Source organism: Xenopus laevis, chromosome 1L (genome assembly GCF_017654675.1).
Source record: "Xenopus laevis strain J_2021 chromosome 1L, Xenopus_laevis_v10.1, whole genome shotgun sequence".
In the NCBI taxonomy this organism is placed as follows: domain Eukaryota; kingdom Metazoa; phylum Chordata; class Amphibia; order Anura; family Pipidae; genus Xenopus; species Xenopus laevis.
In genome coordinates this window covers 33,655,464-33,727,552 of record NC_054371.1, presented here as the reverse complement: position 1 = coordinate 33,727,552, position 72,089 = coordinate 33,655,464, and the positions used below count along the sequence as shown (strand labels likewise).

Genomic DNA, 72,089 nt, shown 5'->3' with positions numbered 1-72,089 from the left:
CTCTTGAATAAAATAAAGCTCAAAATGCCCCCATGTGCCACAAGGGTGACAGAGCTCGTGGAAAAGCAAGGAATACAACCATATTTTCTAATTATTACAACTACAAATGTTACGTTTTGATTACTGTATTCCTTCAACTTTTGTTCAGCTACAAGGTGCAGTTTTGTCTGACACAGATATGTCATTTAGATACATTGTCATAAAACTACATTGTCATAAATTCCACCATGTTATACATTTCTTACCCAATAAAACATTGGTGGAAGGGATTAGATTAAATATATCTAGTTTAATCACCAAGGGCACCTGAGAAACTAACAACATGTCTAGGCCTATGTTAAAGGGGTTGTTCACCTTCCAAACTCTTTTTTTCAAATCAGTTGTTTGCAGACTTTTTTCAATTACTTTTTTTTTACAGTTTTTCCAAAATTTAAAGTTGAATGTTCCTGTATCTGGTGTTTGAGTCTGGCAGCTAAGTAATTCAGGTGCAGACTCTAAACTGTTACAATTTTGCAACATTTAGTTACATTTTTCAGCAGCATCTCTGTATTAGCAACTACTAAATCAGGGGTGTCCAAACTTTTGGCTTCTGTGGGTCACATGGAAAAAAAACTATTGTCTGGCGCCAGACATGAAATACACAAACACTTTTGATATGTAAAATTAAAGAAAATACACAGAAAAGAACTACAATACTAGTTGGATAACCAGATGGAGGTATAAATTGGAATATGGGACACCTGGATATTAAACAGACTTATTATTATTATTATTACTAACTGGGCAATGGGCAGAGTCCCCCATCCTCCCTACTCCATAGGTCACCACATTGTTACAACCTGGCATAGTAAGCCTGTTCCTAACAAGACGACAGACTGAGGTGGTTAATGTGTCTGGACTTAGAGAGCACAAAGTGTTATTTCACTCTTGTTTTCTCTGTATTTCCATACATTTATTTCTTAATTTCTTTTTTTCCCTTCCCTTCTCTTCCTTTTATTTCTCTTTCCTCCTGGGCTGCAGGTTGGACACCCCTGTACTAAATCCATTCTAACTGCTGCCTTTACTAAAACTCAGGGATTCTGTTCAGCAGCGCAAAGGATAAGAAATGTCTCGACTAAATGTATCAATTTAGAACAGTTTACAGGGTCGGCGACCCCCCCTCCCAGAGCTGCTTTAGAAGGTGAAACATTTAACTTTACACTTCAATATTAGAAAAACAGTCACACATAGACAATAGAAAGTAATTGTCATAAAGATACAATGTCATAAATTCTACCATGTCATACATTTCATACCCAATTAAACATTGGTGGAAGGGATTAGATGAGATATATCCAGTTTAACTCACAATCACTGCTGAGAACCAAAGAAACCCCAGTCCCACACATGCTCTCCAATTGTTTTCCAAATTCCTCACCTCCTGCTGCTTTATCATTACAGATTACTTGATAATACACAATTGTATTTACACATATAAATTACTAATTGCCAGTAGTTCTTCTGTAACATAATTACACAACTGTTTACAGAACCTTCAGTATCTCTGGTTTCAATGGGCCCTGCAAAGTGTTGTGTAGACAAGTATTTTGGAATATTACAAGGCTTGACAAAATCTCTTATTTTATTAAATAACACACTGAAATCTTGGTCTCAGCTAACCACAGAATCTTTATCCTGGTTCATTCTCAAGTTCAGACATTCTTTCATATGGTTCTTTTTAGGTCATGACATCTTTTGTGCCTCCCTTTCATACAGTGTTATGCAGAGCTGTTGATATGACTGACCTATACCTATTATGATGTAATTGTAGTATTTAATCCTGGGGGTCTGCTTTTCATCAGTAGGGACTGGGCATCTTGGAAAATGGAAATAAAATGTAAGGAAGTCCTGATTCAGGCTTACAGTAGACCTGTCACCCAGACACAAACATCTATATAATAAATGTCCTTTTCAAATTAAACATGAAATCAAATTTCTATTTTTTATTAAAGCATTCATGGACGTTGTAAGCTCATTTAAAAACCAGTGCATGGAAATGGACATCAGGTCCCCCATTCTGGTGCACAAACAAGATTTTGAGATGATACAAGGCTTGTCTTAATAACAGTGTCCACAAAATGGCTGCTGCCTGCTTGCTATAATCATGAATTCCCAGACTGAAGGAAACAAGATTCAAATAATTTATACAGTGTAATTAAAGTTAATTTTGCTTGACTAATGTGATAAAATAGGATTTTGAATAATTTTTTTGGGTGATGGGTCCCCTTTAAATGGAAACTATGCTCCCTTGTTTGACGTGAGTTCAATAAAAAGGGCTTTTGCTAAGCTTACTTTTTGCCTATTGTTTTAATTATGAAAAATACATGTTTTTTGTTATTTCTTGAGCTAACGCATGGCAAACTGGGAAACTGAAGCTACTTCATGTTTGGTTCTTGCTAGGTAGATAATTAGATTAAGAGTGTAATGATAATTCCCTGATGTAATGAATTCCTGTTTACAAAAAAATAAAGGGTAAAGGGAGTGGGTTGAATACTGCTACTCCTATTATATACTTTTAAAGGTGGCAAAATACTTACAGCTACTGGTTGTAAAGTAGAACTAAACCCTAAAAAGGAATATGGCTAAAAATGCCATATTTTATATACGGAATTTATTGCACCAGCCTAAAGTTTCAGCTTGTCAATAACAGCAATGATCCAGGACTTCAAACTTGTCACAGGGGGTCACCATCTTGGAAAGTGTCTGTGACACTCACATGCTCAGTGGGCTCTGAGCAGCTGTTGAGAAGCTAAACTTAGGGGTCGTAAATTATCAAACAGAAAATGAGGTTGGCCTGTAATATAAGCAGATGCTTCAGGGCTGATTATTAAATTCTGATGCTAATTGCACTGGTTTCTGTGCTGCCATGTAGTAATTATCTGTATTAATTACTAATCAGCCTTATATTGTGACATTTCTATTCTATGTGTACTGTATATTGTGAGTGGATCCCTAAACTCAGTAACTGACAGCAGCACAGAGCATGTGCAGTGAATCAGCAGAAAAGAAGATGGGGAGCTACTGGGGCATCTTTACTGCTAAAAGGCTGTAGTTGCCTTGGGCTGGTACAGAAGCCTTAAACATAATATACAACATTTCTTGCCTACTTCTTTAGTTAGGCTTTAGTTTTCCTTTAATTTTTCTTAGATTGCTATTCAGTAAAATGAGAAAATTAACTAAGGGATTTGAATAAGTTTGCATGGTGCTGTAAATAGTAGTTTCCACTAGCAAGTTCTTCAACTTTGGTACGAGCACATCCTTAAAGTCGTGATGTGGGTGTGCTTTCACTAAATTAAGTTTTAAGTAGTAAATCTATCAACTTAATGCTGCAAAGCCATAAGTAACCTCACAAAACTGTCAGTTGCAAATGATCGGTTGCAGAAGGCACTGTTACTATATATAGAACACAGACACATATATTCTGTGGGGCTTTACACAAATTAAACATCATTCACAGCAGTCCCTGCCCCAGTGGAGCTCACAATCTAAGGTCCCTATTATATTCTCATACACTATGGCCAGTTGTATCAGGAGCCAATTAACCTACCTGTATGTTTTTGGAGTATGGGAAATATGGGAAATAACTGGAGAGCCCATAGGAAACCCACACAGACACAGGACCTACAACCTTCTTGTAGATGATGTCAAAGTTGGAATCAAACTCAGAACCCCAGTTCTGTAAGGCAGAAGTCAGTAGTGTAACTAGATGTTAATGGACCCCACAGTAAATGAATTTTCAGGGCCCCCAAAATATCCAGAGGTTGTCCTCTTTTACAAATATATATTGAAATAGTACATTAATTAGGGCTTCACTGGGCCCCTGTACTTGCAGGGTCTGCTTCCCCTGGCAGAAGTGATACTTACTGAGCCACTGTGCTGTCCAAAAAAAAGTCAAATTCCAAAGCAGATTTTCCCTTATTGTTGGAATGTAGTTGCCAAATATTTATAAATACTTAGATGTCTGACTTGGTCTGCTAAAATAAGCCCAGACATGGGGGCAAATTCACTAAGATGCGAAGTTGCGCCAGGCGCAACTTCGCCGCACTTCGCCAGGCGAAGTTTCACCAGGGCTCCGCAAATTCACTAAAATCCGAAGTTGCGCACAGGGGTAGCGTAAGGTTGCGAAGTTGCGCTAGCGTTGATTCGCTATATAAAGCTAATTTGGGGTGTGCTAGCAGGTGAACTGGTTTAGTTTGTTGCAGAGCTAAACTTGGTTGAGCTGCAGCAAAGGAAACATCACATAATAAAAGCAATGAATACAAAGAGTAATAGAACTATAATTACCTTTTATTTACCAAGAGAATTAATATTCATAAAATCTCACTCAGGGTCACAAAATACGGTCAGTGAGAAAACATAATTACTTTATATGGCAAGTTTGGCAAAGTAGGTATCAAAATCCTCATTTCTACTTTCTTAAATGTAGCAATAATTGACTGCCTTGCATTTACATTAGGTTATAGTCACAAAGGCAACTTGGATTTCTTAGAGATGGGAGTAGGTCTATGGCCAACTCTGCTTTCCTCCAGTGATGAGAAATTGACCTGGACCAATATAGACAGCAGCATTTATTAGTGAGTGTCCCAATGGACCCTCGTGGTTCTGGATGCTGGAGGAGAGGCTTTGTCAGGAATATTTTGAAACTTTAAAGTAAAAACCAGAAGAACGTGATTGAGTTTCCTCCTAATGTAGACTATCTTTGAATGCCTTGGCTTTTTCCAGTACTTGCTGCTCATCTTCCATCTGCTGAAAAACTAGCAATTAAAATTGGCTACATTTGCACTGCTTTGTGGTCCCCAGGCAGTTAATTGTGGGACTAATATCCTTGTGTGTCAGTGGTCTAATAGTAATGCATAAAAGGAAGTGTTAATTAATAGAAGGGCCAACCTTGCCACATTGTATTTTGGACCCATAAATGACAAAGAAGTCTGAAGTGCGGTTCATCAAGCTGCACACCTTTTAGGGTGCATCTAAATAAAACAAGACTACTGCTGCATAGAAAAATAATATTAATACATTGTGGGCCTAAATGTGTGCATTTTTGTTGATGCTGTCCTTTGGATCTTATTTTTATTTAAAAGCTCTGAATGCAGGTAACAGGGAGTCATCCTCCCCTGCTGGGTAACAACTGCCAAGTAAACAGTAGTGTTTATTTTATGATTTAAGATAATGACATTAAAACCTAATAATTTGAAACCACACAATGAGCTTCCTCTACAAAACCATGTTTGCTGATGCTATCCTATTACATGTATTTAGAGAGCTTCCCAATTGCACAGTCCTCTAAATAGCCACACTCTGCATTTGCCTCTTGCACATTACAGTAAAGACTACGATGGAAATTTTCCTAGCCTCGGGTAGTGCTTTAACAGGCCAATCTGACCCTGATGGAGCACAAGCAGCCAGCCTATTTAATCTTTATGATGATATATGATTGACTTCAACGTGACTAGTCAGAGGATATTTTGCTTTGGTTGAGATATCCTTCTTTAAAAATTTAAATCTTACTGCATTGCATAAAAACAACCAGCAGTCACATCTAACAGTTTAATAAACCAATAAAATGAATTACCAAACCTTTTTGTTGCCAATAAGAGCACAATGCTAGACTTTAATTCAGCTAGACTTTAATTCAGTTTCAAATATTGCAATTTAAATCTATAAGTACAGCAGTGCTATAGGGAGCCTGCATTGCCCTGCTCACCTGTAAAGTTCAATGTGTATCACAAACTGAGAGCATATATGGGGTGGTTCCATCAAACAATGCAGTCACTGTTCTCTCACCAAGCTCTGCTAAACAAGGTGCATTTTGTACCCATTTAATTAAAACTCTGCTTCCTCTTGAGGTAAAGTAACATTAAACATCAAACATCATGTAGGATACCAAATACAGCAATTTTAAAATGTAGATAAGTATAAATTTACACATTTCTTTTGAAGTCTATTTAAATATACTTTACTCATTAGAAATATAAAGTACCTGGTGCTTGTAAGCACTAGCTGTGAATAACCAACCATAGTTATTTAAACTATGGAAATGAGAGATTGTGGCCTAGTCCTGGAGAATTGGAGGGTACAAATATCGGTTCTGATTGTAAATTGAAGGTTAAGTGAAGAAGCTTTCCCTTCTGTAGTCTGCCCAAACAAATAGAACAATAGAAATGTTGCCAGGCTCGTATATGGCCACCAGTCACAGGTTGATTGGTCAGATTTCTTGCCTGCTTGTCCTGTGTATAGCAAAATTTGGTATCTTGGAGAGATTTCCAACAAACAACAGCTAAACAGCTATTGCTCTATAAGTTTCCAATTGTATTATGATGGTTAAATTAAAAAGAAAGAATTCCGCACTAAGTTCGAATAAATCTAGAGCAGCGCCAACACTAATATACTTATATACCCACTTTTCCACGGATCTGAAAATGTGTGATTCACTGGTAGAAGTTAAGCGTGTTCCACAGTCCCTAGGAAGGAAAATACATTCAATCGACTTGATTAGTGAGTCTCAAGTATATTGCTTCTGAACCGTTAATTCGATCTGCCGCTGTACCTTAGTCCCAGAATTCAGCCTGTTGTTGTTTCTGCATAATGAGTTGAAATCTTCAGCTCACTTTACTAACTTCCTGGACTAGCCCTTCCTAGATCGCTGCCAAAATTACAAACTGGTGAGCCACTGAGCAAAATCTTACATTGAAACATGGCAAAAAATAAAAGTAAAAACCAATAGCAGATTGTCTCAGTATATCAATGTCTATGTCATATTAACAGTTCATTAAAGGTGAACAACCCCTTTCAATATATACTACCTTAATCCTGTGCCTTATTGTGCATGAGTTTGAGTCAAGAAATGGGACTCCATGTTAGACTGCCTGGACTACATTGCATCCAACACACAATAGTGTGTTAGCCCCACTGTCGTACAAGGCAATTTGGAGGCTACCAGTTCAAAAATACCTTTCCCAACTGTCTTTCAACACAACGTGGCATATAAGTATAAGCATAGTTTCATTTAGCCTTGTACCTCATATCTTTGGTTTCTTGATGAAATGAGTGATGACAATTTATATCTTCAGTGTTTGACAATATTATATTATAAGAAGGCAAACTAATGATATTTCACATTAGACTATAATCTGTATTTTAGAGACAAATAACCACCCTTACAGGAAATAGTCACTAAAGAGTGATCTAGTAATTCAACAGCAAAGGTGAACTTTTTGACTGATTTTAGGCAATGTGTCCAGGAATGTGTTCCAACTAACAGAAATGACAGAAGAGATCTGAATCTCCCTTTTGTAATATTCGGTTGACCATGAATGACTGATCACCATGGAAAAGAAAAAGAGGATTTGCATCTCACAGAGGGTGCTGGGCACATAGTTAACAACTCAACTCTGTCTTCGCTGTTTGGCATCTGGTCAAGTGACCTTCTCTCACGAAGAGAACAGCAAAAAAAATTTAATGAACAAGGTGGTGCGCCTTATGCATACTTGCAATTGTCTCTCTCCTTCATCTATTTACATTTGTTAAATGGCTTTAAAATAATAATAAAACTTACGATGTACAGTTGCATTTTTATAGAAACCGTTGATTGCTTGTTTTATATAGGAGCCTATGTAGGGTAGAAGTTTAAATGAATTTATAAACTACAAGTTCTCTGGAAATATTCCATTCTGGCACTGCTTTGGCATGTCTATTTTGGCCAATTTGGCCACTTCAACCATGATATCCCTTGGCCAGATCCATCCTCGATAAATCCATGTATTTGTTGAGGCAATGATGAAGAAATTCATTATGGCAAAGTGAAAGAAGTCATTATATTGGTAATAATTTGGTTGAAATTATAAAATTAAATATGAAGAAAGTGCTTCCTTGAGCATTTTAAATTAAGAAGAACAGTTAAGAAGAATGGGCTTTCAAAGCCATATTTTGGCTAGCACCGTCTACAATTATGAAAGATAACTGCAAGGAGGGAGGTTCAGGGGTGTATTCGCTATATAGGAGGCTCTGTAGTTAAATTGGGAGCTCTTCTAGCGTGCCAGTACTTGCAATGAACCATTAAAAGGTGCTGTCATAAGTTTCATGCTAAACTGTACCATCTTTCTTAGAAGCCCTAAAGACAACAAATTCTTGGCTGGGTCCTGCTCTTTTACCTCCATACTGCAAATAGCAAGACCCTCCTTCAGAAACGCCCCCAATGCCATAAAATACCTATTGTTTACCTGTGTGTAAACTAAGTTCCAGTATCTTTCACTTTAAATCACTAGCCCTGTTCTTTCACCAGCTGTAAGATGGGCATGATAAAACAATTTTCCATTGGTTATCAAGGACATCACAGTTTACTACAGTTTAATTGTCTGATAAAGTTAATAACATTATATTTTTACACCAGCGTTTCAGATTAAACTTTGTTCGTTCATGAAGTGATTCCAGGAAATTCCTTAAATGGCTTTTTTGGCTGTACCGGGCATCCAATATTTTTACACATAAGATAGTTCTGTTGCATGTAAGGAACAAAATATATAGGATGGACCAAGGGGAGTATCTGATTCACCTTTTATGATGCAACAGTAGGGATAAAATGCAGAGGTGGATGATGTCATAATTTTTCTTCTGTTATCTGCATAGAAAGAGCTACAAAGTGTACCATTATGTTCTGAGCGTTCAATATTTTTACACATAAGATAGTTCTGTTTCATGTAAGGAAAAAATATATAGGATGGACAGGGAAGAATATCCCCCATTGACTTCTATGGCAAATCCTGACTGTACCGGATGTTCAATAAAATTGGTAGGTAGTTGCATAGCTTCAGAGAATGTGGAGACATTGTTTGACCTCTAGCTAGCATTCAATGTGTATATTGATCCACTATAAATAAACATCAGCTTGAGAGCGCTCAATGGAAACATAGCTTGCCTACATCTCTTAGTAAGAACCTGATTCATTCACTGCTCCACTACTGTCCCTGTCACCCAGCTGTGAAAGACAGCCTAAGGGTCCCATTTGTCTAACTGAATGGGATGTGTTCCTGCATGCACTCCATCAAACGACAACCAGCATTCTAGATGACATGCAACCAATCCAGCAATGGTCTACCCCGGCTTTTGAACTTATATTATTAAATGGCATGCAATGAATTGGAAACCTTAGGTTCCTAGAACATAGATTTGGTGAGTTCCTCTGCCTATACCTGGCAACCTCGTAGCCTTTCCTTGCAATATTGTAAGAGTATCAAGAAAGGCAGATACAGTAATTAGGCTGAAATACAGATACTATCATCCACACATAGACAGATTAAGGTTGTGGTAATGAAGTAGTCATTGAAATTAAGTTGAGGTTGTGATAATATAGTAGTGTTTCTAGCAAGGAGGTATGGTATATACTCCTAAAGCACAAATGGCACTTTGCTTTCCGAAGTCACCCAAAGTTTCCTCGTGAGGCAACTTCGGAAAACGAAGCGCTGCTTGTGCTTTAGCGAAGGCGACTTTTCATTACAGCGGAAGGGAAAACACATGAAGGTAGTTCGGGAAGATTGTCGCCCAGGCGAAGAGGCGATTAGTCGTCAGGCGACTAAACCTCCCCGAATCTGCCCGTGTGTCACAACCATAAAAGGTGTACATTTGCAGGAGCATTATACCTTAGGCCCAAATGGACCCTAACCCATTTACAGTTTCCTTTAGTAAATGCTTAATAAGGCAACCCTTAACAAGGGGAAAAATGTGTCACATAACTTGGGTTTATTAAACTATTATGCCTATAAGTGCCCTCTTACTTTTGGACGTATTTGACTGTGACCTGGTCATATAGCTTTGCTGTGTATGTGAGAATTAAGTTATATTTATCCATGTACAGGTATGGAATCTATTATCTAGAATTCTTGGGACCTGGGGTTTTCCAGATCAGGGATCTTTCTATAATGTGGATCTCTATACCTTAAGGGTAAGGCCACACGAGGAGATTTGGGGAGATTTTGTCGCCTGGCCACTAATCGCCTCATCTTTTGAGCAACTATCTCCCCAAACTGCCTCAGCGTTTATCCCCATAGGCTACAATGAAAAATCGGCTGCGCTAATGCACACGCGGCTGAGGCAACTTTGGGCAAAAAACGCATCGCCGCGTGTGCCATAATGCCATAAAATACCTATTGTTTACCTGTGTGTAAACTAAGTTCCAGTATCTTCCACTTTAAATCACTGGAAGGGCATGATAAAACTATTTTCCATTGGTTATCAAGGACATCACAGTTTACTACAGTTTAATTGTCTGATAAAGTTAATAACAACATATTTTTACACCATAGTGTAAATTAGATGTTATAGTCGCCCGTAGTTGCCTCACTGAGGCAACTTTGGGCGACTATTGAAAACGCATCGCCGCGTGTGCATTAGCGCAGGCAACTTTTCATTGTAGCCTATAGGGGAAAACGCTAAGATAATCGCTCAAAAGACGAGGCGAGTCACCAGGCGACAAAATCTCCCCGAATCTCCTCGTGTGGCCTTACCCTTAATCTGCTACAAAAATGTAAACCTTAACTAAACCCAATAGCATTGTTTTGCCCTCAATAAGGATTAATTACATCCTATTTTGGATTAAGTACAATGTACTGTTTCATTATTGCAGAGAAAAAGGAAATCATTTTTAAAATTTTTAATTATTTCCTTTTAAAAGAAGTCAATGCGAGATGGCCATCCTGTAATTCTGAGCTTTCTGGATAACGGATTTCCTATATATGACAAATTAATGCACTTTTTCTGTATGCGTATATACAACTAAGTAGTCCATTTAGAAAAGTGCTCGAAAAACTCATTTGAAATAAAAAAAACAAGCCTGAAATAATAACATATTTGTTTTAATTTGAAATATAATTTTGAACAGCACTCTCTTGCAGGTTGTTATAAGTATATAACATGTGGCAGCTATATACATGCATACATACTGTACGTACATTTTCATTATACAGGTATAGGATCCGGTATCTGGAAAGCCGTCATCCAGAAAGCTCCGAATTACAGAAAGGCCGTCTCCCATAGACTCCATTTTATCCATATAATCCAAAAATTTTTAATGATTTCCTTTTTCTCTATAATAATAAACCAGTAGCTTGTACTTGATCTAAGATATAATTAATCCTTATTGGGAGCAGAACCAGTCTATTGGGTTTATATAATATTTACATGATTTTCTAGTAGATTTAAAGATTCGTTATCCAGACAACCCCAGTACCCAAGTATTCTGGATAACTGGTCCCAACCCTGTATATGGTTAAAAAACTGAAGCTAATGGATAAAAGAATCTTAATATCGAATGTACGTGGTTATCACAGATCCTGCCATGTTCAAGGACAGTGTTATCATACAGTCTTGTTGTATGACTCACATCCATCCCCTCCCTCCGTTTATTCATGAAGCTTTTTCTTTATCATAAGAATTAATACAGAACAGCAAGCGGGTCACCTGTCAAAGTTCTACCATTTTAACCAGATTTATGTTAGCAGCACTGATTTACTTTTCTTCAATCGGTAATTTGCACAGAATCAGTAAAATTGGCCAAACATCACAACGGAATGTATACGATTTTAAAAGATAGAAATTTATAGGATCCCTGATCTGAAAACCCATTATCCAGAAAACTCGGAATTAAGGGAAGTCCAAAGTAAATAATTACAATTTTTAAAAAGGAATTCCTTTTCTTTATAATAAAACAGTAGCTTCTACTTAATAACTGAGCTGCATGAATTCATATTGGTGGCAAAACAATCCTATTGGGGTTATTTAATGTTTAAACAATTTTTAGCAGATTTAAGGTGTGGTGATCCAAATAACAGAAAGACCCCTTATCTGGAAAACCCCAGATCCCAATCATTCCAGAGAATAGGTCCTATACTTGTATATGAAATAGTGTACAGGTATGGGATCCTTTATACGGAAACCTATTTTCCGGAAAGCTCCAAATTCTCGGAAGGTCATCTGCCATAGGGGGTTAATTACTTAAACTAATCTCAAATTTTATTAAAACAAATTCCCATCCACAAATTAAACTCATTTATCAATAATGTTTCTCGAAAAGAACGATTCGAAGGATTTCAGCGATCGATCGAACGGTTTTACTTCGACTTCCAAAAACTTAGAAAAATGCTCTAGAAGGTCCCCATAGGCTAACATATGTGTAGCACTTCGGCAGGTTTAATTTGGTGAAGTATTGAAGTCAAAGTTTTTTTAAAGAGACATGATGATTATGGAATGGTTGAATATTCGAACGATTTTACTTCGCATTGAATTCGAAGTCGCAGTATCCTATTCGATGGTCGAATTTTTTTACTTCGAAAATTCCCACGAATTCACTTCGACCCTTGATAAATCTGCCCCCTAAATGTGTCAGTGCTATGGAAACAACAGATAATAAGTTCATACGGTATTTGTGGATCTTGGAAGATATTTAAGAAAGAAATTACTGTTTTATGTACTTTGAACATCACAATTACATTAGCCAATGTCAATCGTGAAAGAGTGATAGCAGAATATGGCTTCAAAAGGCACGTTTATTATTCCTTACTGGATTATCTTTAAATGTGCCGTGCCCTTTGGCCCAGCTGACTGTACATTGGTAGAATTTCTTTCCTTATCGCAGTTATGTAGGTGTTGAACCGGATGACATTTGGCACTTTACATACATTAGACCATCTCTTTCAGTTGCATTTAGGTAAGCTTTAATTTCAATGATATCCCGCAGAAGCACAGATCAAAACACAGGGAATAAAGAGCACCCGGAAAGATAACAATTACGAATAAGATTTGTTTCTAGTGACAGTATGGAAAACACTCCAGAATAGACAGTTATGGAATTAGTACCCTGTGGCCCTTGTTTTAATCAGCCAGAAGAGCTTTTATGGAATACCTTAATTTCAGAGGTGTAACTAGAAACAACTAGACCCCCCACAATAGAAAAATATTTTGGACTGCAGACCCCTCAATCTTTAAAAAGATGACAGTGTTTGCCCACATTTGTTGAAATTCAAAATCAACCTTTAAGCAGCCACTAGATCTGCTATGTATATTAAGCCCCTGCCATTTCTACCATCCATATAGATGTTCCAGTGTTTTTTTTAGGAACAGTCAGTTAGATCAATGCAGAGCCCTAAGGGCCCTAATGAAATGTATTTGTTGCCAAGTTATATTCGCATTTACTCCCTTGTATTTTATATTTGATATCAATGTAGGATTTAATGGTTATTGAGATCAGATGATGCACCACATATATGAAAATGTCGGATGTGGATTCTGGTGGATCACTTAGTAGTCTCAAGGAATCTGTTAAGGCTTCAACTATATGTCCTCTGACTGGAGGGAACATTCAAGTAGATTGCATTGGAATATTGTAGTGAATGGAACAAACCATACAGGGAAGAGAAGGTTAGGAAACATTATGCTACTCAAAATGGATATTAAATTGTTTGTGGCAAACATTATTAAGCTGATAGAAGGACCATTTGTGCTAGCAGGGTAGCAATAACACATGCCCCCCCCCCCCCCCCGCAAAAAAAAAAAAAACTTCGGAAGGGCCCTGTTCTCAAATAAACTCCTACCAGACTCTCCCTCCACCTGCCTGCCTGATCGCATCTCCCACTCCCAGCCCACTAATATTGGTGTAGGTAAGAGCAGCAGGGGAGGGGGGATTTTTAATGACTGTAGACGCCATGGTCCAGGCCCCCCTGCAACTACGGGATCTGCTTTCTATATAGTTATGCCATTGATTTGCGCAATGGATATCTAAATATGAATAAGAACAGGCATATTGTTGTAGTTTGAAGGCTCTTAGGGATCAATATGCAAATTGCTGCAGTTCTTTACTGCACTAGGATTTCCACCTATCGCTTCTTTGCCGATGAGCAGGTTGGGAAAGACTGACCCACACTGTGACATCTCCAACATACCTTCTCCAGCTCTTCAACTCTCATACCTGTTTCTATAGCAGGAACCTCACAGTTTACAAATTAATTCATTGAGTAAAAGTCTACCCTGATTTGCTCTAACTCTCTTTGCCCTCGCTACCATTGAGATGTGTCTATTCCTCAAACAGAACACAAAATACTCCTCCTGCAACCTTATATATACAGTACAGTTTATATTCCAGACAATGTTTCATAATATTCATGACCAAATTCCCAGGCTGGGAAATCCATGCTGCCTTCTGTCTGTCATCACTTTCAGGCCAACAGTCTCATCCTAGAACAGGGTCAGGGACTTCAAAGTATATGTCCAAACCAATTTAATGTGCAAAGGCACTAAATCAGCTCCTCATTATGCACATTTGCTATACAAGTTTTTCTACCATGCTGGTTCCCAGAACAAGGTCTCATTGGACTACAGCATTCAAAGCAATTGTCCTGCAGGCAATTTGACCATACTTATGGCCTAATAATATTGTTAATCATATCTGGGCCTGCATCACTATCTATAAACAACAAAACGGCACTGTGCTACAAATGGGACATTCTTTTTCTTCACCAAATAAACTATGTTATTTATCGGTTGTTAGAGGGGCTTGCAAAAACTAAAATGAAATAAAAACAAATCTGTGAGATTTTCCCATTCCTTAAAAACAGGCTCCAAATGGGGATGGCATCTAAATGGTACCGAAGGCCACTTCAGTAGAGATTTGGGGATGAATGTGTGTTTACTGCTATATATAACTTTACTTTTCGAAGTTTGTAAATGGACAATATAAAAACATTGCTATTTTATTCCGTTCGAATTGTGTTTTAAATAGATGGTCAATATATAATGCGTGTTATATTCAATGTCTACCTTACTTGACCCAAGTTTGTTATTTGCGCTCATAGAATCTGTTGATTGGTAAATGTTTACTCACATATAAATGTGTGTTAACGTCAAACAAACCCATTTACACCTTACTGTAAAAAATCTACACGTAGTCTAGCAGAGCTAAGTACACCTTTTAAGTTATAATACAACTAGTACTATGCACTTAGCTACTAAGGTTTACAAAGTACAGTAACCTGCCAAACCCACATTTTTCTAACAGCGTTTTAGCCTTGGCAACATGCCCACTATTATAGATATATGTAAGTATCTGGAAGTTTACTTCAAAGATCTCGCTACATTCTTCCACCAAAAATAAATTAAAAATAAAGGAGTTTATTGCTTTTTCTACAGCTGTGCCTAGTTAATAATGGCTTTCCCTCACACATCCATGCCAGCACCAATTTTGCCACTTTTGCTTGTGAAGCATCAAGTTTTACTGGAGTAGGGTATATTGGGAACTACAGCTATATATTGCATTATATGTGCATAGTGTATGAGTTGATCTTCTAGCTACCACAAACAAAAGTGGAAAATGATAGAGAATATGAGGATGGCACTTACAGCCATAATGTTTTCTAGATAAGATAGAGTGATAGGTTTGGATATTCCTTTGCCCCTGTAGATAGTCATAGACTGGGATATCATTCAGATAAAAAAGACAACACTTAGGGGCAGATTTATCAAGGGTCGAAGTGAATTCGAGGAAATTTTCGAAGTAAAAAAATTCAAAATTCAAAGCTATTCTTTGGATACTTCGACCATCGAATAGGATACTACGACTTTGAATTTACTTTAAGTAAAAATAGTTTGAACATTCGACCATTCGATAATCAAAGTACTGTCTCTTTAAAAAAAACTTCGACTTCAATACTTCACCAAATTAAACCTGCCGAAGTGCTATGTTAGCCTATGGGGACCTTCTACAACCATTTTCTAAGTTTACACATCGAAGTAAAATTGTTCGATCATATGCCAAAATCGTTCGATGGCCAAATTCAAAGTATTTTAATTAGATAGTCAAATTTCGAAGTATTTTACGCTTCGAAATTTGACCCTTGATAAGTCTGCCCCTAATACAAGAGCATTTTATTGTATATTAAGCTTTTATGAAGCTATTATTGTCTCAGCTTGCTTAGTACTTGTTATCTAAACCACCATTGTATCTCAGCCTGGCTAGATACAACAACGTCCATTATGATTTCTCATACTTCTCCCTTAAGAAGAAGCCAGTAGGGGCATGGCCTATAAATCAAAGGGGTGTGGCCTATAAATCCAAGGGCAGTAAATTAAGGCTGCAATAGATTGCTATGTTTTCTCATTGCTTGTGCATAAAGATGCCAAACAACTATACCAGGTCCAAGGTTTTTACCCGCAAGTTGCATATCCATCTTTGCTATATCTTCTAGTCATCACTGGAAAGGTTTCTCCCAACGATACTGATTATAGGACTGTCATAATTTAAAGCAAAAGATTCCAAAAGTGGATAAATAAGTTCAAGCAGGTAGAAACTCTCAGTGTAGTGTCCAGGTGCACACACCTTGGAGCCTTCAGCCAGAAAAAGGTTTTGAAATGTCAATGGAAAAATTATACAGGCTGGCACAATACTGGACCAACAAAAAAGTGGTGCATTTAAAAAAGTTTATTTAAAGAAAAAGAATTATACAAAAAATAACCTTATCCGTTTCATGCCTTAGGTTCACTTAATTATAGGCTAGAGAAAATCAGAGATAGTACAATATTTAAATGGTAAAATCACCAATAACCTTGCATACATATACATCCAATGAAATGTATGTGCAAAGAGTGGGTGTCTCCCTTCTGCCAGTACAACTGGGTCTCATTTACTTTTATAGGCCCTAATGTCACCTATTAATGGTGAAGGAGACAGTAGATGCAGTATGTGCAAGAGGGACCTGTACTTCAAATCTGCCTTTAGCCGGCATGTGATATAGAGTCTGTAACATACTCGTCTGTTAGGAACCTTAGAAGCAATGGGTACACTCAGATGCACAGGAGATCCCTGTGGATTCTGGTGTTCAACTACGCCCTTTTGGGGTCCTGGGCTTTCTGCTGCGGAACCGACAAGGAGTTAGTATGTGAAATAGAATATGTCTCTAAATGAGGTACCGGCAAGGATTAGGCAAGATGTAGTCGGGAAACAGGCAATAAGGGTCGAGGCAGGCGGCTAGAATCGGAGTCAAAAACAGGCAGGAGTCAAGAAACCAGGATAATCCAAAAAGTAGAAACGCTTCGGCAGGATCTGTAAACAGAAGCCAGCTTGTGCACTGTCAAAATGGAGATTTGGCTTTTTAAAGGGAATTTGGCGCCAAAATTCAAATTACACGCCAAAAGACGACGAGCCTGCGCTCCCTCAAGCTGAAAGAGACACACCGGGAGGTAGGGATACCGGGAGATCTCCCGGCCACGTTTTACACGCGTCATTACACCTAACATAATTTTTGGCCAAAATGATGCACTATTGAGGCATGTGAATATATGTACATATCTTGCCTATTTGTAGAAATTGCACCTGACTTATTAACTTAAAGATATAAATATTGCAATAGCATCACCCAGCATATTAGACATTCAGAGAGATGGACCCTGGCAATATTCAGCATCTCATACATTGAGAGCCGGGGGTCCTGACATCCCAGGTATATAGTACAGTAAGAAGAGTAATTCCTGTAGTTCACTGTTAAACAGTGATCACTTTCCTTAACCCATCATTACTTACACAGTATGTGGAGTAGGCACTGGTGTAAAATTTGTACTGTAATCCCAGGATTATTATACAGTAAAATCCTAGAATTTGTTCTGTAATTGAAGTGCATATTGGCATCTAAAGTATATTATGCAGTGAGAGCAGTGATAAAAAAAAAAAACGGGACAAATAAAATGTTTTCCAACTGCAAAGTAATCAGGAAAAAATTCCACCGCATTAAGTTATAGATATTAATTTGTTTTTTTATAATAACAACTTTTACAAGAATGATTCATCTGTAATTGTATTTGGCTTGAGATTACATGAACTTTGGAGCATTAAGTGTGTTTTTGTTATTACGTGATATTATGAACCTGGAGACAGAACGCACATCTCTTACTTGTTTGCATGCCAACTCACCATAAATTGTTCGTTCTCCACCTTGGCACGAAAAAGCAATAAACGATAATCAATATCCACGGTCGGGAATTAATCAAGTGACAATTTCAAATGCCATTTACAAGAAAAAGAGAATTTATTCTTAATATTTCTGTTTAACCGTGAGGTGGGGTATAGCGGGCTTTGCAGTTATATATAATAAACGTTATACAACACAAAGTTATAATGAACTCGAGAGACTAGGTCGAATGGCAGTAAAAGTAACTGGTCTGATGTAGTTTGCTTTATCTTGGCTCAGACTATTGCAGTCAGGTTTAGTTCTGATAAACTCTTATGATTACTGCAAATGACTTTCTAATGCGCTGCTTTCCAGACACAGAATAATCTTTCCCCGTCAGAAAATTATTTTATGGCATCATAACCTTAAATTACATGGATGAATATTATAACATACAGTAAATGTAGAGGATTTATGTATTCTTTTCTCACATCATTTGTTATCCTGCAGTTCTCTGAAGTGTCATTATTTATCTGTTGGAATATTTGACGTTAGTGTTCAATTCAAAGACCAGGGGGCTGATTTACTAAAACTCTAATTTATCTAATTTTTTTCTGAAAACAAAGTCGACCTAATTCCCTTCCACGAGTTGACCTCATTTATCAATATTTTTCCTGAAAAAATACGAGCGACAAAAATCAAGTGTCAATTCGTATCGTACAAAAACGCAACTTTTTTTGTATTATCCACCGCAGATCATGGTGTCTACAAACAACTTCAGGAACATCTGTCATTGACTTCTACATGACCTCGACAGGTTTGAGATGGAGTATTTTCAGATTTGGATTTTTAGCAGCTTTGCGGTATGATAAATCTCAAAAAATTCTACAAAAAAGTCTATGTTTAATAAATGAAGACAGCAATCCCTATTGTGAGCATGAAATATATATTTGAGCTCAGTTAAAGCTGGATAGACTGTACTTTATAAATACATACAATCAGAATCTCTAATGTAAACAAAAAGAAAAATATGGTTAAAACTAAACTGGTGCAAAATTGGTGCGGTGTGGTCCCTCAGTGGATAATACTTTTGCCTTCCAGCATTTGGGCACTATTTGCAATGCGTTTTTGTGTAGTACTTGTGTTTGTGTGTGTTTCCTGCCATACTCCAAAAATATACAGGCAGGTTAATTGGCTCCTGTGTCACTGAGAGAGGGACATTAGACTGTAAGCTCCACTGGGACAGTCGGTTAAAAACATTGTCTGTTAAGCACTGTCGATTATGTCGATGCTTTATAAAAAAAAAAAACTGGCATTAATATTATAAATGGTGGAAATTATGTGATGACTTTAAAGTTTTCCAGTTTTTCAGTTATCAAGAAATGCATCACAGTTAAACCTGTGTTAACAAATGAGCAATGTCAGAATTCATGTAATAATAACTTAAAGCATTTAAAACAGTGCAGATAATATATACTAGCGCCTATGTATTCTGTGATAAAGATCACTGTACCCCTTTGTGGGCAGAAGCTGGACACTTCTTTAAATCTAAAATCCTTCTTATCCACCCCTTACAGTTAGAATAGTGAAGCCTGTGTTCCCAAGAATATTATTCTCAATCACTTCACCTTAAGGTGCCCACTAGAGGAAAGGACAGCCCCTTCTTCACTAGGAACACTTGTCCTAAGAGACCACAAGAGGAGTATTTCATAAACGTTTGCTGTGCAATCACAGCTTTCACATTTTTAGCATTCTTTTTGGATCTTTTCCCCTCCCCTATAGTCTTCATTACATTCATAGACTGCATAGTTAACCATCTCCCCCTTGTAATATATACTTTATATCGCCAGGGGCGTAACTATAGAGGAAGCAGACCCTGCGCCTGCAGGGGTGGCCAGGAAATATTGGTAAAACAAGTCAACTGCTAAAAATTTTGGGGGCCTGAAAAATAATTTGCTGTGGGGCCCAGTAATATCTAGTTACGCCACTGTATATCGCCATCCATATCCAATAATCCATACCACAACCGTCGCGAGAGGGACTGGTTTTTATGTCAACTAACTCATTTGTGAATTGGGGATTTATTCTATATATAAATCATTCTATTTTTGTTGTTTCGTATTAATGTCTTTGTGTATTTGCTGATCATATTTTTAATTTCCCATCTTTTCTTTCCCAGTTATTTAAATGTATTTTAATGGTGCCCATTTGAGTTGCACTGTCTAATCAAATCCATTCATTTTAGGGAATAATCTGTAAGGATTTATACTCATTGTACTGTTGAGTATATGCAATAAAAGGTACTAGTTTGCCCAGGAGAAGCAACCCATAGCTACCAATTAGCAGGTAAGAATTACTGGTCATCTACAAAGCAAATATCTTACTGGTTGCTATGGGTTACTGCTACTGGGCAAAGTTAGTGACTTTAAATACATATGGGGGATTATGCCTTAAAGCTCTCATCTATTTTGTCCATAGTAAGGAGGAAACGGAGGAATAATCGCAGGAAGAAGTCAAACAAAAATTGTTTCAGCTACTCTGCGTTTGCATTTTCTGTTACTATTCAAAACGTGGAAAAAATGATCTTGCATTTTAATATTGATATTGATTAGCCCCTTTGTGTCCTAAGCCAAATTTTTTTTTTTCAACAGTACTGTAATCTATACATGATGTTAAGACAGCATAAATCCATGTTGGCAAAACAATCCTATTAGGTTCTATTACTTATTTTAAGTTTTAATGGTGCTGCCCATTATTTAAAAAAAAAAACTCCTAAGAAACTACAGGTCCCAAGCATTCTGATCTGATACTTGTATACAGCCAGTTTACTTTATTTGCTTATGTTTTCTGTTTTAACTTACTTGGGGGAATGTAATAAAAGTCAGTAACGGAAAAACTGTTCGCTATGGTATTAAATATTCACATGCAAATGAAATGTGCATTTATTTGCAACATTTATTACATTTCCATTTCTTTAGACCAAGTTTTGTTGAGATTTTCATCAAAATGTTTTAGAGCGGCGGTCCCCGACATTTTTTACCCATGAGCCACATTCACATGTAAAAAGAGTTGGAGAGCAATGTAAGCTTTAGAAAAATGTTCCTGAGCGGTGCAAAATAAGAGCTGTGATTGACCATTTGGTAGTCCCTATATGGACTGACAGCCTACAGGAGGCTCTGTTTGGCAGTACAACTGGTTTTTATGCAACCAAAACTTGCCTCCAAGTGAGGAATTGAAAAATAAGCACCTGCTTTGAGGCCACTGGGAGCAACATCCAAGGGGTTGGTGAGTAACATGTTACTCATAAGTTACTGGTTGGGGATCACGGGTAATGGGATTTTCATTATCATTATTGCTGTCCGTACAATCTTTCAGTATCAAGTGCATGTTTTTTGGTGTTTTATAATCAAATTCTATTTCACCAGAGAAATCAAATGAATATATTCATATTTGAATTGCCCCAAGTCTGTTGCCTTGTTGGACTAGGAAGAAATGTATGTTTTCTCTTTGGATCAGTTGGATTATACTGAGAGATGTTTGCCTTAGTCTGGAGAATTATAAACGAATCTATGTAATGTAATGTTATATTTGGTGGTTTAGTAAACATTCGTCTTCTAATATGCCAATATCCTGGCACAGTAGCAGGCACAGTATGTAAGATTTTGGAAAAGTATTCCTTTATGCTTGTTTTTACGGCAAACAAGATTTACAAGCCAAATGTATTTAGTTATAGCATCTTATCGCAGTGAAAACTTTAGTTACAAGGTTCATTGTAACCACTGGCCCGGTTACAAATTGTGTCAACTAAAATCAATACATTGCAGGTCCTTGAGTTCCCCAGAACTCCTTGACCTCATGTTTGCCCGTTTTTGTTGGCAATAAAATGCATTACCACTACTGAATTTCTACCACAATCTACATTTTAACACAAAACCAGCTTTTGCATTGGTGGAGTAAAAAAGGTGCAAAGTTTGCTCTAGTTCCAGAACAAGAATGACAAGCTTCTACAGGTCCCCAGGCTGGAATCATATGTTACACCTGATACTACTGTATTTAATCACTATAGCTGTAGAAGAAAATCTATTGATAATTTTTAGTGATGTGCAGACCTGGAATCATCCCACATATCCTTATGTACTGATTATTGACCACTGCCAATGTACTAACCCTGTACACAGAAGAATAATATGGGCAAATGAAATGGTTGTGCATATGTACAGGTATGGAACCTGCTATCCAGAATGCTCGGAAACTTTTCAGGATCTTATTGGTAGCAAAACCAGAATATTGGGTTTATTTAATGTTTGCATGATTTTCTAGACTTAAGGTGCGAAGATCCAAATCTGTTAAAATCCAAATCTTGATAACAGGTCCCATACCCTAATTCTCTCTCTGGGGCAAATACACTAAAAGGCAAATTGAAGCTAGTGAACGATCCGCCACACTTCGTGCCACTTCGCTAGATGAAAATTCGCTACCACTACGCTAATTCATTAAAATGCAAAGTTGCTTCTGGGCAGCTGAAAGCTGGCGAAGTTTCACCAGCGTTAATTCTTCAGCGCAAGCATTTCATAGTGAACTTTCTCTAACGTTTGTTTCTGCCTAGTGAAGCTTTGTTAGTACTCTTGCACTTAGGTCAATTTGAATAGGGTGGGTACATATAGGTCATATATATAGGTCAGAGATGTTGGAGCAAATACTTGAAGTGGCCACTTTTTATTACAAGTGTCCAAGGAAGCATAATAAAGACAAAAGAGATCCTCTAATGCCTAGACATGAGCCCACCCTAAAACAAATGTGACATGCCCCTCAAATGGTTGGGAAAGAAAAATCTTTAATAGTTAGGATTTTTGAAGACAATCCTACTGTAAAAAATGAAAAACGCCAGCGTTTTTTTTTTTTTTTACAGCTTTTTTGACTTCCCAGCATACAGGATATGATGTCACTAATTGAGGAGGCTATAGCTTCATCTTATCAGTTTGCCAGGTCTAAGGTACGAAGAAAACTCTGGCAAAAGAGGTAACGCTCTGAAAAATTTGTACTTTAGTGAATTTGTGGAGAAATAATTATTCACCTGAGCGAAAATTTGTCTGGCGATAGGATGCGAAACTGCACCAGCGATGTTTTTTTTCGCAATTAGCAATTGTCGCCTACACCTGTTAGTAAATTGGTAGTGTCACTTCGGATGAGATTTCTGGTAATTTTTGCTAGCGACAGCTGCCTCTCTCTCTCTTTCTCTCTCTCTCTCTCTCTCTCTCTCTCTCTCTCTCTCTCTCTCTATATATATGTACCAAAAAAACCTTCTCCTCCATATGAATGGAAATATCTGCATGTAAAACATTTTACACATGTCTACCATAGGTAGTAGTATGTAGTTGTTCTAACTGGTCCCTTTGTTTCCTTATATAGCCTATAAAGGCAAGCAAAACACAAACATTAATTACAGGTAACAGGCTTTAATTTATTTTTAAGGTTCCCACCAGAACCTGCAAACTGAATATTTCTTGGCAACAACTGGGGCAAACAAAAGGCTTAAACGTATATATATTGCTATTTAGCTATTGGTCTTATTTTGGGGAAGCCAAGACTCTTTAAATCTTTATAATTTTGATTATAGAAACTGCTTATAGAAACTGGAGAAAATTTTTAAAACATTGCACCAGTGAGCACAAAATTGCCACGTTCAATTTTCCCAGATATTCCCTTCACATGAAGGGTTAGGAGTAGGACTCGGTTCAGCTGAACTGCAATGATTCCTTGATTCAGTTTTGGTCATTTTTATATGGGAGAGTTTTCATCTTCTAGGTTGGCAGTGGGGAATAAATAAAAGTCAGTTAAGTACTAAAACCTAAATATTCTAAATTTTGATATGCAATTTTCGTCTCTACAGCCATATTGACATAATGGCTTATTTGTATAAATTATATATAGCGCTTCTGAAGCAACTGTGCGTGATAGGTAAAGCTGTTGTGTAGCCATGGAGCAGCCATTCAAGCTGGAAAAAAAGGAGAAAAGGCACAGGTTACATAACAGATAAAACACCATTGCATTGGACAGGGATATTTAAATGCATGCAAAACCTTGTTGGTGTAAGGTTAAAGGAATCCTGTCATCGAAAAACATGTTTTTTTCCAAAACGTATCAGTTAATAGTGCTACTCCAGCAGAATTCTGCACTGAAATCCATTTCTCAAAAGAGCAAACAGATTTTTTTATATTCAATTTTGAAATCTGACATGGGGCTAGACATTTTGTCGGGATCCAGCAGATCTGGCTCAAGCTGAGCCGACATCTCCTCAGGCCTGTGTTCCCACTCCGGCGCCTGTTGCTGGGTCGAGCGCGTGTCCTGATGCGCGCGTGCGTTTAGACGCGGGCGTGCGCGCGTTCTGACGCAGGCGCGCGTTCTGACGCCAACATGCGTCCTGGGGTTAAAAGGTCACTCCGACCTAGGCCCAGTGCGAGGTGATCGTCTTACTGACACTAAGCGTATTCTACTGATGTCTGTTCTGATTTCGACTACGGCTTGTTCCTGACTACTCTTCTGATTATCCCTGGATTCCTGCATTTGCTCGTCTGATCTCGACCTTGGCTTTTCTGACTACTCCTCTGGATTTCCCTCAACTGGTACCTGCTTCTTGATCGTTTTCTGTGTATGACCCGGCCTGTTCCTGACTTCGCTTCGTCACCTGCAGATAAGTGCTGGCCCTTATTACGAACTGTTATTTCTGCGGGCTCACCTAGCACTCCTGCTATTCCTTATCTGGGGGCGTCCTGTATCAACCCTCAGGGCGCAACTCAGTGGGAAGCGTGGGGGAGGCTCATACCTTCGGACTCGCCTCGACTCCTGACACATTTTGTCAATTTCCCAGCTGCCCTTGGTCATGTGACTTGTGCCTGCACTTGTTCTTAGATCTACTAGGCAGCTGTTATCTTGTGTTAGGGAGCTGTTATCTGGTTACCTTCCCATTGTTCTTTTGTTAGGCTGCTGGGGGGGGGAGGGAAGGGGTGATCACTGTAACTTGCAGTACAGCAGTAAAGAGTGATTGAAGTTTATCAGAGCACAAGTCACATGACTGGGGGCTCCTATGGACAATATGATTAGCCCCATGTCAGATTTCAAAATTGAAAATAAAAAATCTGTTTGCTCTTTTGAGAAATGGATTGCAGTGCAGAATTCTGCTGGAGCACCGCTATTAACTGATTTTTGGGGTGAACGGCTGTGGGATAACGGCTTCCCCCTGTCTTCCGCCTACTAGAATGAGAAATCGCCTGCGGCATGGCACTCGCGTTGCTTCGTTTTCCGAAGTCGTCTGAAGTTGCTTTACGAGGAAACTTCGGGCGACATCGGAAAACGAAGCGACGCAAGTGACATGCTGCAGGTGATTTCTCAATCTAGCAGGCGGAAGACAGGGGGAAGCGGTTTGAGGAGATCAGTCTACCCCAATGAAGAAGCAATTAGTCGCCGGGCGATTAAATTTCCCCAAATCTCTAAGTGTGACCTTACCCTTACTGGTCCTTTACTACAGTCACTTGATCATGGGCTGGTATAATCCACAAAGCCAAATAATTTTTAAAATAACAATAAATTCTGATTACCTGAATCACTTAGTACCACTGGGCAAGTCAAGAGTTTGAGACATGCAGTACCCTCTGCAAATAAACTTTTCTGCTGACTCAGCACAGTGTCATCTTATTTACATTTTGTGGACAAGAGATAAAAAGCATTAATCAAAGCAACTATGCAGCTTGCAAAAAAAATATCTAAAATATGAAAATGTGACTACGTTTAGAAATAGAACAAGTCACTGCAATTTATTTTTGGAATGAATTATATCAAAAGCAGCTTTAATGATAACAACTCTTCGCTTGCACAACAAGGGAAACATCAGCTGAAGACATTAGCCCAGGGGCACATATGTGCTTATGACTGTGGAAAAAGCCCAGAGATAGCAGATATTTGCCCAGCACATTCCATTGAACAAAGCAGATACAATTTGTGTTGCAATATTATTTTAGGGACTTTTCCTTTTGCTTACAATTGCTTCATGTATTGTTGAACAAACTAATAAATGAACACCACATTCCAAGAAGCTTAAATCAACTCTATTTAATTCCTTTCTTACTTAATAAAGAGAAGGGTTCCGGGAATATTGTTAGGTGTGTGCTCAAGAGAATGGATAATTATATTGTTGCTAACTTGGCTCTTTCCCCCGTTAATATTTCCAAACTTTTATATAAATATATATATATTTCACTTATTAAAGGGGCTCTTTCACTAAAACTAATACTATGTAGAACAAGATGAGCAGATGAACTATTGTTATTTTGTCATTATTTCTATTTCTAAAAAAAAATTTTATTTCAGCAAAAGGTTATTTAAAGGAGAAGGAAAGCTACAGAGCCATTTTATTGCCAATAGATTAGCTGCAATAGTGCAAGCTAGAATGCAATATTTATTCTGTAGAATGTTTTACGATACCTGAGTAAAAAGCTATAGAAACTCTCTGTTTGTTTAGGATAGGAGCTGCAGTATTAATGTGGTGTGACATCACTTCCTGCCTGAGTCTCTCCCTGCTCTGGGCTCAGATTACAGCAGAGAAGGGAGGGGGCGGGGGAAGAGGAGCAAACTGAGCATGCTCTTGCCCAGGGCAATGAGGTTTAAGCTGAAAACAGGAAGTCTGATACAGAAGCCCATGAGTACACAATAGAAGGAAAGAAATGCAGTGTTTCTTTTGACAGGGGACTCAGAGTAGCATTACTTTGGGGGTTTACTGGTATATGTTGATGGACCTTTCTGATAAGGCTTACTTAGTTTTAACCTTTCCTTCTCCTTTAAAGGGGGGGAGGTGACGCATGAACACCACATTCCGAGAAGCTTAAATCAACTCTATTTAATTTCTTTCTTACTTAATAAAGAGAAGGGTTCTGGGAATATTGTTAGGGGTGTGCTCAAGAGAATGGATAATTATATTGTTGCTAACTTGGCTCTTTCCCCCGTTGATATTTCTAAACTTTTATATAAATATAGATATATATTTCACTTATTAAAGGGGCTCTAGATCTTCACACCTTAAGTCTACTAGAAAATCATGTAAAAATTAAATAAACCCAATAAGCTGATTTTGCTTCCAATAAGGATTAATTATATCTTAGTTTGGACCATGTACAAGCTACTGTTTAATTATTACAGAGAAATAGGAAATCATTTTTAAACATTTGGATTATTAGGATAAAATGGAGTCTGTGGGAGATGGCCTTTCCGTAATTCAGAGCTTTCTGGATAACAGATCCCATACCTGTATAAACTATATTTGTATTTCTGAAGCAAAAACACAGCTTTTACCAGCATCGATGAACAGCAGGGCTGGAACTAGGGGTAGGCAGAGTAGGCACGTTCCTAGGGCGCAAAGCTTTTGCACCAGGCACGCACCTTCTCTGCCTCTCCTACCAACTAGTCCAGTCCGCGATTGCCGCTCTGGCCGGCGACCTTTTTGCGCCGCATCTCTTTTTTTCACCTGCGGGGTTTTTCGCGCATGCGTACGCAGTTTTTCTTGCACGCTCACACAAGGTTTTCGGCGCGCGCACATTGTTCATCGCATGCGCGCCAGTTGGTCACTCCGACCGTCCAGACAGCCTAGGACGCCTGGCCGAGCTGGCCCGGCACTGAGGAAAAGTATATTATATGTTAATTACTTTAAGAAGCTTTCATTTTTTGGTGTTACTGTTCCTTTAAATTATGCAGCTGTTTGGGTAAAAAGCCAAACAAATAACCATTTTGTTACAAATGCAACATTTTACATAAATAGAAAACGTACTTAACTTAAATTCTCATGAAAACACATTAGTATTGGTAGTGTTCTACCCCATGGCTCCAGTGTTCTCGGAGGATGGAAGCAGGTGTTTGTGGGCCTACAAAGTTCTTATAATCAGGGATGCACTGAATCCACTATTTTAAGATTCGGGTTGAATCCCGAATCCTTCGTGAAAGATTTGGCCAAATACCAAACTGAATCCGAACCTTATTATATGGAAATTAGGGAAAAAGGGGGGAAACAGAACTGCTCGCTGAGCATGTGGTTAAAACATTTTTGATTTCCTTGTTTGTCTGACAAAAAGTCACCTGATTTTTTTGGTTCCTGCACCGAATCCTGAATTCAGTGCATCCCTACTTTTAATGTACCTGAGGTACAACACCATGTTCCCCCCCATACTGAAAGAACAGAGATCTCTGCTCCTTTTGTTGCAACTTGCAGGACTACACATTGTTTGCCACTCAGGTAAGCAACCAGCTTTATGCAAAAGCACAAAACACTTTTTTACATATACTAAATCTCTGCAGTTTAGTAAAAGTCTGAACTCTCTGGCTGTTGTGGCCCTAATTGACGTAAGCCTTCTTTGTCTTTGCATGCAGATCTTGTTAATGTCTTGGCTCCTTCATATGATCAATGGGAGGCAATGGGTCAAGAAATACAAACAGTGTAGCAATGGTAAATCATTTAGAACAGTTCAGGGACTTCAAATCCAACAATTGAAGGAATGTTTTCCTTGCAATGTCAACAATGCAGGTCTAATACGGAATATATAAGTAAGCCACAGTAACACATATATCTTTCTAATCAGTGCTTAGAAGGTTTTGCATTTGCATGAGGAATTAAAATTATGACTTGTGTTTATTAACGCTAAGATTTTATATCCTTTATAAATACTAACCAATGTAAAGAAAAACTCAGGTGCACAGATTTGTCATAGTATGTATCTATTATCTAATATGTTTGGGGGCTTTGAATTTTCAGATATTTGATTGTTTTGTATTTTAGAGCCCTTTACCTTTAGGCCACTAGGATTTCAGATGGTCACGTTACACTTTAAAACATCCCAAGCAAAGGGCATTACACCTTTTGATATTATGGAGCAGGTCGAAGTGAAAATTCGAATTTAAAAATTCAAATTACGAGCTCATTTTTGTGTACTTCGACTAGGGAATAGTCCAAATTCAATCTGAATTTGAAAAAAATTTGAAAATTAGAATTTCAAAAATGTATCATGTACTGTCTCTTTAAAAATCGACTTTGAACATTCGCCATCTAAAACCGGCCAAATTGCTGTTTTAGCCTATGGGGGACATTCTAGAACCTATCTGCAGTTAATTGGTGGGCATTAAAAAATCAAAGGGTTGCATCGAATGCGCTATTACTTCGATTCGTATGATTCAAATTCGATCGAAAACGGACCTATTCGGCCATAAAAAAAACCTTCGATTTAATTTCGGGTGGTCGTTTTGAATTCGAATTTTAAAGTTTTTCAAATTCGAAATTCGACCCTTGATAAATCTGCCCCTACATGTTTTAATATTGGCCCCCTTTATCATCATAGGGTTACAGATATATAAAACATGAATTTTGCCATTGGTGCTTGTGATGTGTGTGCCTTGAATCTATATAGTGTACCAATAAGCCCTATATAGAATATTTCTCTGTGCACAGTTGCCACGGAGGTTGTGGGTACTTCCTTACATTTAAAATGTCACTAGGATTGAGATACCAATAAGGGGGTTATTTATCAAAGTCCGATTTTATCTCAACATTTTCTACTACAAACGCCAATCAAATCCGCTCGGGTTTTTTAAGCTTATTTAATATAACATTTTCCCTGAAAATTTGCCCTTGTGGGGAAAAAATTAGATTTTCACGACTTTTTCGGATTTTTCACCCAAAAACTCAGATTTCTTATGCTTCTTTGTCTGAAAACTTTGTGGGTATGGCACGAAACCCAGCGCACATCAAAAAATCATTGGGACTTCTCCCATTGACTTATATGCAACCTCGACAGGTCTTAGATGCCGGAATTTCTAATCCGGACTGAAAAGGAACACGCACTCCAGAAGCCATAGGTACCTATGATTAAGTATCTTCAGATACGAAACGCATTAGGACCGTTGTTTTAGCTTTTTTGGAATAAAGTCTATTTTATTGGCACCGATTGGCTCCTGGAATGCGTGTTCCTTTCTACAAATTGTGAATAGTCTTTAATGGCCAAGTGAGTCACCTGATCTGAACCCAATTGAGCTGCCTTTCACTTGTCGAAGACTAAATTTCGAACAGAAAGGCCCACAAACAAACAGCAATTGAAAGTCGCTGCAGTAAAGACCTGGCAGAGCATTAAAAAGGAGGAAACCCAGAATCTGGTGATGTCCATGAGTTCAAGACTTCAGGCTGTCATTGCCAGCAAAGTATTAGAAATGAACATTTTTGTTTCAGTTTTTTAATTTGTCCAATTACTTTTGAGCCCCTGAAATAAAGTGATTGTGTTAAAGAGATACTGTCATGGGAAAAAACATTTTTTTCAAAATGAATCGGTTAATAGTGCTGCTCCAGCAGAATTCTGCACTTGACCAGGGGCAGCTGAGAAATTGACAAAATGTCTAGCCCCATGTCAGATTTCAAAATTGAATATAAAACAATCTGTTTGCTCGATCGCTTCTCGGCCTTTTGGCTAAGATCAAGTGTAGTACCTTTGGAACCACTTGGTCCTCTGGCTGGCAAGACCAAAGAGGAGTATCTGTTCTAATGATCCTATCTGAAGAACGGAGAAACCATTGGTCCTCTGGACTAGGCTGACAAGCGGAAGCTTGATGAAAGCTGGGTCGCTGTGCTCCCATGAGGGTGGCCCCTGACTTGCGTTTTGAGTCAGGGGAGATGCACATGCTCCCATGCTTAATAAAGCTTCACTTCCTTTGCTCTTACCATTAGGTGGGCGGGAAGTCTTTTCTTTTTCTGGCTGCCAACCAATGGCCTTGCACCGCCCACTCCAGCACCTTTTTTGTGTCTGGTTTGAGCACCCTGGATGGGGTCACGGTCTTTTGGCTGGACTCGCAGGCCATGACGCCCTGGGGGACGCTTCGGCAGAACCCAGGGTAGACGGGACTCCCCCTAGCTTCGGCGAAGGGGAGTCCATACGTCCCCAAACCCCTTCGGGGGGCGGGGTGGTGGGCCCTCCCTAGCTTCGGCGAAGGGGGACCCACCCGTTCGAGCTGTTCGCTGGCGGTAGCTGGGAACAGCTTGGGCAACGGAGCCCATGCCTTCGGGTAGGACTCGGAAGGATGATTCAATATCATCTGTTTGCTCTTTTGAGAAATGAATTTCAGTGCAGAATTCTGCTGGAGTAGCACTATTAACTGATGCGTTTTGAAAAAAACATGTTTTCCGATGACAGGATCCCTTTAAAAAAAAGGCTTTAGTTCCTCACATTTTTATGCAATCTTTTTGTTCAACCCACTGAATTAAAGCTGAAAGTCTGCAGTTCCACTGCATCTGAGTTATTTCATTTAAAATTGTTGTAATGTAGAGAACCAAAATTAGAAATAAAGTTGTCTCTGTCCAAATATTTATGGACTGAACTGTGTATATATATATATATATATATATATATATATATATATATATATATATATTTTCCAACAATTATGATGCACCAATCAATTAAACGTGAATAGGGTGCTGATCCGTGTAGCGGTGAGTAATTCCGCTTTCAATAAATATATAATATCCAGCTAGATCGCAACACCTTAGTAAAACGTAGCATTTATTGTTACTGTTAAAACATATATTGGAATGTTTTAACAGTAACAATAAGTTCTACGTTTTACTAAGGTGTTGCGATCTATACTGGATACTATATATATATATATATATATATATATATATATATATATATATATACACAAAATTGCTCTAATTATATAATTAAGCAACTAAGATTTGAACTTGACCTTCACTGAGGAAAGGTCTTGCCTAGGTAACTGACAGGCTGTTGGATTACAGTTTGTAAAAGAAGCCACAGAGTGCAGAGCTTTTTTTGCGTTTATGTTATCTTATCTCTGTAAGCATCTGGGCATTTTATTGTTTTATGTGTGAAATACATATAAGTACATTCCTATTGCAGGTTATTTTGTGGCAAATCATTTTTTAATTCCTTACGGATCATGGATGACTTAGCAGTAAAACTACGGTGTAGAAGTTATACTTTGGCACGTGTTGGCTGAGCCTTATTAGACACATTTGTGTGCCATACCTCAAATCTACTAAAAGATCATTTAATCACTAATTAAACCCAATAGGATTGTTTTGCTTCCAATAAGGATTCATTATTTCTTAGATGGCATCAAGTACAAGGTACTGTTTTATTATTACAGAGAAAAAGGAAATCATTTTTAAAAATGTAAATTATTTGATTAAAATGTAGTCTATTGGAAATGGTCTTCCTGTAATTCAGAGCTTTCTGGGAAATGGGTTTCCAGTAAACAGATTCCATACCAGTACTTCTTTTGTAATGTGCAGTATTAGTGACTTAGGGAGTTTCTGAGCATAGGCATTCTGGGGCCCAATGCCTAGGATCCAGCCTTGCTAATAGTAGAGCTGAATAGGGTCTGGGATTTTCTAATTGACTCACTGTGTAGAGGCTACGTAACACTGAGGGGCAAATTTAGCAAAATGTGAGATTAGAGTTTAGCACAGAAAAACTCACCCACTGTCTATTCACTACTATGGGATTTTTAGGACCATATTTATTAAATAAATACATCACCCATTGATAAATACAATACAACAATAAATCTGTAGGAATTAACAGAAAGTTGGTGATTTTTTTCTGTGTTATACTCTAATTTCACATTTTGATAAATCTGCCAGATGAGTCACAAAAGATATGCCTACAAAACCTACATTGTTAGCACTGTCCCCATCCATTGGTTTCAGTATGCCAGAATTTAGGCAAAGATGAGCAAAGCACTCAGTTTTTATGATCTGCTACCATACTGACCTGAAATAAGGTTAACAGCGAACGTGCCATTTACCTGAACAATTCTATTTGATCTCTTTGATTTTTTTTATTACTCTTGACTCATTAAAGGTACAGTACAGTGTTAACAGAAAAAGTTGTAAAATCCTTGTACCGAACAAAGTGCAGCAAAGATTAGAATATGATGTAGGTGGTATCCACGGCTCTCCTTATTTCCACGACTCTATCCAGACAACAGTTGTAAATATACAACGGAGGGTGTGAAGGAGGCAATGAGTTCACAGAGCTTGTCACTTATCATTGTAGCATCACTACATATTAACATGGAGTATTCCACTGCCTACAGAGTTTTGGAGGTCTATATACACATTTTCAAGGTCGAGAAAAAAAGCGAGCAGCGAAAAAAAAAAAAAAAGCGACAAAATGTGTGCAACTTTTTTTTCTCAAGCACTAGCTTACTGTATTTAAGAGTAACAAAAGTGGTATAAAGGTGATACCTAAAATTAGTTAGCCAATAAAGATATTACCTTTATACCACTTTTGTTATTTTTTATTTCAAAAGGGTTGCCCTGTAACATTTGACCTGGCTAACACGGTACAGTAACTTTACCTGTATTTAAGAGAAAATAGCGACAGAATATTCCAATGCATGGTCAGGGAAACCCCCTGTGGGACCACTGGCTCAGACCCACTCCCTATGTGAAGCTTTTTCCCCGGTTTCCAACCTCCCTCCCTGGCCTCCGGCATGGGGTTGCTGGATCGGGGTTGCGGCTCAGGTTAGGGGGCCGGAAACATAGTAACATAGTAACATAGTAAGTAAGGTTGAAAAAAGACACACGTCCATCAAGTTCAAACTCTTCGGTTTTTTTTTAATCTGCCTAACTGCTAGTTGATCCAGAGGAAGGCAAAAAAAAAAAAACCATCTGAAGCCTCTCCAACTTGCCTCAGAGGGGGAAACGTTGCTCACGAGCTACTGGTTGGGGATCACTGGCCTACATTGTTAGCACTGTCCCCATCCATTGGTTTCAGTATGCCAGAATTTAGGCAAAGATGAGCAAAGCACTCAGTTTTTATGATCTGCTACCATACTGACCTGAAATAAGGTTAACAGCGAAACTGCCATAGCAAGATGTTATTTTTTATTTCAAAAGGGTTGCCCAGTAACATTTTAACTGGCTAACACGGTACAGTAACTTTACCTGTATTTAAGAGAAAATAGCTAGATAAAGCTAAAATAGCTAAATACATCCAGTTAGGATTGTTTTGTTTCCAATAAGGATGAATTGTATATTGGGATCAAATACAATGTATTGTTCTACTATTACAGAAAAAAAAAAAAATTGAGTTATTTATTTATAATGGAGTATGTGGGGAGATGGCCTTCCCATAATTTGGAGCTTCTGGTAAGGGTTTAACGGATCTATAGTAGGTTCTCATAGAGTAAGATCCAGGACAGCAAGGGGCAGATTTATCAAGGGTCGAATTTCGAGGGTTAAAAAACCCTCGAAGTAAAAACCTTCTAATTCGAATATCGGATTTGAAGGATTTAAGCGCAAAACGTTCGATCGAACGATCTAATAAAAAAAGTTCGATCGAACGATAAAATCCTTCCAATCGAACGATTTTAAGCGATCGGTCGAAGGATTATTCGACCCAAAAAAACTTAGAAAAGTGCTGGGGAAGGTCCCCATAGGCTAACATTGGACTTCTGTAGGTTTGAAGCGGCGAAGTATGAAATCGATTTTTTTTTTAAAGAGACAGTACTTCGATTATCGAATGGTCGAACAATTTTTACTTCGAATTGGTCGAATCATTCGATTCAATCGAATTTGACCAATTCGATGGTCGATCTACCCAAAAAGATACTTCGAAATTCGAATATTTTTTTATTTGAATTATTCACTCGAGCTTAGTAAATCTGCCCCCAAGAGGAAAGACCACTCTGCAAGGAGCCCTCGCCCAAAAACACTAAGGGGATGCTGCAATGAAAGGGAATGTTAACTCTCTAAATATGGTTTAGTTCCCTTGCATGTTATAAAATTGGGTGCTATTTTTAACCTTTAACATGGAATGCTGCTTTATCCACTTAAAAACATTTGTTTGATAAAAACAAGCTTCTTTTGTGTATCAGGGAAGAAGCTAATTTTATTGCTATGAAAATGCAATAAAACCTAATAAAGGGAAAATAAAACAGCAGAGGATGATTAGATAGTGTGTTAATCATTTTGTAGGTAACCTTGACCAGAAATAACTTTATTTTTCCCTCTGCTCCGCAAATATAAAAAATAATAATAGTAAAAACAACCTTCATTCTAAATGCCCTGAATGTAAAATAGATAATAAAAAGTATTTTGCACTATAAGTGCTGTGGATAAAGAAAGAATTGGGAACACTTTTTATTCCAAACACATACTGTAACTACCAGTTTTATAAAAGCAATGAAAAGCAGTGCATTTATTACTTAAAGGGGAACTCCACAAAAACATAACTCAAGCTTTTTGAAAAGTAAACATAATTTCAAGCAACTTTGCAATATACATCATTTAAAAGATATGCAGACTTTTCGTGATTTTTAAAGGTTTCTGACAGTTCCCTAAGCCTAGCCCCCTGCTCTCCTGCTGATCTGTCTGACTACTTTGCTGAGCTGGCTGACTACTGTTACTTTGTATCAACAGCCAGCTGTCCTTAGACCGCATCCTCCAAACCCCACAATTAGTCGCACCGAAGAAGAGGAGATTTGTTGCTGAGCGACTAATCTCCCCGAATCTGAGCGTGTCTCTGCCCTAAAGGGCAATTCACCTTTATTTGCAAAACTGTTATACCTGAAAAAAACACAGAAATATGTTCAAACTTTCATAACCTGCCAAATTTTGTAAAATGAAATTGGCAATTAGGGGTGTGGCCACAAAAATGGGCGTGATCAGTTTCCAAAATGTTGGAAGGCATTGTGCAGAGTAAGTGCAGCAGAGCTCATGGCTGCCATCTTCTGGCTCTTTGGTGTTAATCTGTAAGGAGCACTGTATTCATAGCAACTGCACATGCGCCAAAACTGCCGTGAATTGTCGAAGGGAAGAGGACCCGTAGAAGATCTGGAAGATGGCGCACATGTAGGGCTGCCACCTTTGCTGATGGCTAACCTCGAACACTGGGGGCAGATATTATTGGGGTGGGGCAGTGATGTAGGAACAGGCATGATGACATCAGAGGTAGGCACAATGCGGGAGGATCAAAATGCCACCCTTTCAACAAGCTGGCGAGAAGCAACTTCCCCATGAAATTATCTTTCTGGCCTGGTCGCCCAAGAGAGATCTTATTGCTCTTGTCAACAAAGCTGGAGAGGTAAATTGTGCATAATAAGTTGCACGGTACTGCTTTGACGACATCATAATGGGAGCTCACTGGGGTATTTTTTTTAAGAATTCTAAACTAATATTTAAATAATTTATTAATTGTTAATAAAACAAGTGTGTGATTGCAGTTTGTTGTAAAACTCCCTGTGGGCAGATATCATTGGGGGTGGGGCAGTGATCAGTAATGTAACTAGAGGGGGGCAGGCCCTGGTGCGTGACGCAAAGCCGGGCCCCTGCCCCCTCCGTATGCGATCTTCGGCCCGCATTTCAGTGGCGAACAAGCTGCCGGGGGGCCCTGAGGAGTTGTGGGCCCTGGCCCGCTCGCGCCCCCGGTAGTTCCGCCATTGGCAGTGATGAAGGAACAGGCATGATAACATCAGAGGTGGGCACAATGATGTTGGTGGAGTTATGACAGCACGGCAAGGTTATTGCATCACTTAGATACAACTGGCTGGATTTCTATCCAGTTTTTGTAATGTTTTAAATTGTTGATGCCCAGTTCGAAACCACACAGGTGGCTCCCCTTTCTCTAGCTATATTCTGCTTGATGAGTAAGCCCAATCCTTTAATTACAAGTATGAGATTGATTATACAGAAATCCGTTACCCAAAAAGCCCAGAGATACAGCAATGCTAATCTAAATAAAAAAAATCTTATTTTTGATTGATTTGCTTTTTCTGTAATAAGAAATGAACTGCACTTGAATTTAGCCATGTTAAGGTGAGTATCTTAGTATTTAAATGTTTTTCATGTATTGGCCAGATTATTGTTCGGGTTTCATAAGGCTGAAAACCGAACAGAAAGTTCAGACCCGAACAGGCCTTACAAAAACCGAGCTGTTTGGGTCAAAACCGAACAGGTGGCAACCCTAGATGGGCCCCTGGTATCCCAGTCCAACACGCTGCGCTTACTCTGCACAAAAGTATTCATCTGTGTCACTGACTCTTCCAGATAAAACATTACCTGAGATTAAAGGAGAATTCAACCCTGTAATAAGAAAACCCGTACTCCCTACCACACATAGACTCCCCTACCTCCAGCCTAACTGCCCCCCCCCGGGGAAATTCCCCATACTTTATACTTAACCCTCGGCTAGGGTTGCCACCTTTTCTGAAAAAAAATACCGGCCTTCCTATATATTTATCTTTTTTCCCTATTAATAACATTGGGATCAACCATCATTTTTACCGGCCAGGCCAGTAAAACACCGGCCAGGTGGCAACCCTACCCTCGCGCAGATATAGGCAGCGGATTTCCACTAAATCATCTTCTGGGTCTTCGGTAAGCTGACTGGGAGATCGGCATGGCGGCGCATTCGCAGTTGAAGCAATTTGCCGGTTTGTAACAACTTCGCATGCGCCGAAATTAGGGTTACCACCTGGCCGGTAAAAATTATGGTTGATCCCAATGTTATTAATAGGGAAGTATTTTGTTTCCAGGAAAGATGGCAACCCTAGCCGAAATGGACGGAAATTGCAGATCTCCCGAAGACCCAGAAGATGGCTGTGTGGAAATCCGCTGCCTGAATCTGCGCCGAAGGGTAATTATAAAGTATGGGGCATTTCCCCGGGGGAGGCAGTTAGGCTTGTGGGAGGTGGGTCAGCGTGGGGTAGGGGGTACGGGGTTTTTTTATTATAGGGTTAAATTCTCCTTTAAAGGGGACCTACAAGGGAGAGAGATGCTGAGAAGGGGCTACTGAAGAGTAACTATTATTTTAGGAATGGTACAGAATTTGTAATTGTTCATATTTAGACAACTTTATATCTGGAAAGTCTCATTTGGATCAAGCGTATATTATATGTCCATTCTCATATTATTTCTCCTATAAAACAATGGGATTTAGGGTGTTTATGTCTTTGCAGCACAGACCTGTGTGTTGTTACTATAACTTTCACAATGTTCACTAAACAGACAATAACAATTCTGAGCTCTGCGTGACTCTAAGAAGAAGATATCCAATAAATAACTTGTAAGGAACGATTGGGAGCTGAGATAGCGGCCAACACACACGATAAAAAAAAGCCTTTGTTTGAGGAAAATAAGATTAAGAGCAGCTTCCCAACACGTAACTCTTACAAGGCGGCTACGCGATGCGTCACTGCACGTACACGTAATCGTGCCACTAGTCTCGCGAGATGAGACTGGCGGCACTTGGATATTCTATAAAACAGGCGGCAAGGAGCCTGTAGTTAACAGCTTTACGTAAGGTAGCGAATCGGGACTGTGTTAGCAAAATTGACACTGTTGGACTGTATGCGCTTGCTTAGATTACCGGGACCCGTGTTGTCAGTCAGCTGCCCGCTGTAGCCTATCCAATCCCCGTACAGCTCTCCCGCCTTCCCTTTCGAATTGTGCATCTCGCTGATAGCACGGGGCTGTCATATACAGATGAATATACACAATGCGCAGGTTAAAGGGGCTTCAATCCTGTATATATTCTATCTGACTGATTTATGGCAACAGAAAACTGTGCGACCAACATCATCTCATGAATTAGTACATTGTATCCAGGCCATGGTCCAAGGACTGAGTGCTGCAGCTCTCTATTGCCTTTACATGGGTTGTTCACTTTTAAATTAAATGTCAGTATGATGTAGAGAGGGGTATTCTGAGACTATTTGCAATTGGGTTTAATGTGTTATTATTTCTGGTTTTTGAGTTATTTAGCTTTTTATTCTGCAGCTCTCCAGTTTGGCAGTGTCATCAGTCAGGTTGCTATGGTCCAAATCACTGTAGCAACCATGCACTGATTTGAATAAGAACATGCAAAATGAATAGGGGAGGGTGTGAGTAATAAAAAGGAGCAATAACAATACATGTGTAGCCTTACAGAGCATTTGTTTTTTTGTAAATGGGGTCAGTGACCCCCGTTTGAAAGCTGGGAAGAGTCTGAAGAAGAAAGCAAATGATTAAAAAAACTATACAAAATAAATAATGGAGACCAATTGAAAAGTTGTTCTATAACATACTAAAAGTTAACCTGAAGGTGAACCAACCCTTTAAAGCTGTTCCTTTGTGTTCTAGGGAGGAACAACCTGCTTTAAAAACGACATCTCTCCGCATCCTACTGGTACATGAAGGACGTTTTGGGAGAATGTGTTTTAAAAATGTTAGTCGCTTTCAAATTAACTTTTAGTATGGTGTAGAGAGTGATATTCTGAGACAGTTTGCAGTTGGGTTTAATTTGTTTTGTTTTTTTTAGTTATTTAGCTTTTTATTCAGCAGCTCTCCAGTTTGCAATTTCAGCAGTCTGGTTACTACGGTCCAAATTCCCCTAGCAACCATGCACTGATTTGAAGAAGAGACTGGAATATGAATAGGAGAAGCCTGAATAGAAAGATGAGTAATAAAAAATAACAATACATCTGTAGCCTTACAGAGCATTTGTTTTTTTAGATGGCGTCAGTAACCCCTTGTTTGAAAGCTGTAAAGTGTCCGAAGAAGAAGGCAAGTAATTAAAAAACTCTAAAAAATGAAGGTCAATTGAATAGTTGCATAGAATTAGCCAGTCTATAACATACTGAAAGTTAACTTAAAGGCGAACCACCCCTTTTAGCAAATTGAACGAATTAGGCACAACAAAGCATGAATTGTTCATTAAATATAATTAATTTAGTTTAAAAGAATTGATTCTGATGGAGCAGTCTGTTAAAATTTCAACTTTTTCCTTTTTTTTGCAGGAGTCTGCAGACACCTAGAAGCGGATGTTAGGCTGTTGTATGCGGGAGGATCAAAATGCCACCCTTTCGGCAAGTTGGCGAGAAGCAACTTCCCCATGAAATAATCTTTCTGGCCTGGTCGCCCAAGAGAGATCTCATTGCTCTTGTCAACAAAGCTGGAGAGGTAAATTGTGCACAATATTTTTCACTGTACTGCTTTGACGACCTCATTATGGGAGCTCATAAAATAATTTATTAATTGTTAATAATTAATAAAACAAGTGTGTGATTGCTGTTTCCCATTCATTTACTGAGGGGGAAGTTTGTTGTAAATCTCCCTGTGTGCTCATTCACATTGAAGGAGAACTAAAGCTTAACTAAAGAAGTAGCTAGAAATGTTGTACATTATGTTTGGGGCTTCTGTACCATCTAAAGGCAACCACAACCCTTTAGCAGTAAAGATCTGTGTCTCCAAAGATGCCCCAGTAGCTCCTCATCTTCTTTTCTGCTGATTCACTGCACATGCTCTGTGCTGCTGTCACTTACTGAGCTTAGGGACCCACTCACAATATACAGTACACATAGAATAGAAATGTCACAATATAAGGATGATTAGTAATTAATACAGATAATTATTACATGGCAGCTCAGAAACCAGTGCAATTAGCATCAGAATTTAAAAATCAGCCCTGTAGCATCATTTTATATTACAGGCCAACCTCATTTTCTGCTTGATAATTAGTGACAACCCCTAAGCTTAGCTTCTCAACAGCTGCTCAGAGCCCACTGAGCATGTGAGTGTCACAGACACTTTCCAAGATGGTGACCCCCTGTGACAAGTTTGAAGTCCTGGATCATTGCTGCTATTGACAAGCTGAAACTTTAGGCTGGTACAATAAGTTCAGTATATAAAATAAGGCATTTTTAGCCGTATTAATTTTTAGGGTTTAGTTCTCCTTTAAAGTAACAGTAACACAAAAAAATGAAAAGTGTTTTAAAGTAATTAACTTCTAATATACTGTTCACAGTTTATATTAATAGGGTGCTGTTTAGCCATGGGGCAGCCATTCAAGCAGCTGGAGAAAGGGCACAGGTTACATAACAGATAAGCCCTACCCAATACAAAGGTGTTATCTGCTATATACCCTGTGCTTTTTCTCCTTTTTTCCCCAGGTTGAATGGCTGCCCCATGGCTACACAGCAGCTTGTTTATATAAACTATAGTAGTCTTTCTGAAGCAAACACACAGCTTTTACCAGTGCAGAGCGCAGTACATTATATTTCAATTACTTTGATACACTTTCAGTTTTTTCTGTAACTGTTCCTTTAATTCTAGATTTGTGTTGCAATGTTACGTGTATAACAGCAGTTCAGACAAATAATGGTGTTTTTTTTCATTCAGGTCTTACTCCATCGGCTTGCCAATATTCAGAGGGTGTGGAGTTTACCCCCCAATGAGAATACTGGAAAAGAAGTTACATGTTTGGCATGGAGACCAGATGGCAAAAGTAATGTGAACTGAATATGTTGGAGTTCATACTAGAAGGGGTTTTGCAACTATGTAGGATTAAGTGCGTGGGTATAGACTTTAGTGACTGCAGACCAATGTACTAACATGGTTTGTTGAAATGTAGTGTGAGAAGCAGTTTCATAAAAATATCTTAGGGGTTGGGGCTTAAATAATTTTTTTTTCGTGCTGGAGCTGACACAAGGCTTCCGGACGTGAAACAAGTAGAGGATACTGCTGAAATCTGCCTGTGGCCTATCCGTTGGCCAATGACTTTACATTTATTCCCAATTACCTTGCTGGGATATCGTCAGAAAAGGTCAGGGAACCCTTACTTTTTTGTTGATTTCAGGAGATATTGAAGTTGCTACTTGTTTTGTCTAGAGGCTTCCTTTGATACTTCCTGGAGTCTTATGCTAAAGTTCTGCGTATAGTGCCCTTGTTTTGAGAAATCGCATAAAAAAGTTGTAGGCCAGGTTGTGCGTTTATAACAGTATAATTGCGTTGCTGTTGGCAGTTGTTAAAGGGATTCTGTCATGTTTTTTATGGTGTTTTTATTTCTAAATTACACTATTTACACTGCAAATAATTCACTCTACCATGTAAAATTTCATTCCTTAACCAGCAAGTGCATTTTTTTAGTTGTAATGTTGGTGTGTAGGTGCATCTCAGGTCATTTTGCCTGGTCATGTGCTTTCAGAAAGAGTCAGCACTTTAGGATGGAACTGCTTTCTGGCAGGCTGTTGTTTCTCCTACTCAATGTAACTGAATGTGTCTCAGTGGGACCTGGATTTTACTATTGAGTGCTGTTCTTAGAGGGAGCTGTTATCTTGTGTTAGGGAGCTGCTATCTGGTTATCTTCCCATTGCTCAGTTTGTAGGCTGGTGAAGGGGTGATCTCACTCCAACTTGCAGTACAGGAGTAAACATTGACTGAAGTTTATCAGAGCACAAGTCACATGACTGGGGGCTCCTATGGACAATATGATTACCCCCATGTCAGATTTCAAAATTAAATATGACAAAATCAGTTTGCTCTTTTTAAAAGCAGATTTCCAGAAGTCTGCTGGTGCAGCACTATTAACTGATGCATTTTGAAAAAAAAAAAAACACGTTTTCCTATGACAGTATCCCTTTAAGAACAGGGCTCCCAATATGAATTGGAGCTAATGGTGTTCTCCCTTTGCATCTGTAAAATGTTAAGAGACATACATGTGGACATCCATGATCCACATACTGTATGTGGTCATGCATTGTGGTGCAAGGTGCATATGCTTGCACGCTATTTCACTATAATATAAAATCTCTGCACCTATATTGTGACCTGTGCTCCTTGCCTCTAGTTAAAGGAGAAGGCAGGCTAAAAAATCACTTGTGGGTGCCAAGTTATTAGCCACCCACCAGTGAATGTAACTGCTGTCTTATTACCTTTCTTGGATTCCCAGTCTGTCCTCCATGAGAGCATGCGCAGTACGGAACATTTTCTCCGATTTCTATCCTGTGCATGTGCCCTACTAGAATCAGCACAGACCTACTACTCACTTTCACGTGGTCTGTCAGCCGACTCAACTGTTTAACATGGTTTTTCCCGTTTTCTTGGCAGTATTGGCATTTGGTCTTGCTGATACAAAGAAGGTTATCCTTTGCGATGTAGAGAAACCCGAAAGTCTCCATTCGTTCTCATTGGAAACGCCAATATCATGTATGCAGTGGATGGAAGTGAATGTGGAAAACAGGCAAGTGCTGAAATTTGGTATTTTATAGAATCATTCCAGTTCTTGCCTTAATGGGGTGGTACAGGGCTTTTTTTTTTGTTTTTAGTTGAGCTAAACAAGGAAACTGAATCTACTCCATGTTTTGTCCCTGAAAGGCAAAAGTACACAGATAATCCTCTCTTCATAATGGACTTCTGCTTATCTGTGCACTGTTAATCTAGTTATCTACTTCTCAGGAACCAAACATGGAGTAGCTACAATTTCCCCCTTTTGCCCAGTTTAGTTAAGAAATAACAAAAAACATTTTTTTTTTTCATGATTAAAACAATAGTCAAAAATTATGTTCTGCAGAAGCCCTGTAAGCCCTATTCATTGCACTATTGTGTGATTCACTTAAAGGGGGTTGTTCGTAGTGGCGGAACTACCGGGGGAGCAGGGGGTGCGAGCGGACCAGGGCCCGCACCCCTTCAGCGCCCCCTGGCAGCCCTCTCACCACTGAAATCCGGCATGTGCGGAGGGGGCGCGGGGCCCGGCTGTGCGTCACGCACCAGGGCCGCCCCCCTCTAGTTACGGCACTGGTTGTTCACCAAACACTTTTTTCAGTTCAGTTGTTTTCAGATTGTTTCCGAGAAATAAAATACTTTTTTCAATTATCTTCCATTATTTATTTTTTAATATTTTTCCAAAATCTAAGTTTAAAGTTGAATGTTCCTGTCTCTGGTGTTTGAGTCTGGCAGCTCAGTAATTCAGGTGCAGACTCTATTACAATTTTGCAACATTTAGTTGATACATTTCTCAGCAGCATCTCTGGAGTATTAGCAACTATTGTATCAATTCTAACAGCTGCCTGTAATGAAACCCAGAGATTCTGCTCAGCAGGGACAAAGATAAGACATGTATCAATTTAGAACAGTTTGGGGGGGGGGGGGGCGGCGACCCCCCCTGCCAGAGCTGCTTTAGAAGGGGAAAAATGACACTTTACACTTCAATATTAGAAAAACGGTCACAAATAGAAACTAGAAAGTAATTGGAAAAAGTCATTATTTCTGGTGATCTAACTGAAAACACCTAGTTGTTTGAAGGTGAACAACCCCTTTAACAGACAATGCTATATCAGCCACTCATTTTTTAAAGGTTTTTATGTTATTAAACCTTAGTTACTTAGTTTTATTTTTGGATGACTGTTACAAGAACTGCTGTTTAATATATGGGGGTTGGAATGTGTGTATGTATGTATGTATGTATGTGTGTGTGTGTATATATATATATATATATATATATATATATATATATATATATATATATATATACACCCTTATCCGGAAACCTGTTATCCAAAATGCTCCAAATTACGGAAAGGCTGTCTCCCATCGACTACATTTTATCCAAATAATACAATTTTTTTCTCTGTAACAATAAAACAGTAGCTTGAACTTGATCCAAACTAACATATATTCAATCATTACTGGAAGCAAAACCAGCCTATTGGGTTTATTTAATATTTACATGATTTTCTAGTAGACATAAAATATGAAGATCCAAATTACAAAAAGATATGTTATCAGGAAACCCCAGGTCCCGAGTATTCTGGATAACAGGTCCCATACATATATATATATATATATATATATATATATATATATATATATATATATATATATATATACACAAACATACAGTGTGCTCCTAACGCTGTTCTTTCATTTTTGTTTTGCCAGTGTATTGACTTCCTTTTACAACGCTGAAGATGAAGCTAATGTTCTGCTGCCCAAGTTACCTGCACTGCCCAAAAAGTAATTATTTGCTGAGCATGTTGTTACAGTACGTTCTTAACCCGTACATTAATGTTGTATCTCTCTTTGTTCTTAACTGAACAATTAAAGTGACTCATCTAATTGTCAACATGACAACATGGTTTACAACAGATACCCCTAACATTTTGTTCCCATTTAATATTCTAAATGGCTTCTTGGGTCAGTGACTAGCAACCCAAATGCAAGTTTATTATAAGGATATGGATCTGTGGTTTAGGCCTTCCAATAATTCTGTTTTTGTGTGTCAAATATCCACTGGCTTGATTCTAGGCTCAGTCTTCCATGCAACCAGTTAGCACTTTAATTAAATGCCATCCAGTTTGTCCCACAAGAAGACAAATACAAGAGTCCTCTGCACTCAACCCATTATCAATATATTTAAGACAGAGACATTTTGTGCATGCTGCTACTGAAAAATGCCTTACCCTTTAAACAAAACAGGGATTGTTTGTCCATATATTGCAATATATTTAAGATGGCCAACTACGTCAAAGTCATCCCATGTTTTACCTGCAACTCACTAGCTGCTTTCAAAGTAAAACTCACAAACTTGGCTGCCCCACAAGAAGGTGGTCAAGTTGACAAGCAACTCACAACGACATTTAGAGCAGGGGTGTCCAACCTGCGGCCCAGCTTGAACTTCCACCATTAGTTATTACCATTATCGCCCACTATGCTAGGGATATATGTAGCGCCTACATTTGTGAGCAACTTTTTTCAAGAACGAACACACTAAGAGTAAAATTAGAACCAAAATATCTGATGAGCACCTTGAGAATTCACTGAGAATTGCAACTACTTCCATTCAACCAGATATTGATGCATTAGTTTCTCAAACACAATGTCAAAAATCCCACTAGGTTTATGATCCCCTCTTTTCTTTTACGTTTACAATAAAATAAATCAAAAGTTAGCGTTAGTGTTTGTGTGTATTTAGAGTGTGGCCCCAGAACATTTTTCTTCTTCCAATGTGGCCCAGGGAAGCAAAAAGTTTGGACACCCCTGATATAGAGCAAACAGAACCCAGATATGTAGAATCAATAGATTTACCACACTGCAACATGTAGTTTTAACATCAAGCTAATCTTTCTAATCAGCTGGGCTTCATTACTGCTCCTTAAAGTATTATGCCACTAAATATGATTTTCTCTTTTTATTTCTTTAGTTACACTGCCACAGCAAAAATCTTCAGGTAAGTTGTTCTCATTTATTTTTAATATTCACCTAAACCTCTCCTAATACATATGTATGCGTTTATATGTTATATATGTTGTGTTACTATGTGTATTTTATATACATTTTTTGTTCCAGTGAAGAAAAGTCTGATGAAATATTAAAGTTGTTAGGAGATGCAAGGTAAGATGGGCTTCTGTTTGTAGCATTCATGTGTATGTTTACTTCCCAGCTCACAAAGTCTTAGTAGTTGACTAGTGATGGGCGAATAAATGCGCCTGGCACGAATTTGTGCTTTCGCCGCCAGCGAATAAATTCACGAATCTCCTGTGAAAATTCACCAGCGTCAATTTCCGATTTTCGTGAAAATTTCAGATTTTCACGATATATGATTGAAAACCTTCAAATTTCACGATTTTTGAGTGAAATCCTTCAAATTTCTAAATTTTTGAGTGAAATCCCTCAAATTTCACAATTTTTGAGGGAAATCCCTCAAATTTCACAATTTTTGAGGGAAATCCCTCAAATTTCACAATTTTTGAGTGAAAACCTTCAAATTTCACAATTTTTGAGTGAAAACCTTCAAATTTCAAGATTTTTGAGTGAAAAGTCAGATTTTCATGATTTTTGAGTGAAAACCTTCAAATTTCAAGATTTTTGAGTGAAATCCTTCGAATTTCACGATCTTTTCGTGAAAACGTCCTATTTGCAAGATTTTTTTGTGAAAACGTTCGAATTTCATGATTTTTCGCAAATTTTTCGACGTTTCGCGAATTTTGCGGCAAATTCGTGAATTTTTCTGCAAAGTACAACTGGAGAAATTCGCCCATCACTACAGTTGACCTGTAACACAGGAAAAATCCCCTCCTTTATTGTTATTAGGTGATATCATTGTTAAATATATTGAATAGATTATAAATATAAATGTCAATTATAAGGATATTATAAGTTCCTGAGGAGTTTCATGACGGAAGGCCAAATGCTTTTATACAGGTCATGGAACTCCGAGGTAACTTCTAATATCCTCATATTTTACAACAGGGGGTACTTTCTTTATTATAATACACAAGTTTTAGTGAGTCGTGACAAAAATGACATCACCACTACTACTACTACTCTTCTACTACTACTACAGTTTTAACTGATGACATCACTAGTCACCGTTTTAAAGTAAATAATTTACAAGATATTCATGGCTTTTGTGTATTATATAGTGAATGAAGTACCCCCTCTCGTAAAATATAAGGATATTATGTTACCGAGGAGTTTCATGACCATATAAAAACACGAGGCCGAAGGCCGAGTGTTTTTATACAGGTCATGGAACTCCAAGGTAACTTCTAATATCCTTATATTTTACAATTGGGGGTACTTTATTAATTATAATACACAAATTTTAGTGAGTCATGTGACAGAAATTACATCACTATTCACCGTTTATAACTGATGACATCAGAACTCACCGTTTATAAGGATATAATTTACAAGATATTCATGGCTTTTGTGTATTATATAGCTATAATACACTACAGTCATGAAATATTATATATTGATGTTACTTGTTCACTGCTTAGGGATGTTACTTGTATTATATGACATGGTATTATTTAAAAAAAAAACCATGGTAAAATGTTGAGGGTATTAAAGGGGTGGTTCACCGTTAAGTTAACTTTTAGTATGTTATAGAATGGCTAATTCTAAGCAACTTTTCAATTGGTTTTCATTATTTATTTTTTTCTTCTGGCTCTTTTACAAATTCCAAAAGTCACCGATCCATCTAGAAAAATAAAGGCTACAAATGTATCGTTATTGCAACTTTTTATAACTCCTCTTTCTATTCAGGCCTCTCCTGTTTATATTCCAGTCTTTTATTCATATCAATACATGGTTGCTATGGTAAATTGGACCCTAGCAACCAAATTGCTGAAACTGCAAACTGGACAGCTGATGAAAACTGAAAAACCACACATCATAAAAAAATGAAAACCAAATGCAAATTTTCTCAGAATATCCCTCTCTACCTCATACTAAAAGTTAACTCAAAGGTGAACAACCCCTTTAAGTCTATAACCTGATTAAAGACCTTTCATCTGTGTACCTTTATATAGTGACTATAAAGTATCTTATATATTACATTGCAGGGATACATTATTCCCTATGTCATTCTCAGGTCAGCTTGCATGCTGCACTCATTTATTATAGCTAACATCTGCACACTTCTGTTGCTTTTTAGACTTAATGCTTTGGTTCTTGGAGGAGATTCAGGACAAATTGAAATATATGCCTATGGGATGTACAAAATTGCAACAATTTCAGAGGTAACATATTTAATTTGCTTATAAGCACCAGTTATAGTGGTCTGAAACTTCAAGTATCTACGTTGGCATGTTTCATTTAAAAGTGAATGTCCCCTTTAGCTCTACTGCTTAATCTTGATTGTATCTTGATCAGACCTACTTAGTGGGCTGCTGTTCGCTGTACATGACTGATTGTTATCCCACATACTATTCAAGCCACATTTCATTATAAAGGATTTCTAAGCTGAGCTTCAGGGGCAGTTATGGGAGCATAGACATTGTCTGTGAGAAGTCTCCTGTCCCTCTACCCCTATACATGGCATCATTTCTATCATAATCCAAGCGTCACTAGGGTTGCCACCTTTTTTAAAATGTATTACCGGGTGTTGGGGGCGGGGTCAGGGGCGGGTTGTGACATCAAAAGGGGCGGGGCGGCGCCACAGTCGCTAGAAGAAGTAAAAGATAAGGTAAGTTCCAGGGGATTGGGGGCGATTGGGGGTAGGCCGACGGCTCCTTTTAATGGTATTACAAATTTACCGGCAGCTACATTGCCGGTAAATTTGTAATACCGGCCCCCGGCCTTGGCAGGTATTTAACCGGCCGGCTGGCAACCCTACATGTCACTTTAGTTGTGCCTTGAAGTAGAAGCCTAAATTCTTATTCCCTTGTGTATACAAATGCATATTGAACAGAACTGTATTAAACTTAACGAGAAACATCAACTTGTTCTACAGGTTTATGGATCCTGCTTGCGACTTTGCCTCTCTAGTGATCTCAAGTCCCTGTCTGTTGTCACTGAGCTGACAACAAATAATACGCCTGAAATTACGTACTTTCAGGTCAGTGTCTAGCTGGTTATTTGCAAATCTAATAGTATTTTTGAGGCCTTTATTTAAATTCAAACCATTTATTGTTGTTTGTTTTTCTAGCTGGACACCAGTTTGTTGTCTGATTACTTACCTGAAGTCACCCGGATGGCCAGAAAATTTACCCACATCTCAACACTTCTCCAGGTATCCATATATGAGATCTTACAGGTCTCGCCCATGTTTTACAGTGTAACAGCACTTTCCCAATGTTGCATAGTAAGCTGCTTTTATTATTTTCCAGTACTTGCAGTTGTCTCTGACATGTATGTGTGAAGCTTGGGAAGAAATACTGATGCAGATGGATTCGCGATTAACGAAGTTTGTACAGGTGAGTATAGGAATATACACCAAGATGCCTTCTCTGCTGCAGCTGCTCTGATATTCTGCCCTTTCTTATGTGTTTCATAATATAATAATTATAAAACTGGGAAGTCAGTTCTGCTTAGGTACATAAATGTGTAGGTACCTTAGTATAATATGGGGAGGCACATTTATTAAATGTCAAATTCATGTGAGCTATGTATAACGCTATTAAATTCGAAACTCGCAGGAATTATACAGAGTCGAATACTTGAATCGAATTAGACTAATTTGGATTTGAGGTTTTTTTTGAGTCTCCCAAGCAGACTAATAGACTTACTCTGGGTCCTGTCCAATACAGGTTAAACCCTACCCAGGTGTAATTATGTAGGTGAATGTATAGGTGTTTTCCACTTGCTCTGTTTCTCTGGCATAAATACGTTTGCTACTGATTATGCTTAAAGCTTCAGGTGTGCATACAGCTCCATTGTTCCTGAGTTTCTTTCCCTCCTGTAGAGTCACTACCCTTTCCTGTGAGCCAGCAGAAGGTATAGCCTGTTGGTACTGGGTACATGGTTGGCCATTTCTGCAGAATTGTAGAGCCATTAATAATAATCAAGACTTGACAAAACCCTGCCCACTCAGGAAGGAGTTTCAGACCTTTTAGATGACAAACACTTTCTAGGTCTTTCTGTTGGCAAATACCTTTGATTTCTAGACAAACACCCATCAACAAAAGTAGAAAGTCACTTTTCACAGCAAATTGATCATATGAGTAACAACAATGCCAGTGAGTTGCTTCTTTCTGTTGTTTCAGGAAAAAAACACAACCACGTCTGTACAGGATGAGTTCATGCAGTTACTGCTGTGGGGCAAAGCTAGGTATCTTTTTTTTTTTTTAATTTTTTTATTTATTTATTCTCCTTTTCCCTGAGTTTAATCCCTGAGCCTGGTCTGGCTGTATCTGCTAATATATTTTACATTTGGGATAGGGTGGGCCTGCTATCCATTCTGCTAACTCACTTACGTCTAGTGGGATATATATTTGTGCATAGAAGCCACAAGAATATATATAATATAGCATATTTTCTTGTTTATGATCTAGCCCAGAACTCCAAGCACTTCTAATGAACCAACTAACTGTTAAAGTAAGTCTTTCTCTTTCTTATTTTTTGTTCTAGGATTGTATTACTCGTAGTAACTTGTGTTTTCTCTTCCCAGGGCCTAAAGAAGCTTGGCCAATCAGTTGAGTCGTCCTACTCCACCATACAGAAACTAGTCATAAGTCATCTGCAAAGGTATGCTTCCTTTTCTATGCTATGCTATGCTTTCTTTAGGGTTTGCATCCGTTTCTAAACGTGTGCTTATTTCTCTATATGCCTAAATACAGTGTGCATGTACGTATGCCCATATGTATGTTTTTTGGGTCTGTGTGTGTATCTGCTTTATTTGTCAGAAATTCAGTGAAGGCTCTTACTTGGGTCAACCCATACCTCTGACTCTGCATGGCATTCATTTTTTATTCTAACAATCAAGATTCTTAAACCCTACATTTTCATCCTTTGCCGTTATGTTATGTTTTGCAGTGGAGCGGAAGCCTTGTTGTATCATCTCAGTGAGTTAAAAGGAATGGCCTTGTGGAGGCAGAAGTATGAGCCACTTGGACTTGATGCCAAAGCAATTGAAGGTATGTGCATTGAAAGGAACATTTATAGGACAAACTATTATCCAGTTCCAGTAAAAGACATGCTGATCAAGCCCAGGGATGTCTGATCAGGTATTCTTTTAGGGCAGTAATACACAAACACACACACACCACACACTTTTGTTGCCTGATTGTTAAGTAGCTCTGCTGACAGGTGCCAAACATTCAGAATTGCTGAATTTCAACTTTGATCATTGGCTTTAAACAGGAGCCAGATGTGAGTGGCATACTCGGTACTCATGGGTGGTACTGAAGGGGGCTTATTTACTGTGGGTGTTTCAGCCTACACTTCTGACCTGTAACATACACAGCAAGGCACTAAGTATTACTGTCTGCAAAGGAAGCCTGTTATTCTCTCCAACTCCAGTTCAGACAGTGATTGTAGAGCCATAGATAGCAGGAGGTATGCAGCATCTTAGTTACCAGACTCTTTACATTTGGGCACATTATTAATAACTGTGCAATGATTTTGAATGCAGCTTCGTTGTCATTCTTGTAAGCACAGAACATGTAGAACAACATTTAAATCAACCAATATAATAATATGTTTATTTCTGGATTGCAGATGCAATTACAGCTGTTGGCTCTTTCATCCTGAAAGCACACGAACTTCTACAGTAAGAACTCATGTTTTCTTTTTATATACTTTAATGGCAGTAGGGCTTTAAGGTACACTCTAGTGATTGCTCTGTCCTCTCGGGAAGAACTGCACTCGTCTAGTCAAATTGGTTGGATTAGCTGGTTAAGCCTTGAACTTCATAGGCAGCTATGTCCAATCATGAGAAAAGGTATTTAAGGTGGCCAATTGCAAGTTGTGCTTCTGTTTGACTCTCCTCTGAAGAGTGACAGCATGGGATCCTCAAAGCAACTCTCAAAAGATCTGAAAACAAAAATTGTTCAGTAACATGGTTTAGGGGAAGGCTACAAAAAGCTATCTCAGAGGTTTAAACTGTCAGTTTCAACTGTAAGGAATGTAATCAGGAAATGGAAGGCCACAGGCACAGTTGCTGTAAAACCCAGGTCTGCCAGGCCAAGAAAAATACAGGAGCGGCAAATGCGGAGGATTGTGAGTGATTACAGACAACCCAAAGATCACCCCCAAAGACCTGCAAGAAGATCTTGCTGCAGATGGTGTATCTGTACATCATTCTACAATTCAGCGCAATTTGCACAAAGAATATCTGTATGGCAGGGTGATGAGAAAGAAGCCCTTTCTGCACTCACGCCGCAAACAGAGTCATTTGTTGTATGCAAAAGCTCATTTAGACAAGTCACAGTCATTTTGGAACAAAGTGCTTTGGACTGATGAGACAAAAATGTAGTTATTTGGTAATAACAAAAAGCACTTTGCATGGCGGAAGAAGAACACCTCATTACAAGAAAAACACCTGCTACCTACTGTCAAATTTGGTGGAGGTTCCATCATGCTGTGGGGCCCTTGTTTAATTCGAAAGTTGGATGAATTCAACCCAGTATCAACAAATTCTTCAGGATAATGTTCAAGCATCAGTCACAAAGTTGAAGTTACGCAGGGGTTGGATATTCCAACAAGACAATGACCCTAAACACACTTGGAAATCTACAAAGGCATTTTTGCAGATGGAGAAGTACAATATTCTGCAATATTCCCCCGATTTGAATATCATGGAAAATCTATGGGTTAATTTGAAGCAGGCTGTGCATGCTCAGCAGCCATCAAATTTAACTGAACTGGAGAGATTTTGTATGGACAAATGGTAAAAAATACCGCCATCCAGAATCCAGACACTCATCAAAGGCTATAGGAGGCGTCTAGAGGCTGTTACATTTGCAAAAGGAGGCTCAACTAAGTACTGATGTAATATCCACATGTATGCACCTAATTTTGTTCTGATGCACATTGCATATTTTCTGTTAATCCAATAAACTTTATGTCACTGCTGAAATACTACTGTTTCCATAAGGCATGTTATATATTAAAAGGAAGTTGCTACTTTGAAAGCTCAGCCAATGATAAACAAAACTCCAAAGAATTAAGAGGGGTTCCCAAACCTTTAGATATATGGAAGATATCTCTATAGACATATATTATAAATAAATGCTTGCTCTTGCCAACAGAGCTCATTGTTTGTATGTAGCTGGCTCCATTCCGCAAACCAAATTGCCTATGTCAAATGTTTGCCCATGTTTTTGGCCTTGTATTATCACACATTTTCCCAGTGCTGTATCAAATGTGTTTTGATCTGATCTTTATTATAATCTTTAATGACCCTTTCAAACGTTATGAATTATTCAGTTGGCCTTGAAGTTCAACTTAAAGTGTCCGATTGGGATCTCTGATTTCAGCTCCAGTGCCACCCTAGTGACCTTAAAAAATGTTTTCCCTTGGCCCAAGATGGCTGCCTTCACGTCTCCCTTGGGAGTAAATATAGACTTTTAAAGCTTTTTTTTTTTTTTTTTTTTTTTTAATTCCACATACATTTATTCTGTTATTTTCTGATTTATTGTTGTATTTTAGAGTTATAGACAGTGGCATGAAAAACTTCAAGGCTTTCTTTAGATGGCTATATGTGGGTAAGTAATGCAAGAACTACTTTCTTCTAATGGATATGTATAATATATTTAGGAATGTGTTTATAGTGTTTGACACAAGTTTTTTTAAAAACGTAAAAAAACTTTTAGTGAATACCAATCACACACTCTCCCAGCCAATATTCACAAGGTTTTGCTCCAAAAAAGACAATATACTAAATATTATGGTTGTCTTTTATGTCTGGTTTATCTTCATACAGCTTTAGATATATTTTTTATATGACCTTTGTTGAAACCTTGGCATGAAAGCTTGCATGTCAACAAATTTGAGTATTTTTATAAATAGGGAATTTTATACTTCCAGCAATAATAATAATCCAATCTAGCCTGGACATGTTGTGGTTGTACTTGTTATAGCTACGTAGCATACAAATTGGAAACGTCCTCAGGTGAAAGGAAAAAATAACAAGTACAATAAAATTCTTTCTTTGTAGCCATGCTCCGAATGTCAGAGGACCATGTACTTCCTGAGCTAAACAAGGTAATATGGTTTCTTAAATTACATAGTTACTAAACTAGTTTTACAACTGCCTAATTTGAACTTGGTTCTCTTATAAATCTCAATTACAGCTCCGTTCTTTATATTTCAAATTAAATCTGATTTGTTATTCATTTTTCTTTTACATGAACTGCATTAGTGCTTGGATAAGGATAAGTAAACCTTTAAAAAAAGTGATTGTAAAATTGAAAGGAGTGCTATTCTAAGGACATTTGCAATGTACATTCATTATTTATTTTTCTTTAATTCCAAGATATTAAAGGGATACTGTCATGGGAAAAAATTTTTTTTTTTTTCCAAAATGAATCAGTTAATAGTGCTGCTCCAGCAGAATTCTGCACTGAAATCCATTTCTCAAAAGAGCAAACAGATTTTTTTATATTCAATTTTAAAATCTGACATGTGGTTAGACATTTTGTCAATTTCCCAGCTGCCCCTGGTCATGTGACTTGTGCCTGCACTTTAGGAGAGAAATGCTTTCTGGCAGGCTACTGTTTTTCCTTCTCAATGTAACTGAATGTGTCTCCATGACACATGGGTTTTTACTATTGAGTGCTGTTCTTAGATCTACCAGGCAGCTGTTATCTTGTGTTAGGGAGCTGCTATCTGGTTACCTTCCCATTGTTCTTTTGTTTGGCTGCTGGGGGGAAAAGGGAAGGGGTGATATCATTCCAACTTGCAGTACAGCAGTAAAGAGTGATTGAAGTTTATCAGAGCACAAGTCACATACTTTGGGCAGCTGGGAAATTGACAATATGTCTAGCCCCATGTCAGATTTCAAAATTGAATATAAAAAAATCTGTTTGCTCTTTTGAGAAATGGATTTCAGTGCAGAATTCTGCTGGAGCAGCACTATTAACTGAAAGACATGCATGACAGTATCCCTTTAAGGGATACATGTAGTGTTAATATGAATTCATTTTTTTATAACAGTTCCACCTGCTGGTCATTTTATGACCAGTCTGACCACCAAGTCGTCAAGGAAGTAGGGATGCACCGAATCGAGGATTTGGTTCGGGTTTTGGCCAGGATTCGGCCTTTTTCAGCAGGCTTCAGATTTTGGCCGAATCCTTCTGCCCGGCCGAACTAAATCTGAATTTGCATATGTAAATTAGGGGCAGGGAGAGAAATTGGGTGACTTTTTGTCACAAAACAAGGAAGTAAAAAATGTTTTCCCCTTCCCACCCCTAATTTGCATCTGCATTGCAGATTCAATTTGGTATTTGGCCGAATCTTTCGCGAAGGATTCGGGGGTTCAGCCAAATCCAAAATAGTGGATTTGGTGCATCCCTACAAGGAAGTTGTCAGGAGAAAGAAAGAGGCTGATTTGATTTTCTTCTGTTTAGGAAAATTTTCAGAGAGGTTTCTAATATATTTCCTAAGCAACTCCTTTTTTTTCTCCTGACAACTTCATTGACTACTTGGTGGTCAGAAACTGACCAGCAGGCGGCACTGCTGTAACAAAATTCATTCATATTAACAGTACACCTATCCCTTAATATCTTGGAATTAAAGAAAAATAAATAATGAACATACATTGCAAATGATCAATTTTAAATTAAAAGGTTTACTTATCCTTTATGCAAAGGGTAGTGGATGATTTCAAGAATCTGCGGGGTGCATTTATTATCATTTGCTTTTCTTTCAGATGACTCAGAAAGACATAACGTTTGTGGCTGACTTTCTAACAGAGCATTTCAATGAAGTAAGTTTCCACCGTATCATTTCTATAATACTGAAAAGGAAATAAGTATTTCATAACGTTTTATTGCAAGGCTTTAGTTGCTCCTTAAAGGAGAATTCAACATGTAAAAAAAAAAAAAAAAAAAGACCCTTGCCTGGTCATGTGCGTTCAGAAAAAGCCAGCACTTTAGAATGGAACTGCTTTCTGGCAGGCTGTTATTTCTCCTACTCAATGTAACTGAATACATCGCAGTGGGACCTGGATTTTACTATTGAGTGTTGTTCTTAGATCTACCAGGCAGCTGTTATCTTGTGTTAGGGAGCTGCTATCTAGTTACCTTCCCATTGTTCTGTTGTTAGGCTGCTGGGGGGCAAAGGGAGGGGGGTGATATTACTCCAACTTGCAGTAAAGAGTGGCTGAAGTTTATCAGAGCACAAGTCACATGACTGGGGGCAGCTGGAAAACTGACAAAATGTCTAGCCCCATGTCAGATTTCAAAATTAAATGTAAAAAAATCTGTTTGCTCTTTTGAGAAATGTATTTCAGTGCAAAATTCTGCTGGAGCAGCATTATTAACTGATGCGTTTTGAAAAAAAAAAACTTTTTACCCATGACAGTATCCCTTTAAGATGATTCCCCTGCTTTACTGCATGCATTACTGACAGCTTAATAAACTATCTGTCTTGTAGGCACCAGACATGTATAATCAAAAAGGCAAATACTTCAATGTTGAAAGAGTTGGCCAGGTAATGTATTGGTAGTATTTTATAAATACTCATGACAATGCAACGTTGATTCAGTAATCCAAGCTCACTACTCCTCTTATTTCCAAGGGCTCTTATCTCTGGTCTCTGAGGGCCACACGCTTCTAGTGTTTTTTCTGCACTTCTGGTAATTGCTTTGTAAAGCTGCATTCCAGCCCTAAGTGTCTCAGTATTTGATTTTTCTCTTACCTTGTGTTTAATATTTTAAGAGTAGCAGAGAAGTATTTTTCAGTGAATGGCTATACAAATAGAAAGGGCTTCTGAATATTGTGCAAAGAGAAAAAAACATTTTTAAAAATTGTTTCTTTTGTCATGCTAGTTTATGAACCCTTTAATCTTAGCAGTTTACAAATGTCGTGTTTCTGAAAAAAAAATATATTTTTTTATAAAAGCCTCTATATATTGTTTAGTATTTGAAGGATGAAGATGACATCCTCATGTCACCGCCCAACATTGAAGGGAACCAGTGGTTTAGCTTCCTTCAAAGCAGCACACACCTCAAAGGTATGTCATTTAGAAATGGGCAAATGAGAGAGGGAAGGGGCTAGTAAGGATCAATTCAGATAGATCAGGACAGACAGAAACTGTGGAATGTGGTTTAGAAGATGTTAAAGGAACAGTAACATCAAAAAAATTAATTGTTTGAAAGTAATAAAACTATAATGCAGTGTTGCCCTGCACTGGTAAAACTGCTGTGTTTGCTTCAGAAACACGACTTTTGTTTATATAAATAAGCTGCTGTGTAGCAATGGGGGCAGCCATTCAAAGGAGAAAGGGCTCAGTTTACGCAGCAGATAAGCTCTGTAGAACATAATGGTGTTATCTGTTATCCACTTTTTAACCTGTGCCATATAGACTTTTTTTGAATTTCCGCCACAGCAGCTTGTTTATATAAACTATAGTAGTGTTTCTGAAGCAAACACATCAGTTTTACCAGTGCAGGGCAACACTGCATTATATTTTCATTACTTTGAAACACTTTCATTTTTTGGTGTTACTGTTCCCTTCACATTATAGGGTGGGATTGAGGCCAGAGACCATCTGAGGAGATTGAGTGGAATAAAAATGAACATTTCTAGCAAGAAGGGTTTGAGAACACTTGATTAGGATCAGAGCAAGAGGATTTGCTGATCAGAGTTTGGGGAATGGGAACACAGAAGACCATGGACAGCAACGGGGCTCGCTGTCAGGCAAATCTGTAGTAGAGGGAACTGCTGGAGTGAGGCTGGGCTGGAGTAAAGAGTGTGGATCATCTTGTCCCAATGCATACAATAGAGCAGGTGTATTTTCCTTCCATCTTCTAAAGCTGGCCATTCACAGGCCGAAAGTCGGGCAGATGTTGATCATTCAGGGGTAAAAATCCTGTAGGATCAAGGTTCGGATCTGTTTATTGATGCGGTCCGACCGCCTGTATGGCTTTCATTAATATCCGATCATTGGGCCCTAGGACCCACAACCGGATCAGCCCGATATCGTCCACCAAACGAGCAGATCTCTGTGTATGGCAATTCTTTTTCTTTAAAGGTCATAATTTCGAAACTGTGGCAATATGTAGATTCAGCTATAAAATATCATAGATAGTACCAGTTGGGTCTCTTTGTACTTGAAATGCCAGATTTAGCATCTTAGTTTGGACCTGAAGGTCACACACATAATTTATATAACATGGAAAAAGAAAAAGTGGTGTTTGTTGTTGTTGCCCTACTAACATGTAACTTAGTACTTCATTTATTTAGATAGGATTTTAAAAAAAATGTTTCTTCTTCAGAGAGCCCACTGCTGTTTCCTTACTACCCCGACAAGTCCCTGCACTTTGTGAAAAGGCAAATGGAAGCAATCATTGACCGTTGTCTGACTAAACCAGCAGTAAGCATTTTGTTCATTTTACTATTCTCTAACTGTTAATAATCCCTAACAACATATAGAGTAGACTGTGGCAACACACACCTAACTGTCATTTGATGCAGATCCTTGCTTGACTAAGGTGGCAGTTTGATGATAAATAGATTTTTGTACTTACCGTTAAATCCTTTTCTCTTGTCCTACATTGGGGGACACAGGCACCATGGGGATGAAGATCCTGTTGCTTGGAGAAAGGACACTAAAAGGTTAAAGTGGCTCCTCCTCCTCCTGCTCTGGGCTTCATCCCCGCCTACCTCCTCAATCCTCAGTTTTCTGACCGAAGAAGAGATGACGAGCCCTACCAATTGCCCATGTGAAGAGAAGGAGCTCCTCCCCAATGCAAGCTAAGCACGGTATGAACCACCTGCTGTTTGAAATTGTTGGTATTTGAACAACAAAAATTATATAAGATATTACCTGATCAACGTTATCTTGAACTAATACAGGGAGGGAAGGCCTGTGTCCCCCAATGTAGGACAAGAGAAAAGGATTTAACGGTAAGTACAAAAATCTATTTTTCTCTTGCCTAGATTGGGGGACACAGGCACCATGGGGACGTCCCAAAGCTACCCATGAGGGTGGGACTTTTTACCCCTAGTGTTCAGGGAATAACCACCTGCAACACTTTCCTGCCGAAGCTCGCTTCGGCTGAGGCGAATGTATGCACCTTGTAGAATTTGGAAAAGGTGTGTGTGGATGACCACACTGCAGCCCTACAGACCTGTTCTGCTGAAGCCTGGAGAGGAACCACCCAAGAAGTGCTGAGTGAAGAAGTAGAATGAGCTGAACCCGGAAGGGTGTGGCCTTACCTCGTACCTTCGAGATTGTTGACCTAATCCATCTTGCATTGGTGGCCTTAGATGCCTTAAGGCTTTTCCGTGGTCCTTCTGGTAAGACAAAGAGGTTGTCTAGCTTCCTTCTACTCTTGGTAGCCCTGGTGTATGTTCAGAGAGAACGAACCACATCTACGTATGTAAATGTTCCAAATTTGTCTTTTGTTCAGGACAAAATGAAGGAACCAGCAGGTCCTGGTTAAGATGGAACTCCTTAGGAAGAATCCAAGGTAGGTTTCAACACCGCCTTGTCCTTGTAAAAAATCAAAAATGGTGGACGACAAGATAGAGCTGCTAGTTTTGAAACTAGTCTAGCCAAAGTGATGGCTAATAGAAAACTACCTGAAGAGTCAGCAGAGTTAATGGAATTGAGCCAATGGCTCGAACGGTTGCTCCTGCAATACAGAAGGTACCATATTGAGATCCCAGGGAGGGATTGTATGACGGTATGGAGGTATCATCCTCAATGCTCCCTGTAGGAAGGTCTTGATGTTGGGCAGCATTGCAAGCTGCTGCGGCTGAAAAAGGATAGATAAGGCTGATACCTGAACATTCAGGCCTTATTTCTAAACCCTCCTGAAGGAATAACAATAGGCTACTTTCGTCCCAGGACTGTGGGTCTTCGGCCTTAGATTTACACCAGGATATGAATGTCCTCCATACCCTGTGGTAGATGCGTGCGAAGACGGGCTTTCTGGCCCTTAGTAAGGTCGGTATGGCCTTTTTTGGAACTCCTGATCTGGCTAGGATTATGGCTGCAAGTGTCATGCCGTTAAATCCAGTCATGGTGAACTCAGGTGGAGGATCAGTCCCTGAGATAACAGATCCATTCTGTCTGGAAGGTGGAATGGTGCGTCCACTGATGAACTTATGAGCTCTTCGAACCAAGTGTGGTGTGGCCAGTAGGGTGCCACTACAACTGTTTCTACCCTTCTTGATTACCCTTGGCAGAAGTGCCAGTGGTGGGAAGACATATGCTAGGTGAAACTGCCACGGAACCACCAGTGTGTCCATGCTAGGGCCAGAGGGTCATTGCTTCTTGTGAAGAACCTCGTAAGCTTGTTGTTGTACCTGGATGCCATTAAGTCTACTTCTGGAGTGCCCCGTCTTGCCAGAATCAGTTGAAAAAACCTCTGGGTGTAGGCTCCATTCTCCCTGATCAAAGGTCTCTCGGCTGAGAAAATCTGCTATCCAGTTGTCCACTCCAGGGATACTGCGGAGATAGCTGGTACTGTGTTTTACACCCACAGAAGAATTTGCTGTGCCTCTACGAGGGCAGCTTGACTCCTTGTGCCTCCTTGGTGGTTGATGTAAGCCAACGCTGTCACATTGCCTGACTGTATTCTTACAGGTAGATCTGGAAGTCTGCCTGACCATTGGAGCAATGACAGGTAGATTGCTCTTAATTCCAGGATGTTGATGGGGAGTAGTTCTTTCTGTGACCAACGTCCCTGTACGGTTAGGTCTCCCAATACTTCTCCCCAACCTTGTAGACTGGCAACTGTTGTGATGACTATGCACTGGTGATTGGGGAAGGGTTTTCCTGACGGAAGTGTTGTTGGTCAAAGCCACCAACTGATATAGGTTCAAACTAGATCTGATAGGGGAATCCTGCAGTTTAGGTTCGCTCAGTTCCTCCTCTGGTGTTGGAGTAAGGCTCTGCATGGCTCTGGTGTGGAGCTGCGCATATGGAATCGCAGGATGACACTATAGTCCCTAGCACTCTCATGGCAACCTTAAAGGTACCTGATCCATTTTCTGCAGAGATGACAGGAGCCCCTGCATGGAGGTGATCTTGGATTGGGGAAGGAAGGCTCTTCCCAATGAAGAATTTAGATAAAGCCTTAAATATTCTGTACTCTGGGAAGGTATGAATCGAGATTTTTGGAAGTTTATCTGCCAACCTAACAGCATTAGTGTCTGGAGATGAGTTGTGGTCAGTGCCATGGAACTGGCCTTTACCAGTTGGTCGTCCAGGTATGGTATGACACTGACTCCCTGCAGTCGCAGGTCCTCTAGAGCCGCAGCCATGACCTTTGTGAATAGCCTTTGCGCGGAGGATAGTCTGAAGGGGAGTGCCAGGGATTGCCAATGTTCTCCTGCCACTGAAAAGTGAAGGACCCAGTGGTGGTTGGGATGTATGGGGACATGCAGGTACGCATCTTTGATGTCGTGAAATCCTCTATGTCCAGGGACATTAGGACTGACTGGATGGATTCCATCTTGAAGTGGTGCTTCTTTACATGGTCGTTTAGTGCCTTTAGGTCTAGCACCAGGTGAAAAGATCCATCCTTTTTGGGTCCTATAAACAGGTTTAAGTAGAAACCGAAGCCCCTTTTACCCTTGAGGGACCGCCATTACTACCGCGGAGGCAGTCAGGGCGTGTGGAACCCCATGGAAAGCTGAGTGCCTGGGTTCTGTGGTAGGGAGCCTTGAGATGGAAAATCACCTCGGAGGTAGCTGTGCGAATTCTATGAGATAGAAATGATCTGTAGGACCCAGGGTTCCAGTACTCTATGCCGTCACACCTCCCGAAAGTGACTTAAGCGTCCGCCAAAGGGTTTAGCTTTCAGGGGTGGGCACCTCCTCATGCAGAGGCTGTTTGTCCCGTGCGGGCTTAGGTGCTGCTCTGCTTCCTGACCAAGAAGTGCTCTGCCTTGACTAGAATCTGGGGCGGGTCGGAGCTTGTTGCTTTTCATGTTGGGACCTCTGGCTCTGTAGCTTGAGAATTTTCCTTCTCTGTTCAGCACCAAAAAGTTTTTTTTTTTTTTTCCGAGAATGGGAGACCAAGCAGAGACCACTTCAAGGTAAGATCTGTTGACCAGTTTTTTAGCCAAAGGAAACGTCTGGCTGCAATGGATTATGCCGAAGCCCTTGTGACGAGCTTAGCCGTGTCCAGGACAGCTACGCAAATTTATGTATTTGTGTCCGCTATCGGAGCTAGAAAGAGGTATGTGGAGGGGTCTTCTGAGCCATGAGTTGGGCCACCTGTTCCACCCAAACTTCCATTGACCTGGATACCCATGGGGTGGCAATAATAGGTCGTAGAGTTCTGCCTGCTGCTGTAAAAATCGACTTGCAGAAACCCTCAAGACGTTTGTCGATAGGATCGTTAAAGGAAGCCGCATCGACTACTGGAATGGTGGTGGTCTTTGACAATTTAGAGACCGGTGGGTCCACTGCTGGGGGTGAAGACCAAGGTCTGTAAAGTAAAAGGATAAGTTTGAGTAAAGCGGTGGAAAATTGGACTCTATGGTCTGGCATTTTCCATTGTGCTTTAACAATGTCACCCAGCTGTTCATAGGCTGGAAAGACACAAGAAGACTTCTTTTGCCTCTTGAAAATGTTATTGGTTCGCTCTGCTAAAGGTGGGGTGTGCCTGAATCAGGCTCTCGACCTCTCATTGTGATCTAGGGGTATCCTGATCCTATTCATCTGCGGATAGGATCTGTCCCTCTTCCCAATGCCTCTTCCTGTCCATCAGGCAAAACAGGTGGGGAAAGGGGAGGTCGCTTTGTGGCCGACTGCTGAGTGACCGGTCTGTGAGGCTCTGTAGATAGATGCTGTAGGACCTTATCTAGAGTCTCTGGAACTCTGGCTAGGTTTTGTAGACCCGCTAGAGATAGAGCGCAGACCAATTCAGAATCCAAGCTCGTTTGATTAGCCGTAGCTGTCGCAGAGCTGGCTGGTAGGGCTGTGTGGGATTGTAATTGTGCAGTGACTGCTGCAGTCTTACAGGCTTCACATATTGGCTCAGCCAAAACACTAGCAAATTTAGGTCTGCAAGTAGCCCATGCCAAATACTAAATTGCATTTGTGGTACATGCAGTTGCCTGCTTGGGAAGGGACTGGTCATCTGCCCTGCCTGCATGGCTATACTATGTAGTGCAACCCAGTAAGTAAGATATTGGGGAATATTAGGAGAGTCCAGAGGAGTGAACCACTTCTCCCTTAGAGTGTGATCTGTGGAGACAGAGGGAAGTAGTGAAAAACCCCACAGTAGGTCCCATAGAGAGAGGGAAGTGTTAATCCCCTAGAGAAAGAGTAAGGGAAGTGTAACTACCTATTCACCAAGGTAGGAAGGAATGGTGCCTTGTTCTTCTCTGTGAGAGACAGTGAGGCTGGAAACGCTCAGTACTGGAGAGAGAGATGCGGATCCAAAATGGCCGCCAGAGAGGTTTCCCGGGCTTTGGTATAGTACCTTAGTAAGATGGCGCGTGTGCAGCGACTCGTGCACAATAAAATAGATGCAGCGCCAGATGGTGGCGCGAAAGATCGCTGGGAATGGCACTGAGTTACCAATGCGGGGACTACTTTTAGTGCTGTTGTCCCATTATGATCTACATAAATAAAAGCATTGTTAGAATTCTGTTCCATGGAAAATATTACTTAATATTGATTCATGAGAAAATGTATATTGTAACCTTAACATAAATATCAAATAAAAAGCATGAAACAGGAGGGTGATTTAGACAAACTGTGTGTTGACAGTGTCTTTATATCTACTGATGACCAGCTAAAGGTCTACTGGTAGATCCCATCTACCTTTTGGACATCCCTGGCCTAGGGAAATCTTTGTCAGAGAATAGCAGTGAAAGTGAAACTAAATGCCTAGGAAAATCTGTGTGAGAGAATAGCAGTGAAAGTTAAACTAAATGCCTTTCTGCAGAGCTGACAGGCAGCATGTAATGGGGGGAGGGAGGAGGGAATTGACTTACCTCCTTGTGCCAGCCAGGAATGCTCAATAAAAGACATACCCTCCGTCGTGGCTACTGGTGCAGCCTCCGGAGCGCGGGAACCAGTGCCCAGGGTAGTGTGGGGGGGAGCTCCCCAGCCTGCAGCCTCCGTAGAGCGGGAAGGCTATAGAGCATCTTCAGATCAGAAGTCCTTGGCTGGAGGGGTTCTGGAAGAGAAACACTGACCCCCAGTAGTGGCATGATACTGAATAAATCTGTACCATTGCTCCCAGCCACGAAGTGTCCATCCTCCTTCTGAGGACACTAAAGAAAACTGAGGATTGAGGAGGTAGGCGGGGATGAAGCCCAGAGCAGGAGGAGGAGGAGCCACTTTAACCTTTTAGTGTCCTTTCTCCAAGCAACAGGATCTTCATCCCCATGGTGCCTGTGTCCCCCAATCTAGGCAAGAGAAAAGAGGATTGTACTGGGAACAATTGCCTTACAATGATTGGCTGGTTTGATTCCTATTGGACCAGTGGGTCAGTGTGGTGCCTCTGGTTTCCTGGAAACTTCTAGTAAATCATTGGTTTTGGCAGTGGCAAAATGGCAGTTTGTCTGTAAGTGTTTAAGCTCCATAGCTCCAATCCTGTGAGAATTAACTTCATAAGAATCAAGAATCTTGACAGGGGATGCACCGAATCAAGGATTCGGTTTGGGATTCAGCCTTTTTCAGAGGAATTCAGCCGAATCCTTGTGCCTGGCCGACCGAATCCTAATTTGCATATGTAAATTTGGGATGGGAAGGGAAATCACATGACTTTCTGTCACAAAACAAGGAAGTAAAAAATGTCCACACCTTTTCCTTTCTTGACCCTAATTGTACATGTACAAATTAGGATTTATTCTGTATCAATTAATTAAATAATAATCTTTCACAGAAGATTTTTGGGATTCGGCCATATCCCAAATAGTGGATTCGATGCATCCCTACTGGAGACTGCTTTGGGGTTAATATGATAATCGTTGCAAACTCTGCTCCAGCTCTAGTAGCCTATAGCATCTTATCAGATGTTTTCTTTTAAACAGCAGATTAGTAAATGCTACCTGGTGATTGGCTGCTGTGGATTACTAGAATTGATACCCTGTTCCTTGTGTTAGATTACATCCCTCGACTCCAAATAACAGTCAGAGGAACTCTATGAGGAAAGCAGTGTGATGTACTTAAGTTTGCTGTATTCCTTGTATATTTGAGAAAACTTCATCACACAATAAAATTACAGACTTTTCCCATAGATTGCAATGGAATCAGTTTTTTATGATGGCAGTAATGTGTATCTTGCATTGCAGCAAATCATAGGAGCGTCTGTGCAACAAAAGCGATGCCTTCCCTTGTACCAAGTGTCTGCCAGGTGATCCTTTCTCTGCCGTATGTATGAGCACAAGTGATTATAAAGTAAAATAATCATTTACGTGAGTTTTCCTTATTTTGCAGTGAGGAGGCATGCCCAAGGCTGATCTCACTTCCATATCTGTAAGATATCTGTATAGTTTTACTCCAGTTGATTTTTCTTTCCCATGCACTGCAACCTCATCTGACTGACGTTTTGTATTCTTACAGCTGGAATGACAAGTCCCAGAATCTTCACTGTGTGATGTTCCGCATGCTGGAAAGCTCATCCTCTAAAGTGTTCATACTCAGGCAGCCCACTGATCTGTCACGGTGAGAGACGTACTTGTAGAAATAACTACACAAACCAATGTCCTGCAGCTGGTCGAGTACCCGCGGGTTACCCGCAAAAACCTGCGGTACCCTGCTGGTTGCAGGTAGAAGTTTCAGGAGCGGGTATAGACGTGGTTCTCCGGGTTTGCGGGTCACGGGTTGGGTTGCGGGTCTTCTCAATAGCGAGTTTTACTCCTTTTTTTTCTGATCACGCCTACTTCCAATGATGTAACTTCCGGTTTACAATGGTTTCTAATGATGTCACTTCCGGTTTACAATGACAGCACTTCCTGTTTCTTGGTGGTCATCAGGGGCGGATTGGGTTGCGGATAAGGTACTTGCGGGTCGGTAAGCGGGTCCAATCGGGTAAGTATGCGGGTTGCGGGTGCTGTTTGCGGGTCATGGGTCAGGTTTAACAAATTGGTTCCTTGCAGGACTCTATCGGAAAGTACTTTGTAATACACTGGGGGTCATTTATAAACACTGGGCAAATTTGCACCTGGGCAGTTACCCAATTGTTTGCTTTCATTCTTTTCCTTGCAGCTGGCTGGAAAAATCTAATCACTGGTTGGTTGCTATGGGTTACTGCCCAGGTGCAAATTTGCCCAGTGTTTACAAATGAGCCCCGCTGAGCTCAATCTAGAGGGGAACATTGCACAAGGATTTGTGATGTTGTTACGTGGATTTCTTTCCAGGCTGTAGTACAAAACCACAATACACTGATAGAATTGTTTGTGGTGTGAGACTGATCATCTTGTGCGTTACTGTTTCTAGGTCTATAAATGAGGCACTTTTAGCCGTCACTATTGGAAACTCCTTAAACAGCAGCGCTGCCGAAGATACAGAAACCAGGTCAGTGTTTCCCTAAACGTGTAATAAAGTACTGCTGGGCTGAAAATTTACAATAATCAGCTGTTTAATGCCCTGATCATAGGGGAAGAAACGCCCGCTCCTGAAGGAGAAGGAAAGGTGAATTCACTCGTAGGGGGGCAATGAGTTTGTTTTACTAGCTTTAAAGGAGAACTAAAGCTGTCACCACACGCAAAAGCTGAATAATGCAAGTCTTTTGCAAATTAAACATGAAACCCAACTTAATTTTTTCATTAAAACATCCATACCTGTTATACAGGTGTTTACAAATCTGAGCTGTCAATCACATATTCCTTGCCCCGCCTCTATTCACTTTCCATTCAGCACTTCCTAGATGTCACTGCCCTCCTCTCATTCCCCCTCCCTCCTCACACTCTATAATTGTGTAGGGCACTGCACATGGTCGTTAGGTCCCTAATTCTGATGAATTCACAAGATTGTGTGGTGATGCCAACCTCGCCTTATTAACAGCGTCTGCATTGCTTGCTGTGATTCTGTAATTCCAAGACTGAAGGAAACAATATCTAATTAATATATATATAGTGAAAATAAAGTTTATTTTGCTCAACTAACATGATAGAAAATGATTTGGAAATATTTCTTATGGTGGCAGGTCCCCATTTAACTAAAGAATTAGCTAGAAATGTTGCACATTATGTTTTGTGCTTCTGTACCAGCCCAAGGCAACCACAGCCCTTTAGCAGTAAAGATCTGTGTCTCCAAAGATGCCCGAGTAGCTCCCCATCTTCTTTTCTGCTGATTCACTGCACATGCTCTGTGCTGCTGTCACTTACTGAGCTTAGGGACCCACTCACAATATACAGTACACATAGAATAGAAATGTCACAATATAAGGCTGATTAGCAATTAATACAGATAATTACTACATGGCAGCACAGAAACCAGTGCAATTAGCATCAGAATTTAATAATCAGCCCTGTAGCATCATCTTATATTACAGGCCAACCTCATTTTCTGCTTGATAATTAGTGACGAGCCCTAAGTTTAGCTTCTCAACAGCTGCTCAGAGCCCACTGAGCATGTGAGTGTCACAGACACTTTCCAAGATGGTGACCCCCTGTGACAAGTTTGAAGTCCTGGATCATTGCTGCTATTGACAAGCTGAAACTTTAGGCTGGTGCAAAATATGGAATTTTTAGCCATATTAATTTTTAGGGTTTGGTTCTCCTTTAAGAAACTGTCTTAGTTCCGTGCACTGCCTTTAAAGTGATACTGACACGAAAAAACGATTAATGTAAAATATATACCACGTCTAATTTAATTATTAAACCTGACTGTTTTGCCAATGCTTCCAACGCTTCTACTGCTGCACAAATATGGCAGCCCCCTCATAGAGTTACATGGGGGATCAGATAAGTAATGCAAAAGCTTTGGGCATATACTTTTATGGCAACATTATAACTAGCATGTAAACACAATGTTTTGATAGATGTTTAATATCTGGTGTTTGTATCTCATGCTAACTGCCAGAATAACTCATATTGGGTGATCTCTCTCTCTGATGTTTAGCTCCTACAGCTGTTTAGATGCACGTTTCTATGATGAGGATATTATAACTGTGGTATTAAGAGACAACAGTGAACCGGAAGGAAAGGACAGGGTATTGTCTCAGCTGTCCCTCTCTCAGCTGTATAGTGATGAAGAAACTGAGGATGAGTTCACGTGGGACACAAGTAAAAGGTGGGAAGCCGTTTGGTGAAAAGCCCTGGTCGTCTCCCATAGACTCCATTTTATCCAAATAATCCAAATTTGTAACACTGATTTCCTTTTCCTCAGTGATAATAAAAACAGTAGCTTGTACTTGATCCCAACTAAGATATAATTAATCCTTATTGGATCCAAAACCAGCCTATTTGGTTTATTTAATGTTTACATCATTTTCTAGTAAACCTGGGGCAGATTTATCAAAAGTCCAATTGAAAATTTGAATTTTTGAGTTTTTTTTTATGGTCAATACTGGCAAATTAGACTAGGGAGTTATCTAAATTCGATTTGAGGCTTTTAAAAAATTTGAATTCGATTTTCCAGATTTTTCATACTCTGGCCCTTTAAGAATTTGAATTTGACTATTCACCACCTAAAACCTGCCGGATTGCTGTTTATTAGTGACGCACGATACTGGAGTGCTCAACCTGCAAAGTTGGAAGTGGTGGGTGTTCAACTAGAAGTCCCCTCCTTGCACGGGCATAAAAGTCAGTGAAGGAAAAAATCCAGAAGCACACCAAAAAATTGTTGCTTTAGTGAAATAGGTGATTTATTTAACCCATTAACATTCACAAAAATTGCAACGTTTCGTGCCCTTTATCAAGCCTGGTAGGTGCAGGGACAGGTGAAAGGATTGCTGTTTAAGTCAATGGGAGACGTCCAGGGATCAATTCTGAGTTGTTTGCTGCCTTCCTGACATTCAAGGTTTTTTCGGATTGATTTTCGAGTTGATCCTATTCACCCAAGTTTAAAAAATTAGATTTTAATAATAAATTTCGATTGGTCGATTTCCGAGTTCATGGGAGTTAAAAAACAAACAAAAAAAACCTCACATGAATGTGAAATTCGACCCTTCATAAATCTGCCCTCCTGAGGTATGAAGATCCAAATTATGGAAAACTCTGTTACCTGGAAAACCCTAGGTCCAGAGCAACTGCAGGATACTTAATCCGTGTGTGTGTGTGGGGGGGGGGGGTCTTTAGACTCCATATAAGGGGAAATAAAAAAAACAAAACAAAAAAACAATGAGGGATGCTAGAATTGCTTGGAGTAGTTTTCGCGTAACTGTTTGCACTGTGTGCAGGTTGGAGGAGCAGCACTCAGACATCCCAACACGCACAGTATTTCTGGAGAATCAGGGGCGGCTGCTGGAAAACATGAAGGCTCACTACGTCTCTGTGAATGGCATACGGAAAGTTGCGTGTGTGGTGAGTATACGTCTGCTGCAATTTTACTGCTCTTTCCAGTTCTACAGAAGCAGCAGGGGGCGATTCAAAAGTGAAGTGTGGACTAGCTATTGGCTATGCGGGGCAGCCACCCTTGATCTTGGTCACTAATTCGATTTTTATATAGCCAGTGTCCCTGTATTTTGTAATGCCTCACTGCACTCCTTCACAGAATGTGCATTTTAATGAGCTGCTCATATACAAGGGCTGTGCTCTAATATGTATGTGTGATTCAAGGCTGCAGGACTTAACTGAATCCATCTTAGGATACAACTGCACGAGCGTCTTCAACGTGATTCCGGCGGATCTGACGCTGTGCGCCAAAAAGCAGGCGCCTCCGACTTGACGCCTGCGTTTTGGCGCACCGCGTCGGATCCTCCAGAATCGCGTTGAGGACGCTCGTGTAGTTGTATCCTTAAAAAGGAGGTGTAGTCAGATACAGGCACAGCAAGACTCCAGCGGGGATTTACAAGAGACAGGAATGCGGCCAATGAAAATCCAGTTAGCTACTGGGCTCACCAGGGACTTCCCTGAATAACCAATAGGCATGACCGATTTCACTCTCCTTCTACTATAAACAATGCTGCGAAGAGCAAGTGCTTGATTGGTGGTTCAGATATAATGGTAAATATATAGTGTCCCTTTAACGTTGCATAACAATCATTTCCACGTCCAACTTCAGCTCAGTTCAAACCTGCGCCATGTGCGAGTCTTCGAGATGGATGCGGAAGATGACGGAGAAGAGGAAGAGGAGGAGATTTTGCATTCTCAGGATGTGACTGAAGAGGAGGAAGAATTCATTCAGTCTGTGGATGAAGGACAGAATAATTCAGCTGAAGCAGTTGATGTGACAGAGGAAAGTTTAGACTCCTGATGTATTTGTCTCTCATTGGGACTCTTAGAAAACCTCACCAAGCTGAATATGGAAATGGCCTTCATACTCCTTAAGCCACAGCCCTAATGCACAAATGAGCTCTGTTGTCCCAGTTAAAGGAAAACTATACCCCCGAACAATGTAGGTCTCTATAAAAAGATATTGCATAAAACCGCTCATATGTAAAATCCTGCTTCATGTAAATAAACCGTTTTCATAATAATATACTTTTCTAGTAGTATGTGCCATTGGGTAATCATAAATAGAAAATTGCCATTTTTAAAAAAAATAAGGGCCGCCCCCTGGGATCGTAGGATTCACTGTGCTCACAAACAAACCATACATGTTAGGTCACATGAGCCAATTAACAGAGAGTTGTGTCTTTTGCTTCCCCCCTTCTTCCTGTTACAGTTAGAGCTGTAGTGTTTCTGGTCAGGTGATCTCTGAGGCAGCACAGGGACCATCACAAAATGGTGGCTCAAGGCAAGAGATGTAAAAGGGCAATATTTGCTTAAATATATATTCCAGTTTGGTAAGATTATTTAATATATCACTCAATATGATGTAAACTATCTGTTGCTCAACTATTTATTTTGGGGGTAAAGTTTTCCTTTAAGCAGCATATTGGCTCATCTGAGCAAAACTTTGCTGGTTTGGGTAGTAAAGGGGTTTGGGATTTAAGATGACCAATATGCAAAGGATTTAAGAGATTCTGGATAATGTGTGCTTTGGTTAGATGTGTATGATACACAGGGAAGACATAAACATGAAATGACTGGGAGGAGATGGGGGAAGAGTGTAAAGTCACACAGGATGGGTAAGATTTGTGCTGCAGAGAGACAAGACATAGGGGAGTCACACTGGGATGAAAGTAGAGAGAGGTTATAGACTGAGAAACTGGGCCGGCATGACAGGAAGAGAAAGAAATAAACAGAGTGAAAGAGAGAGAATACATTTAGCAACGGAATGGAAATACAGCACAGATGTGGCAGATAGAACTTGATCAGGTTTTTTTTTAAAGAATATGAGAATATCAATACCTGAATCAAACGTGGGGTGTTCCCAGGTTTATTGAAGTGCTGTAGACACGCAGGTCATGATCTTATGTTTTTTTACCACTAGAGGGAGACAGTCACATAAACGTGGGCCGGTTGCAAGTATTACTATTCTGTATGTGCCACTTGCAAGAGCACCTCTGCTTTTTTTTTTTTTTTACTTCTCTGGTCACCATTTCAAATGCTGTTACTTGTGTGTCTCTGTACTGACAGTCTTTAAACCAAACTCGCCTGCAACTCAGTGTGAGCAGTACCATGATAGTTCTACATTTGTACATAAGCACACATTGTATGATAATAAACGTTATTCCTGAGTAATACAGGTTATATCTGACTGCTGATCTCTCCTTAAAGGACATGTAAAGTCTAAAATAGAATAAGGCTAGAAATGCTGTATTTTGTATACTAAATATAAACATGAACTTACTGCACCACAAGCCTAATCAAACAAATGATTTATGCTTTCAAAGTTGGCTACAGGGGGTCACCATCTTGTAACTTTGTTAAATATCTTTTCAAGACTAAGACTGTGCACATGCTCAGTGTG

The 72,089-nt window shown here is 39.4% G+C and overlaps 1 protein-coding gene and 1 pseudogene across 5 annotated transcripts; both read left to right on the top strand.

The window, feature by feature from the left end:
- Positions 1–30,431: 30,431 nt before the first annotated feature.
- LOC121396328 lies at positions 30,432–30,556 on the top strand (annotated as a pseudogene).
- Positions 30,557–38,171: 7,615 nt separating this feature from the next.
- anapc4.L (anaphase promoting complex subunit 4 L homeolog) lies at positions 38,172–70,710 on the top strand. 5 transcript variants are annotated; one of them, XM_018243668.2, is made up of 29 exons: positions 38,172–38,312; positions 39,786–39,948; positions 41,167–41,272; positions 42,874–43,006; positions 44,704–44,778; positions 45,965–45,991; positions 46,111–46,155; positions 48,206–48,290; positions 49,004–49,108; positions 49,199–49,282; positions 49,380–49,466; positions 50,256–50,320; positions 50,544–50,586; positions 50,660–50,736; positions 51,025–51,125; positions 51,709–51,760; positions 53,641–53,696; positions 54,149–54,195; positions 55,862–55,918; positions 56,587–56,643; positions 57,072–57,165; positions 58,430–58,527; positions 65,420–65,481; positions 65,565–65,603; positions 65,691–65,792; positions 66,567–66,644; positions 68,193–68,363; positions 69,472–69,595; positions 70,296–70,710. In XM_018243668.2, exons 2-29 carry the CDS (start codon positions 39,841–39,843, stop codon positions 70,485–70,487), a joined length of 2,370 nt encoding a protein of 789 aa, XP_018099157.1. In that variant the 5' UTR covers positions 38,172–38,312; positions 39,786–39,840; the 3' UTR covers positions 70,488–70,710.
- Positions 70,711–72,089: the final 1,379 nt, after the last annotated feature.

Excerpts from the sequence above, each read along its gene's own strand:
- anapc4.L (XM_018243668.2), top strand. The coding sequence starts at position 39,841 with ATGCCACCCTTTCGGCAAGTTGGCGAGAAGCAACTTCCCCATGAAATA. Across the intron at positions 43,007-44,703 it reads GAAGTGAATGTGGAAAACAG|TGTATTGACTTCCTTTTACA; the intron begins GCAAGTGCTGAA and ends TTGTTTTGCCAG. Across the intron at positions 50,737-51,024 it reads GTCATAAGTCATCTGCAAAG|TGGAGCGGAAGCCTTGTTGT; the intron begins GTATGCTTCCTT and ends TATGTTTTGCAG.